Genomic DNA, 72,089 nt, shown 5'->3' with positions numbered 1-72,089 from the left:
CTCGTCCTCTCATGTTCAATGTTTGTGTTTTGTGAAGCAAGCGAGGTTTAACAGCGGAGACACATACCCTTGTGAAGAATATAGGCATTAAATCGTCCCAGTTATCGGATAACCTCTGGAGTGTATTGGTAGCAGGTCTGACTGGTAATCAGGAGGTCTGAGGTTCAATCCCCAGTCAAACCAGGCTGATTTTTTGGGGAATGGTTTTGTTTGTTTTTTTTCTTGTATTTTTCTTTCTTACTTTGTCTGGCACTGTTTCATACACACTTTTTCAGATCTTCAAGTAACATGAAACAGACAATACTTGCAATAAGTACTTATAGGATAAGATACTGGTTTATTATCCCAGTTTACTTTAGATTAATAGGACAGTAACAACAGCTTGCTATCCATTGGATAGGTCACAGATTTTACTCTTTGCCAGATCTAATAGACCCAGCATCCTAATCACTGCTGGATGGACAGAGGAAGCTGTACTCAATATGTCTTCCCCATCAAAGCCTATGTGGTCTTGTGGTATGACACTCAATTTCGGATCAGAAGGTCCTGGGTTTGAGCCTGACTCGGCGCACAGTTTAAAACGATGTCCTTGGAAAACAATCTTTACTCGCATTCTCTCACAGTACTCAGCTGTAAAATGAGTACCTGGCCGTAACAGCATTGTCTCTGTGCAAAAAAATCGTAATATCACCTAACAGGCGTCATGTCCCGTCCTACATGTTAAGTGCTTTGATGAGCACGTTTAGTGGATATTGTGATATATAAAAGCTCAATTTTTTTTTTTAATGTTCATGGTCGCCACCTCAAACGTGCAGACCTAATAAGAATTGTGTTGTTAGTATAATTGAGTACAGCAACACACATCTCGTTAATTAGTAAGACAAACCAAAGAGGACTCATTCATAAGGAGACAGAAATCAGATCCAAGAGCACTTCATCCATGTATGAAGTCTAAGAATATTTGAGTAGGTGACTTTCAAAACGTACTAAGTCCCATTTTCATCACTCAAAGAAAACCGCAATTTTTTTATCCTTTATCTAGTGACTTAAAGAGGGAAAATATTTCTCTTGTGTGCCTCATAAAACATACAGTGAGTGTTTTTAAACTCCAAATTTTCTCTGGTGATTCAATGGAGTCTAAAAGATAACCTGAGATAGTTAACTCTTTCTCTAACAGGACGTGACTTAGGATGTCTTGAAAGTCACCTACTCATTTGGAAAAAAAACAAGCAAAGACAGACCTGTATGTCAACTTTGACTGGCCGCTGTTCAAATGGACAGGAGAAGACTTCATAGGGGATACATTGCAACCAGGCCAGAAGAGAGAGGTCTGCGTCGCTGAATCCGGTGTCATTGAGGACTGCTGTGTAACTGAGGGTGGAGTTGCTGGAAGTGGCCTAGATGGATAGACATGAAGAGGGATGAATTTTTTTTGAAACTACAAAAAAAAAAAAAAAGACCAAAATTAAGTTAAATAATAATGATAAAAATATTAATAATAGTAATAATAGTAATAATAATAATAATAATAATACGATGATGATAATGATGATGAATGGTGATAATTTTAAAATGATAACACTTCTATCAATAGTAATATAAATTAAATTAATTAAAAAGGCACTCAGATCCCACAAACAAACAGCTCTAGACACAAGATATTACAACAGCCATGCTACGTAAATATAATAAGAAAGGAAATGAAGAAAGTACAAGTATCACTATATTTGAAACCAAGTCTGGGTGGGACTGTCAAAAAAATAAATACACAGAAACAGGATTCATCTTCTTCCAATAAGACCAAAGCTTCAGGCTGAAGATTGTACGGCCGTCTTCTCAGTAACAAGGGTTTTAGAGAGAAGCAGGGAGCAATTTTTTGAAGCAATCAGTCGAAAGGGCTTGTTTATAAGGGGTTGGTAGAGAATTCAAAAGTCAAATGGTAGAGGGGAAGAAAGAATAAAGATGATGGTTGTTCTTGAGTGGGAAATTTCAAAATTAAATGTTGAGTTACTTGTTTTGTTGATGTTTGATTTATAGCATGTTAATAGTTCCACCATACTCCCATTTCCTGGCAATGATATGACTATGCACAAACACAAATACCCACCACTCCCCCGCCCCCTGAAAGACAACCAGCATAAACACCATTGACACAAAGACAAATCGTATGAATGTTACCTGTTGCTGACAGTAGTCTACACAAGATTCATATAACACCCCTTTTAGCACCAGCTGTAGTAGTCTGTCGTTACAGCTCATTTGATTCTTCTGCTCATCCTTCTTTTCAATAGGGAGGTAAGACTGCAACAAAGGCTGGACCTAAAAAGTACAGAGGAGATGGTAAGAGATACTGGACCTAAAAAGTACAAAAGATACTATAACAGAGGCTGGACCTAAAAAGTACAAAAGAGAATATAACAGAGGCTGGACCTAAAAAGTACAAAAGAGAATATAACAGAGGTTGGACCTAAAAATAAAATAAATAAAATTCCCTTTATTCATCCCAAAGGGGAAATTTGTCTCTAAGGTCTATTCCAAAGGAAGACTGGAATAACCCAGGCATCGGCCGCAATGCAGCAAATTGAGCTAAGGCCACACAGTGCAGCGAACTCGGTACCTTTCGGGTACGAAGCAATGACTGAACCACTGAGCCATGTTACCCCCTTTAAGAGTGTTGGCTTTATGTACCTCTGTAACAACTTTGAACAAACGATTTAATATCATAGGGAAATCTATAGTTACACCAAACGAAGTCGTATAAAATACAAATGTGTCTATTGCAATATCAAATGTTTGGAAGAATCCCAAGAATCATCTGATCCACTGATAATAGAAATGACAGAAAACTTGGAGATGGGCACAGTTTCAGACAACATCAGAGCCAGACGTTGGAGGTGACTCAGTCATGCCTGCAAGATGCCAGTGGATTGCAACCCAAGAACAGTGGTCTGCTAGATTCCACAGGGAAAAATGAACTGAGCAGACATGAGGAAACCTAAAGAACTGTACAGACAGAACTAAAAGCCCAGGGCCTCAGCCTGCAGACCGTGACCCATGCATCCAAAAACTAAAAACAATTGGCAATTCCTTGCTGTTGCAAACATCCGAGAGCGTAGAGAGGATTGAGTGAGCAAGCAAAGTCCAATAAAATACAATCTGGTCTGTTCAGGTATCAATTTTTGATTCTTCTCCAACTTACACTGACAGTTATTTTTACTCATTTTCCCCATCTAATGAGAAACATTGAAACTTGAATAAAAGCATTGATCAAAGTCAAGGCGACTACTTAGTTGCTACAAGCTATGTATTGTAAAACAGTATTGAACAATAAAGAATTCATACTATCTTAAAAATTAACAAAATATTCATCATGGAAAATTCAGAACTCAAAACCCTTCTTTGGCTAACAACAAAAACATAAAACTGTAATATGTGGTTATGTGGTCTTATGGTATGACACTCGTTTCCAGATCGGAAGGTCCTGGGTTCAAGCCTTGCTTGATGCATAGTTGAGTCCTTGGAAAAGGTTCTTTACTCACAATCTTACTCACAATCTCTCACCATACTCAGGTGTAAAATGAGTACCTGGCTTTTAACAGCAGCATTATCTCTGTCTGAAAAAAAAATTGTAATATCCCCTAACAAGCATCATATCTTGCTCTACATGTTGGTAAGGGACCCTTTGTAAAGCGCTTTGAGCACATTTAGTCAATCTTGCGCTAGCGCTATATATAAGATCAAGTTTTTTTGTTTGTTTTTTCAAAAATATATTCCTTAGGAATCCAGAAAGACAGGAAAAAAGGTCTCCTCAATCCCAGTAAAAGATGGCAATCGCTATATAGTACCCAAAACAGTCAGTGATAAGTTTTTTTATATAGCTACCATTTTTATTTTCCTTCAATACATTTCTAAATCAAGTCAAACCCTGAATTTGTTAACAATAAAGGGAACTGTTTTGGATTGGATTGTAGGATCATTTCATTATTATGATCACCTGTTTGAAGCATTCCACTCTGGCATTGCTGGGATTCCAGTTCTGATAGTCGCTATGGTCTGACAGTTTGGGCAGGGATAGCAGGAAGCAAAGGTTGCTGGAATCAAAAATTCAATTTCATTCCAACTTTAAAATAGTAAAAATAAATAAATAAATAAAAAATAATAATATAATAATATAATAATAATAATAATAATAATAATAATAATAATAATAATAATAATAATAATAATAAAAAATAATAATAATAATAATAATAATAATAATAATAATAATAATAATAATAATCATAATAATGATAATAATGACAAAAGGAAAGATAATACCTACATATATAAATCGATACTCTGCATTTAGGCAAAACACTCCCAACATCCATCAGCCATATTAAACTTACCAACAAAACGGTGTGAAGCCTTTAATGTTGATAATCTGATATAATTTTGTGAGAATTAATAATTAACAGGCTGTCTAAAATAATAACAAAGAGCTGAATGATGTCAACTTTGTTCCTTCTATAAATAATATAACATTGTTAGAAATAAATATATAATACAGTTCACTTGATTTAATTGCACATCTCAAAATCGCTTACACCATCACTCTAAGAAAAAAAGTTTACAATTACTCTGCATACTCTATCTGATTATTTAACATAATTATCGAAGACTGCTGGAATAATAAAAATTATCATCATGATATCATCATTATGAAAATCATTATCATATTAATCATGGAAAAGTAAGAACAACAACAAACAAACAAAGAAAAATAACATGAATATAAACATTGTGCTCTGAACAGTCTACAACAAAAATATGACAATTACAATTTCATTCCTCTGCCCTCTCAAAATCTACCTGTATTCTTCCTTGCTGGGACAAATTCCTTCCAGCGAATTCAAACATTTGACCACCTCATCAACTGTCTGCTCATAGTCCTGCATCACATTTGGCTCTGATTTAATGCACAGAAGTTCCAAATACTTGTGTTTCAGGATGATGTACTGAAAACTTTGACTGAAGAAAAAAATTAAAAACATTATTAATTATCATCATAAAATTGACATTGACAAGTTGTGTTTTTAATCTATTTGATTATGTACAACGCATCTACAACTGTGGTACGTGGGGTCTTTCAAAAAAGAATTTTAACATCCTGGACTCCCTTCATCGCAAACAATTGAGACGAGTTATTGGGGTACATTGGCCAGACAAAATCAGTAATGAGGATGTATATGACAGATGCAGTACACGTATAAAGAAACAAAGATGGAAACTGTTCGGACACATGCACCGGTGAGATGAAAATATTCCTGCACAAACCTCATTGGATGATAACTTCAAACAAGGAGCCAAATACAGAGGGCGTACACCAACTTCAATTCCAACTACATTGAATCAAGATCTCAAAAAATATCACATACATTTAGAAACAACAACCGAAGAACTGATTTCAGCAACACAAGGAAACATCCAACTGCCTCAGCACCTTAAGACACATGATGACATTCTAAAACTAAGAACACTTGCACTAGAGGAGGCAGATTACTAACTGGATAATAGAAACAGACTGACAAACTCAAAAACACGCACACATTCACGACAAGCGCCCATAGAGACTGCGCAGCCATATTTATTATTATTTCTGAAAAGTTTGGCTGAAAAAGAGATTTCAACCACAATGTTGACATAGTAAACTTTTTCAAAGCATTTGTTACTGTGAATGACAAATTAGTCGGATGGTGAAAAGGTTTGAACTGAGATATTGCTAAGTTTAGTTAGAAGGTCAATTTTTATCCAAAATGAGTTTTTATCAGAAATTATTATATTAACCCTTTTTGTACATCTTCGGGAAATCTCAAAGCTTAATTTCACTTCTAAATATTTTTTTACAGCTAGTCAAGTTGAAAAAGTATGAAATTTGAGAAAAGTTGCTGGATACCTTTCCCATACATCTGACCATAACTTCATGAAAAATCACCCGATTTATTTCAAATAAAGATCAACATGCTGGGGAGCATATTCTTTCAGAAAATGCAAAAAATGCAAATCCAAAATTTTCACCTTCCGACCGATTATGTCATGCACTAACACAAATCAGGATTATGTATTGGAAGATTTGGATTTAAAAAAAAAAGATTTAACGCACTAAGTTCACCTATTAGATGTATTTTTTTTTATTAATGATTTAATGACTAATTTGACTCAATCTCTATCAAACCATTCTATCTCCAGCATTGATATGGTTACAACTGCAGACAAAATAGCTTTTTCACAAAGAGAACAGTCACAGCAATGTCACTAGCATTTTCAAAGTTACATTTCTGTTACAGCTTTCTAAATGAAAACGTTAAAACGTGAATGATATCAAGAGGGACTGTAATTGAATAATGCTGTTAAGGTGTTACGAGTAGAAGGCCGCAAAATTTTGAAAGATATGTTAACTGGTAGTAGTGAAAGGCAAATACTTATATGATTAAGAGGTGCTCAAAATCGCATTTGAGCCCAGAATTAGAAATCAAATTAGGTTCTTTAAAACACGAACTTTTCTCCTTGTTTGAATTTAGTCTGATGAATGCAAAATGACATAAAAAAAGCAAATTATTGCCAGCATAAATCAGTATACTCAAAGAATATGTTCTCCCTTTTAAAATTTGTTTTGGTTACACTTAGAAATTGAAGGATCTTGCAGTGGAATTTATCCTGGTTCCTGTAGAGTTCAACAGGACGCTAGTCTATTGCAAAGACTTTTCATTTTCTATCAGATATAACAGACCCAGCTAACCAATCACTGCTGGAAGGAGAGGGGGTCAGACATTTTTAAAAATTGGTTTTGAAATAACAGTTATTAGCAATGGGCTTTGATGAGTCTGTTATAACTGTTATTATATCTTACTGAAGATAGATAGGAGGAAATTACAGACATTTTAACAATCTGTGTTCTCTAACAGGGATCTCTATTATATATACAGGCATGATAAATACCGATGTCACCGAAATCTTTTTGAAAAAGTATAACAAGCACTCACCTATCAAATCCATCGATTGAAATGAGTGGCTGGATGAAATCAATAACATCATCCCATTGACCGTCGAGAATCAGCTGGCGTAAAAATAGGAGGTCATCTGAAAATAGTCCATTAATTACTCCAGTCTCTCGCTCTAAGTTTAGCATGGAGATGTTGAGGGTTCGGTTCTGAAGGAATTCAGATATCAACTTGATGATGTCTCCTTCACTAATATGGAGACCTCCTCCTGAGGCAGGCATCTTGACTTTGGTTGGTTGGGTGAAATTTGGGTATAAATCTGTGATACACCTTTTAAAAATATTTCTTAGCTCACCGTTTTTATGTTACTTCTTTACAAAAAAATTACAATTAACTTTCGATCAGTGTTTCAATTTCACAAGATTTGCAGGATGCTGATGTTGAATCTAATCATTTACTTACAGACTTAAATCATCGAGCCTATGTATATTTCTGTTGGTTTACATTGTGACTCTGCAAAAATCAAAGCAAGAATAAACATTGAGTGAACGAATACAAAAGAGATAGTCCTTGTAAGTTAATGCATGGCAAGTACTTCAATCATGGTCTGTATCTCACACAAAAAAACCAGGGCATTCTAAAAACAAATTTATGCTTTGTAAAAAGTAGTGCACACTCATCTTGCAACCTATAAATCAAAGGTTCATTCTGCCGCAGATAATCATCATTATCATCATCATCATTATTATTATTATTATTATTATTATTACTATCATTATTATATAATTTATTATTATTATTATTAATTATTACTATTATTATTACTATTATTATATTATATTATTATTATTAATATATTATCTATCATCATTATCAAATATTATTATTATATTATTATTATTATTATTATTATTATTATTATTATTATTATTTTATATTATTATATTATTATTTATTATATTCTTATCATCATTATCCAAATTATTATTATTATTATTATTTATTATTATTATTATTATTATTATTATTATTATTATTATTATTATTACAGTAGTTTCCGTTTATAAGCATTCCGACAACGAGCATAATCCGGCTATTAGCACACTCAGGCGTGAAACAGAATTTTCATTGTATAAATTTACACCTTTTACAGGCATACTAATACTACGCTTATAAGCATGCTTAAATTTCTGACCATTACCATAGGAAAAGAAATTTAAAAACTGAAAAGAAAAATATCATAATTTTCTTTTAACACAAAGATTGAGAAAAAAAAAGTGACGTGTGATTCACACCTCACTGTTCCATGATTATTTCATTTCCCTTGCACAAAACAACTGGCACATCGGAATTGAAACGGACAATGAATGACAAACATAATATCTTAATTAAGTGATAACAAAACGCAGGCTCGACAGGTCATTGAAACACTACGGGGGGGGGGGGGGGGGGGGGGGGGGGGAGAGGGGGAGGAGTTTGGGAACGAGTATGTTGTCCACTTGTGGTGACCTTGTTAACTTAAACTAATAGAAAAAAACTCAAAAATCTCGGAACTCGAGCTAATTTGAATAGAAAAAAAAAAAAACCACCAATGGTGGCGGTGAACCAAAAAATGGTCATATGAGGAAATCTTAAACTTTTATCAATCAATCAAGGTTTGTTCTTACAGCTTTTAAAATGCTATCAAAATTGATAAATTGAATAAATAAACATCTGACAAAAGATCCAAAGTTAAAGTTAAAATAACAATAATAAAGTGAAGCAGCCTCGAGGAATGTGCGGATGGTCTCCCTTGTGTTATTATTATTATTATTAATATTATTATTTTATGTTATTATTATTGTTATTATTATTATTATTATTATTATTATATATTATATTATTATTTTATACGTAATAATCGTAATAAACAATTCCTCTTCCCGTTAAAACATCATACCACAATTCTAAAATTATTCTAAAGGCAGCGATAAATCTCTCTCTCTCTCTCTCTCTCTCTCTCTCTCTCTCTCTCTCTCTCTCTCTCTCTCTCTCTCTCTCTCTCTCTCTCTCTCTCTCTCTCTGTGTCTCGATTTCACCGATCCATCAATCTTCAAGCTCTGTTTTTCTTTGGATTTTTTTTAAACATTAGGGATGACATTTAATTGTATTCTAAACCTAAGCCTAAGACTTAGAAACCCACGACTTGACTGAACATGATAATTCGCACAGATGACAGAGAAACAAATCATCGCCTTCAATATAATCCATCAAGAATAGAGATAAACACAATCTGTAAATAGTGTTTCAAAAAATGACAAATATATCTCCTTTACATGTAAAGAAATATCTAAAATAGAAAGTCTTAGTCTTGTAAGTATCCGATAAGTCCAGTAATCCAAAACAGCCAGCAGACCATGAAAACAAACGGAATGTACAGGCAAAACGAAAGTGCTCCCGACTCAAACAAATATTGGTATTATTTCTCGATCCTTATTCTAAAATTTTACACAGATATTTACCTCGATGCCGAAATGACTAATTCAGGTCGGTACAGCGGCAGGTAACGGATAAGAGAAATAGGAGAGAGAAAAAAAAATCTTTTTAAAAATAGACAAGGATTGGTAGGTGAGCAGTGAAGATGAGCATAAAGCAATTTGACCCCGTTAACCCGGAAGTCGCTTGTACAACCATAATAAACATCAAGGCAGGTAAGCAATATTACTTAAATTATAAGATAAATTTTAATCATGCCTAATATTTTCTTATTACTTATAATTGAACAACCACTACTACTACTACTACTACTACTACTACTACTACTACTACTAAAACTACTACCACTACTATTACTAATTATACAACAACAACAACAATAATAATAATAATAATAATAATAATAATAATAATAATAATAATAAAATAATAATAATCATAATAATAATAATAATAATAATAATAATAATAATAATAATAATAATCCTCATCATCGTCATCTTCATCATCTTCTTATTATTATTATTATTATTATTATTATTATTATTATTATTATTATTATTATTATTATTATTATTATTATTATTATTATTATTTTTTATTATTATTATTATTATTATTATTATTATTATTATTATATTATTATTATTATTATTATTATTATTATTATTATTATTATTATTATTATTATGTTATTATTGTTATTTTGATTATTATTATTATATTATTATTATTATTATTATTATTATTATTGTGTGTTGTTGTTGTTGCTGATGTTTGTTGTTGTTGTTATTATTATTATTATTATTATTATTATTATTATTATTATTATTATTATTATTATTATTGTTATTATTATAATTATCATTATTTTAAAAAATCATCATTATTACTATTTTATTGTTGTCAATTTTCCTACACACTGACCAACGGAACCTAATAGAAATAATACGTTTAGATGTCCAAAAAAACGCCTTTATGTATTTTTCATTGACTATAGTATAGCCTTCGACAAAATGAGTCATTATTCTGATCTAATAGGTGTTCTCCAAAACCTGGATACTGGTGGAAAACACCCAAAGACTTTTTTTTTTTCTCACTGAAAGAAAGTAAGAAAAAGTCAAACATTTACAACCAACATCAGTGCCAGTAGTTAAGCAGACAATACGCTTCAACAGTCGTACCGTCACTTCCCTCGTAATGACGCATGGTAACTTAGTAACTGGCTCTAAACTATCGGAACAATGGCGGACGCCCTTGTGAAATATTTCTCCGACGAGCATTAAAGCGTGTCCAGAGGAAAAAACATATTATAAATATGATCATGTTTTGACTTTTACACATTCTGATCATAAGACATATGAACAGTTCTAACCAGCATGAAGAATAAAAAGTACCGATTTTCTTTGTTTAGATGGCCGCCGTTGCTGGGCGACGTGACATCAGACTATTGAATCCAATTGAATTGCAATCCACAGAAAGAGGAGTGAGAAAACGAAGTGTGCCCTCCTCAGTCTTGTAAAATTACAACAGAATTGAAAAAAAGAAAAAAAATCGATATAAGTCATTCTCATTATATTTATGGTGATATTTTATTGTCAGCGTTTGTATAAGTGCACACATAAACCAATTAAATAAATTTCCCAAATTTAAAGATTCCGCTAGTTTTCGACAGACAATTTAATAATTTTATGTAATGTAAATTTACTGATAACCAGTCTGTCGTACTCTGACCCCCCCCCCCCCCCCTCGCCCGAAAAAATAAAAATACAAGCAAAACAAGACAAACCAAAACATTAAAAAAAAAACGATAAAACCCCCCCCAAAAAAAACGTATGCATTAAAAAGTTTTGCCTGAAAACTTCGCGAAGTCCCCTTTTTGAGAGTATTTGCCGAGCTCAGGATAATTTTAATCGATCGATATTTGAAGCTTTTTTTATTTTTTGTTTCCCATTCCTGTAATTTAGTCTGATCGTCATTTAGTGTTTTGCAGTCGTCTGTTGTTCTTATCTGATTATATAATGCTGTGTCGTCAGCAAAGAGGCGCACTTTTGACCTTATACCTCGTGGAAGATCAGTTATGTACACTAAAAATTGGACGGGCCCAAGGACTGACCCCTGAGGTACACCCGATGTCACCATCCCGATAGTGGAAGTCTCGCCGTCGACAAGAACTTGTTGGGTGCGATGGTCCAGAACAGCTGCAATCCATTGTCTCGTGTTGCTGTTTGTCAGGACCCATTGTAAAACACTTTGAGCACGTTTTGTGGATATTTCATGCGCTATATAAAAAGCTCAAGATTTTTGTGGGGGTTTTTTTTTCCTAAGATGGAGAAAAATACAATTTGTTACATTTCAAAAGGCCTAAAGTTCTTATTTATTAGTTCTCTAATTGTAGATTCAATTTTTTGGGATCCAATTAATTCATTCCCATATAATACCATTTGGACACAGCTATTATCTGTGTTACAATTTTATTCTTTTCCCTTTGGTCTTTATCAGATAAGATTGATAAAAACGTGAAATGTCACAAGGAGAGCATTATATTTCATTGCTCCGCCGTGCACCAGTATCGAGAGATGAACGAGCAAAGGAAGAGTAAGGGCATGAAATCATTCGCCAGCATCATCAAGCAAATGTGTTCATTGTGTGACGTCATTGTGTTACAGCTCCATCGGGAAAGTTATTAGAGTGAATGAAGTAGGCATATACGACATTATGTTGAAAATACCAAGACATGAAGTGAGTAGAACAGTGCCGGGAAACAATAAAAAATACAAAATTTTGCGCGATGGGGAGTCGAGCCCATGATCCAATATTACGGCACCCCTGACTGGCTCCAGAATCGACGCCATCCACCTGTCCAAAATAAAAAAATGATTTCAAACTTAGTCGCCATTATGAGCCACTCGCGACTTCTTGAGGTGGCATCGATTGTAGAGCGATCCTATATGGGCCAGACTGAGGTGGCGTAACAGTTGGCTCATGGGTTCGACTCCACATCACCGCAAAAATATTATTCTCTATTGACTTTGGGATTTTTCTTCTCACTTCAAATTTTGAAATTAACATTTTAGAACATTTACTTCTTCTCATTTGTTTACCTGGTATTGTTCGGGTAAGACTTGGTCACAGCGCTTCTACATTCGAAATGTCCTTTCTTGCATGACGCACACATTTCAAATCACAAATCTTTGGTTTAACATTTGCAAAAATTAAAAGCTGATTGAAAAGTAATTAGTGTAGTTTAACATAACGCTCGGTTGGCAGAAATCCGGTGCTACATTAACTTGGTCCAAGCTACGTAAACATCTAATTGATCATAAACAATAAGAGCAATTTGAGAAATAATATTACGCTACAAGCCTCCACAAAAGTATATTTAATCATGTTGGCGAGAACACCACACACACAAAAAAAACTGAATTTCAAGTACAATAATATCAACTTTGGATGAGGTAGACGTGCTTAAAAAAAAAACAAACAAAAAAAAAAAAAAAAACAACAACAACAAAAAACAAAAAACAATGATAAGTCTTTTTGTGAAATATTTACTGCTACAATGTTATTACAATAGTGATTTATACTTTAATTCAATTCTCAGCAAAGAGTTCATTGTACAAACAACAAAAAACAACATGTTTTCTTTTTTGGAGGATACAACAGTTCTGTGATTCCGTCTTTCTTTCACCAAACTTGAATCGCAGTTCGGTTTGCATACCCGAGTGATAATAATCTAATGTGACCATTTCTTTTCTATTTTCCGAGTAGAAGGTCATGATGATATTCTCATTATTTAAACAAAAATCAACATACACAGTGTTAGATTTTGACAAGGCAGCAGCAGCCTCTTATAGTTCTCACACTACTATGTTATGACGATCCACCCAATCAGCAAAGTCCGGTCCGCACTCGTGCACCGTCGCGAACCCGGCCGGTATCATCGTCACAACACACCATTTAACTAGATGCTCTGCCGTTTCGGGTTCTTGCCCACATCGGGTACATGTGGGACAGGTGGAAAGTCCCCAATGATGAAGCGCACTTGCTGTTAGGCAGCTCCTCGACCGAAGCCAATTCGCGGGTCACCCAGTGTCTCCTCTTACTGGTATCAAAGCCTGACAACTTCTCACCAAGCTAAGAGGCAGATTCCCTTTGCCATTTTGATTATGGAGGAAGACTGGATTTTCCCATTGTGTGGCTCGATGCATCAGCGTTACGGTGTCTCCTCTTGTCACCAAAATCAAGCAATGTTAAAGCGTGATGAGTGACCGAATGGGTGACAGTGATCAGTGGAAATTCTGGTCCGGACATTGTGTACATCTTACTTGACTCAGGTGTTAATGAGTAACTGGCTATAATCAGTGACGGGCATCGTTAAAGTATTAGTATTAAAAGTAAGTATACCAGGTGACTTGTACTGTATCAAATGGAAAATATTTTTTTCATATTATGGCCTGCTAGGGAAATAAACTATACATTGTGAAACGCATTGAGCACGGTGAATCCATGGTTATGGGCTATGCAAATGTTCATACTTGCCTTTATCTTTCATTTTCCTTAACAGGGATGACATGTTCTGTAATGCATCAACAGCTGAGTCCATGTTTCATTCACAGTTAAAAGAAATGAATGTCATTTGGACCCAATCTGGAGGAGATATATTTGCAGGACTCAACCGTTTGTACCTTGTGATCTGATTGGTTGTTTATCAATGTAATCCGTCAGAGCCAATGGAGATAGCATGAAACGGACAATAGCAATTACTTACTACCCTTTGACCAGGACGCGAGTCTGTCGCAAAGTATTTTCCGCCAGATCAAACAGATCCAGCTACCGAATCATTGCTTGGTGGACAGGGGGGTAAGATTTTAAAATCTCGAATGCACCCGGGATAAATCTCTGTATTTTGACTGCAAGGCGAGTGCTCTACCAACTGAGCTATCGGGACCCCCTTGTTTATCAATAGGGGTTGTCGTCCGAGCAAGCCATCGCAGGTTTTGAAAGAAGAAACTTTGGATTCATTGAACAAAAATAGATCCAAAGTCTCAAACTGTAAATAATGCAAAAACTGTTTCTCGTCCTATCAATCAAGGGCGACAATCCAATATTTTGCGAAAGTATATTATTCAAGCTCTTTTCAATACAGCTATTTCCCCCGGCTTTCAATATGGCGACTCCTGACCAATAAAACAAAGAAATCAGATTTGCAGTCAGAAAATAAAGTTACATTTGACATGAAATTGCGAAAATGACGGGCTCAGATATTCTGTATCACCTTGTGTCAAAATGTCTTCAAGGTTAAATAAAGCGCTAGAATATGACAGAAAGACCTTGAAAAGCGAAGGAAAAACGCAATTTCATCCAACTGTAACTTTTAAAATGACAGTAAATCTACTTTCTACATTGTATTTGAATAGGCAAGAGTCATATTGAAAGCCAAGGGAAATAGCTGCATATAAAAGAACTTGAATAATTTATTTTCTCTAAAAATTGGATTGTCGCCCTTGATTGATAGGATATTGGATTTTCATTTTTGAAAGTAATTTTGGAAAACTTAACTCAAGCAAAAACACTTTAAAGTTATTCCAAAAGGAATATTTTTCTGTTGTCGTTATTTTGATACCATTTATGAAGAAACCCAGTCATTAAGGTAGTTCTGTGTTATCTATGGTGGAGAATGCCAGAGGTGTATAAGTTGGCCATAAAACGCAGAAATTTCCGTTGGAAAGTGTCCTAAGTGAATCAATCCAATTAATATCAATTTTGAATTTTGTTAGGAATTTGTTCCTAGTTCAATTTTAATTGTGCTAGAAATTTGTTCCTAGTTCAATTATGAAGCAAATGTCTGCAGTTTTAAAAGACAGACATTTTGAGACGTCAAAATTGCGCGTTTGTTTCGAGCTTCAGCGGCATTATTTGCATTATTTACAGTTTGAAACTTTAGTCTAATATTTTTCAATGCAAAATATTATATTTATCTAATTTTTAAAAGCTATTTGACTCTATAATTAAATATTAGTATCTCGTTAACAAAACCAAACTGCTCGTCACTTATCTCTGGATATATCTTGAACCTCATTCTTTTCATAAGTATTCTTAATATAATTTTTGTCTCATTATGCTGATTGTTCTGTGTTGGTCACAATCTATAGTTCCTTGTTTCTTGGGGATGATAATGAATACCGACTGTCTTAATACATTAAGTAGTTCACCTTTTTCACACGTGACGTTAAAGACTATGGTCAGAATGTCTATTCCCAGACCGCAGAGGGCGTCAATCAATTCTATTGTGAAACTATCTTGGCCTACCGTTTTCCTATTTTTCATCTTTTTTCAAGCAGCCTCTACTTCTCTTCTTCTCGATAATCTGGGAAACCGTGAACATAGTAGATGTTTCATTATCGAAGCACGCCCCTCTTTTGTCATCCGCGTGAATATTTTTGTTTGTTATGTATACTGCCCAACGTTCTAAAATTTCGTTGTCGATAAGTATTTTAGCGATTGCGTCTTTAACTCATTTTCTTGATCGTTGGCTTAGTGGAAACATTGTGCAAATCGTGTAACCAGCATGAAATTTTCACACAAAGTGCAGAATTTTATGAGGATTTTGAAAATAGGTAGCTCCAAGTTGAAAAACAGTTGGAACCTTTAAATGTGACAAAATGCATTTTTTAAATTTTATTTATTTTTTCAAAAAAATGTACAGTTTTATATATATTTTATAACAATGTGGATATTTTGGTATTCCGTTTTGTACTTTGGACTCACAAATTATTTTTCCATTTGAATTTGATTGAAATATATAAGAAAATACGAAATTCAATTGGGATTTTTCAGATAATTATAACAAAATATCCCTCCTTCCTGGAAACTGTTTAAATAGTTTAGAATCTGACATATTTTGCCACGCATTTCAAAAACATTTAAAATAATCACATCCTCAAAAATCAAGCAATCTTAATTTGATTTTTAAAAAAAACAAAACAATAATAGACAATTCAACTACCAAGGCAAGTAACCCCCCCCCCCCCCCACTCCTCCCGACATCCACGTACAATCACTCTCAAACATAAGAGTACAATGTATTTCTATCATATAGAAAATAACACGTTTAAATTTAGATATATTGTACAATACATATTTATTCATGAAGCATTGGACCATTTAAAACATTTTTTCTGTCCACATATTTAACAGCAGCATTATTGTAGAATCAACTCCCTTTTTAATTACATAGTTTGTTGAAAACATACAAATGGAAAACGTGTTTAAAGTCAATTATTGTCTCTAGAACATTGACCATTGCAGGCACATAACAGATTACATGGAAGAGATGCCTTACAATTGCATTTTTGGAACATCCCTTTGATGAACAGTTACATTTAATCAGATTTTGTGAGGCATGTGCAAGGTCAGTCAAAGTAGACCACTCTTCTTTCCAACCAAAATCTGATTTGGAAGGAAGACTAGGGCCTTTAGCAAGTGAGCGTTTCCATACATATCTAGCTTGGTAAACTGCTCGTTTTAAATACTGTTTGAGAGTTTCACGAGTTGGTGGCATATTGTCTGGAAGGCGTGACATTTTTGTAAATGGTTCACGCCGGCATTCATTGACAGCAGACAAATCTTTGGATGATGTTGAAATGGCTGGCTGTATCTTTCTTAGAGGGTTGATTAGCAAGAGCTTTAAATGAGTCTGTAACATCATCAAATGTGGCCCAAAATGACCATGCTATTTTCTTTCACTTCCCTGCAAATGAGCTGAAACTGTCAAACGCCGTAAAAGCATGGCAGACCCAGGGATTTAACAATTGATTGGTTATGTATCAGTCTTCTATGTTTTCCTGTACCGGAGTTGACAAACACCTCCCAATGCAGCAAACTGTGATATCAGAATGATAACCACATCTGAGTCAATTGTTCGTGTAACCTCAGATTTGAAGTGTCACTCGCTTACATTTTTTAACTGAAGTGCCATTCTGGTATCAGCCTCTTTTTGAGTACAAGGGTACAGCGAATGAATGTTCTACGTCTGTAATAGATGTGGAAATGTTCTCACAAGTAGTGCAAACAACAAGCTTACCTGGTGTTTTCATTGTTGATACTTTTGAGGATAAGAAACAGAACAGTTGTACCTACTTTGTTGGTTGCAGATTTTATGTTATCTTTGAGGTAGACGTCAAATATAATGTCCACTCGATTAAATCTTTTCAACTGGGTGTTTATATAATGAATAAATACACAAGAAGCATATTCTCCAAAGGTTTTACAGTTTCCTCCAGGAGAGGTCATATGAATGAGAACTCTTCCATCATACACACAAAATTGAACTGAATCAGGACAATCTTCAAAGACTGAGGAAGACACTGAATAATGTCAGACTTTTGACATGAACGGGGCTTTCCGAATTCTGACAGGGAAGGTGGGTAAGGGTGGTTTTCATGTTCTAAAAACTCTTCTAAATCTCCATATTATTCTGGCAAGAAATAAACAGTCTTGAGAACAAATGACAATCCTGCTTTAGATACGCAATTTTTTCTTTCTGTTTTGATAATTTCTTTGAGGCGCTTACATGGAAGATGGGAATGTTATTTTTGTAATAGGGTCATGGATTGTGGCTTCAATTGTGATTAACCTTTGTTTATAATAAGTCTGAAAGCTTTGCTTTTCAATTTTGTATGCATCCCTGACAGACAAGGTCGATTTCTTTGACATTGCTTGGCAAGTGTGTAATGTTATTATTCTATCCTCTTATTCCTCAAATGGGTTTCCAAATGTCTCCATTTGCCCAATAAAATCTTTAACATTTATTGTGAAGCGTCTCTTTTTTGCAGGAGTGTCCCCATTGTGGCATTCCGTTTCCATTACCTTGATGATGTCAAGATTTCTCTCACAACTTTCTGTCAGAGATACAATTTCGGGACCTGCAACCATCCTGCTTAGTAGAGCAGATTCTTTATCGAAAATACCTGTAGCTCCACCATCTGACTTGATCAGTTTGTTATTTTGCTCATGTAGCTGATCATCAGACGTGCAGGAAAATGCTCTGTTTGTTTTTGTAGATACAAAATGCTCATCCATGAATTCTTTGAAATTGGCAGGGTGTATAGTTTCAAAGACATCAAGAGAATGAAGGAACATAGGAACCCAATGTGCATAATTTGTCCTGTCCAATGCAAATAACCAGGGACATACGTGTCTTCAATAGAACTTGGTTGCTTTTTTAGGGTTTGTAAGAGGAGAATTTTCAATGATTTCTTGACAAAACAGGCACTTCGACCAGTCAATTTCAGGTGAAGCTTGATCGAGTCTTGGAACTTTGTTCAAATTTTTACAGTCGACAAAGGATGTCTGCCGCTTCTTTCCTCCTGCCATATCAGCGCATTCTAGGAAGGAAAGAAAAATAAAACAAAACCCCATAAAATACTAAAGAGACAGTATTTAAAATTATTTCCTGCAAAAGTGTGAATTACGTAGTTTATCAAGTTATAGAAGATGTTACCATCTTAAGGCGATATAGGGTAGTTTGAGAGCTGACAGAATGAACAAGTGTGAGAGTGAGTGTGTGTGTGAGTGTGTGTGTGTGCGTGCGTGTGGATTTAGTATAATATTAGAAAGATTTAACACATATTAGTTGACGGGGCTTGGATAGCTCAGTGGTAAGATTCTCTGCAAAACAACAATAACAAAACAACAACAGCAACAGCAACAACAACAACAACAACAACAACAACAACAACAACACACACACACACACACACACAAAGAACGCATACTTCCAAATACCTGTTAGAATGGAACTTTCGTCCTTGCAATCTTGACCATTCAACAAATCAAACTAGCATTCCTATTTGACATGGTCCCAGGCATGATGCTTATTAATTTTAAGGACACAAAGGACTGTGAAGCTGGCAAGTAGAAATGTAACAAACAAGTCAATTCACTGTTTTAGAAAACCAAACCTGAACAAGCAAAAGGTAAAGCAATGTGTGTGGATATAAGAGTGTATTGGTAGAATTGTGTGTAGAGATGTTCTTTTATTGATCAATTGAGTTAATAATAAATTAGTTATGTTTTTTTTTCTTGGGCAGCAGTATTGATAAACACCGTTATTCTATCATCAATCATCGATTTGGAATTTTTTGTCGAAAAGTTGTGATTGAATATGAAAAAAAAATGTTAGTTAGGCACCTGGTATTAATGAAGAATTCAAAAACATTTGGTCTTATATCTATTTTAAAAAATGTATTTATTCACCTATTTATTGTGGTATGCTTCAATGTATAAGATTATGACACATATTATTTGAATATTTCGTCTATTAGCCTTGATTGAATCCTTTGAATTCATTTTTTCCCTCACTGTTTGTTGTACAAGTGTTTTCGTAGATCAGTGTGTGTGTGTATGTATGTATGTATGTATGTATGTATGTATGTATGTATGTATGTATGTGTGTGTGTACGCGCACGCGTGTGTGTATTTGTGTGGGTGGGCGGATATGTGTATAGGTGAAGGTTGTGAATAGGGGAACGTGTGTGTTTGTTAGTCATTATAATCGAGCATGTCTTGAGTTTGACACCCATATGAGAAATATATCATATTAGAATATGTACAAATATTATTTTTCGCTACTTGTAAAGTATGAGTATCTTGTGACATTAGATATATGATTGGTAATCAATGAAGATCATAGTCACAACCGTTGTTGTTGCCATCATTGGTATTGTATGTTGATGTTGATTTTCACTGTCATTATTCATTGTTATTGTTACTATTTTTATTATGATAATGATAACGATGGTGGTGGTGATGGTGATGATGGTCGTGACGGTAACGGTGGTGATAGCGATAATAATATTATTATCATTGTCGTTATTATTGTAATTGTTGTTATTATTATTGTTATTGTTGTTATTATTAATATTATTATTAGTGGTAATAGTGGTGGCGCTAGTAGTAGTAGTTGTAGTAGTGGTAGTGGTAGTAGCAGTAGAAGTAGTAGTAGTAGTAGTAGTAGTAGTAGTAGTAGTAGTAGTAGTAGTAGTAGTAGTAATAGTAGTAGTAGTAGTAGTAGTAGTAGTAGTAGTAGTAGTAGTAGTAGTAGTAGTAGTAGTAGTATAGTAGTAGTAGTAGTAGTAGTAGTAGTAGTAGTAGTAGTAGTAGTAGTAGTAGTAGTAGTAGTAGTTAGTAGTAGTAGTAGTAGTAGTGCAGTCGGCTAGTGATAGTAGGGTGGTGGTAGTGTAGTAGTAGTAGTAGTAGTAGTAGTAGTAGTAGTAGTAGTGTAGTGTAGTAGTAGCAGCAGTAGTAGTAGTAGTAGTAGTAGTAGTAGTAGTAGTAGTAGTAGTAGTGTAGTAGTAGTAGTAGTAGTAGCCTAGAAAGAGGAGCTACGACTAGAAGGGACAACTCGCCGTTCGCGTGGCACACACCACACTTGCCTAGTGATTTGTTAGCGCGTGTTAGCAACACGCTCCTTGGCTGGCCGCCGGTTTCGCCTGGCTAGACTAGAGGGGGAGGGAGGGGAGGGGAGGCGTAATTAAACTGGGCACGTGTGTGTGTACCCTTTGTTTTGTTTTTATTTTTATTGGGCCATGTGTTGTAGACACCCATCAGTGACTCTTTGTTGAAATTTAGTCTTTTTCATTTTAGTATTGAGTGGAGATCTGTTCCCACATGTTATAGACAACCATCAGTGACACTTGAGGTTTCTAGATCTATAGTAGGCTAGTACTAATAAGATCTGAGATATTTTAGAGATTGAGTTGAACATAGAAGACGCTGAGTTGTACATTTTGTTAATTTTGTGTGCCCCCCCCCCTGTCTCTCTCTTTTCTCTCTCTCTCTCCCTATCTATCTGCCTCTATCCCCCCCCCCCACACCCCCCCTATCCCTACCCCCCCCTCTCTCACTTTCGCTATATAAAATCTACCTACCTACCTATCTACCTACCAATGTATCTATCAATCTATCCCCAACCCACCCAACCCCAAAATAAATTTTAAAATCACAGATTATTATAATAATGATAGATCTTTATTATACATCAATATGGCAATTTGTCATTTATTTAGTTACACTTGTTATGACTTTATATAATAACGATGACATTGAACAGATATTTCACTCCTACTTATTCTCTCTCTCTCTCTGTCTCTCTCTCTCTCTGTCTCTCTCTCTTTCTCTCTCTCTCTCTCTCACACACACACAATTGAGGAATGTGAGTACATTTAGTTAATTTTGTGTGCCCCCCCCCCTGTTTCTCTCTCTCTCTCTCTCTCTCTCTCTCTCTCTCTCTCTCTCTCTCTCTCTCCCCTCTCTCTCCCATTCTCGCTATATTAATTAATATATTATAATATTTTATCTATCCACCTACCACCATATTATCACAGACACAAAATTTAAAATATAATTTAATAATAAGATATATAATAATAATAATAATAATAATAATAATAATAATAATAATAATAACAATAATAATAATAATAATAATAATAATAATAATAATAATAATAATAATAATAATGATCTTTATTGTCCATAAATATGGCAATTTGTCATTTAGTTACACTTGTTATAACTATATACTTAAATTATGATAACGATAACATTGAACAGATATTTCACTCCTACTTATTCTCTCTCTCTCTCTCTCTCTCTCTCTCTCTCGCACACACACACACACACACACACACAAACACACACACACTCTCTCTCTCATGAGATATATCTAGATCTACCACTAAGTGTAAACATAGAAACATACACATAAACATACACATCCATAAACAGAAAGGCAGGCGACAAGCCGTAGCTAGGGCAAACACTTAGCGAGGCACACGCACTTCGCGAGTCAGCGTGCGCGGGCTGTGACCATTGGCTCAAAGAAGGAATGTCCCTTCTAGTAGCGTCAGCTCTCCTCTTTCTAGGGTAGTAGTAATAGTATTAGTAGTAGTACTAGTAGTAGTAGCAGTAGTAGTAGTAACAGTAGTAGCGGTAGTGGTGGTAGAAGAGGTGGTAGTGGTAGTGGTGTAGTAGTAGTAGTAGTAGTAGTAGTAGTAGTAGTAGTAGTAGTAGTAGTAGTAGTAGTAGTAGTAGTAGTAGTAGTAGTAGTAGTAGTAGTAGTAGTAGTAGTAGTAGTAGTAGTATAGTAGTAGTAGTAGTGGTGGTGGTGGTGGTGGTAGTATTAGTAGTAGTTGTAGATGTAGTAGTCGTAATAGTAGTAGTAGTAGTAGTAGTAGTAGTAGTAGTAGTAGTAGTAGTAGTAGTAGAAGTAGTAGTAGTGGTAGTAGTAGTAGTAGTAGTACTACGAGTAGTAGTAGAAGTCGTAGTAGTAGTAGCAGCAATAATATTAATCTTGCTATAAGAATATTTCATGATTATATAAATCTTATGTAAACAACACTGTACATTGTAAAAAATCATTATCGTCATGTCGTACCTTATGTTGATTCATAAAATGTGAATTATTTGAGCTATACCAAGGACTTAAAAAAAAATTACAATTCAACCTATTAAATAATTAATCTATTAATGAAATCGTTAGATGATTTTACATTACTATTATCACCATTATTACTATTATTATTATTATTATTATTATTATTATTATTATTATTATTATTATTATTATTATTATTATTATTATTATTATTATTATTATTATTATTATTATTATTATTATTATTATTATTATTATTATTATTATTATTATTACTATTATTATTATTATTATTATTATTATTATTATTATTATTATTATTATTATATTATTATATATATTATATATTATATATTATTATTATTATTATTATTATTATTATTAATTATGATGATGATGTTATTATTATTATTATTATTATTATTATTATTATTATTATTATTATTATTATTATTATTATTATTATTATATTATTATTATTATTATATTATTTATTTTATTATTATTATTATTATTATTATTATTATTATTATTATTATTATTATTATTATTATTATTATATTATTATTATTACTACTACTATTATTATCATTATTACTATCGTTGTTTGCCTTGCTTTATTATTATTGATTTTACTCACTTGATTTGTTGATGAAAATATTATATTTTTGTATGACTTATATTTGCAATTGCCTAAAAATAAACTTTTGAATCCTTGAATCCTTGTATGATTCTGTGATGCAGTTCAATACTTGATTCCAGTTCTCATCAATTTTTGCATCTAAGGCCAAGTTTTCACTTTTTCTCTCTCGCGCATTCTTTGTAATCATCTTTTATTTAATAGTTAATTCTTAATAGATCGAATTGCAGCTTTGGTTCCACTTTTTTTCTTTATTTGTTTAAGTTTTATTTTTAGCGTGGCCTTGACCGGTCATTGGTCACTTTTACAATATGCTCTAGAAATAGTTGTTGAGTTGCGTACGGTATTTCTGAATTGATGTTGACCCAGGATAAAGTCTATCTGATTTTTATAAAGGCCACCTGGGCTTTTACATGTCCACTTCTGTCTAACGTGGTTTTTGAACCACTAATTAAATTATTAAGGTTTTCCCCCTCTTATATTTTTGGTTTAAAGTACGTAGAGGTCTACCTATATTCCACGTGGCCAATGTGATTGTTTTATTTCGTACCAATTTGAAACGTTCAAACGTGTTCGGGACAGCTGATGTCCTGGGAAAGTTTGTTAGTAACTGTGGTTTTCCGTTACCTTCCGTCATTGTTATAAGTAGAATTGCAATTATTGCAGTTTGATTTAACTTAGTTGTGTTTGATGTTTTCTTTGACTTCTCTTTGATTCTATTTTTGTTTCATTCCACCATTTTTTCATTAAATTTTTTTTTTCTGTCTGCCTGCAATACTTCTAAAGATTTCAAAGTGTTCACTATTACGAAATTAAATGTATAATTAATAGTGTGTCGCATAGTTCATAGGTTTTGGGTGAATAGATGGTCTACTTATAACAATAATAAGGTGGTGTCAAATTCGATATTCGATATTCATCATGAACCGTTGTAATTAGATTAAAATAACTCACAGTATTGTCCTTAAAATAAAATAGCGAAAACAAAAATGGTACAAAAAGTACAGTAGCCTGCACTATGCCTTGCTATCTTCCAGCCCCGAACGTTTTACGCACAATCAACCACGTTGTGCGAAGAATAGCAAGTGACGATTTGCTGCCTGCCATGTGTTTATATAACCATGGTGAATAGTATTCATAGGACGACTGAGATGCGTTGTCAACACACGATAGCATAGCAACAGGTTTGAAAAATAACAACTCATGGTCGCTTTAATCTAGTAGTATCACATTGAGACTTAAGCTCGTTCTACAGTAACGTGACAAAGTATTACGACACCTATGCCTGGCCACGAAAGGGACGCTCTACAATCGATGCCGCCTCAAGAAGTCGTGAGAGTGGCTCTAAATGGCTACTACGTTTGAAACCATTTTTTCGACAGGGTATGACGTTAATTGTAGAGCCAGTCTGAGGTACCGTAACATTCAGATCATGGTGCTCGACTTCGCATCGCCGCAAAAGATTTTATTCTCTGTTGTTTTCTGACACTTTTCTACTGCCTTCATGTCTTGTTATTATCAACATATGTGCCTGCCTCTCTCACTGTTCTAAAAGATGTTAACATCCATACTTTCTTCCAAGCTCCTTGAACGACCCAACATGTTTTAGGGATGTAGGATGCACAAGTGGCCAGGGAGAGAGATTGGTCTCAGTCTATGAATGCGATTTCCTCTCATCCTGTCCTTCCCATCTCTTTCGGGGAGAGAAATTATCTCTAGACTCTTGACATGTGAAATTTCTGACCACCTGAAATTGGTTGTGGAGACATTAAATAGTTACAAACAGAGGTTAAATCAGAATATGAATCTAACACACAACATCTTGATTTTCAAGTTCCGAAAATGTTCCTGTAATTTTACATGAAAGAACAGAAGTTTTATCATTTTATACGGGCAGTCAATCAAAACCTATATATAACATTCAAAATATTGATCTCTAGACGTGACTTACTTACTTACTTACTTATCCGAACCAGCGACCACCTGAGCCCTAGCCCTTCGGTCTTGTGCCATGACGTAGAAGTTAGACGTCTTTTGTAGTTGTTCCATGTGACTATAAAGTGTGTTACTGATGCTTGGATTTGGTGGGAGGAATGTGACAAGTTCAGAATCTTTTAACGTGTAGAAGAAAGACACTGGATTGTTGCCAACGCACGGACTATCATAAAGTGAATCTAACATACTCCATCCCAGTTCCCACCAAGTTCTCGTTCAAATAACATGGAAAGAGCAAACAGCCGATCATTGCATACAGAGAGTCAGTCAACACTTGTATCTAACATGCAATATATTGACCTCCAGACGTGAGAAGTTTTGAAAATTCTAACACAAATAGCGAGGCTCGAAACTGAACCTAACAGCAGCAACTCTTAACTATGGGGTGTGTTCGGCTTCGCCAACTTGCACTCGTTTTCGTAATGGTCTCGAACCACAGAAGGCAAGGGATTGTTGGCAACCCACACTGGCAGTCACAGTGTGAATCTGTAAAACAACATCCCAGTTCCCGCGGAAACTGATCATTATATATAGATAGTCAGTTTATCTAACATACAAATTATTGGTCTTCAGACGTGAGAAGTTCCGACTCTTCTAACACGAAGATAGAAGACAATGAATCGTTCGTTGCCCAAAGACGACTGACGGTCACAATGTGAATTTAATATACAATGCCTTGATATCCAGACGCACAATTCCCCAGTCCTCTAACATGGTTAAAAATAGACAAGTCTCCTTCCTATCAATGGAGAATACAAATTATCAAATCGAATTTTCAAGTTACGTGTTACGACATCTATTGTCAAAAGCTAAATATTGTCAGCTTTTGAGGAAACTTTGACCGTGTGTCGGTAATCAGGAGGTCTGAGGTTTGATCCCCAATCGATGCAGGCTAATTTTTTAAATGATTTTTCTTCTATTTTCCATTCTTGCGTTGTCTAGCAGTGTTTCATACACAATTTCTCAGATATTTATTTTCGCGGATCTCTACCGGGCTAAGCATAGAAATATATGAATATAGAATGTTGAATTATTACTACTAATTAATATGATTATTTTGATATATCCTATCAAATGCCAGAGCTCCATTACCGAGAGAGAAGATGCGAAGTTTCAGTTCCAGTAAGAGGAGATATCGGATTGTAGCCATCAGACTACGGTCCACTGTTTAACCCTCTCCTTACCACCTATTGGAAAATCGTCACATTTGTTACGATGCAACCGACACTTTTCTCATCCAAATTTCATTTCTTTTTGCTATAGCTATAAAAACTTGACATTTTGTAATAGAGCCCATATTGTCGAACTATATTATGCATAGAATGTGCTTGTTGGGTTTCTGTTTGAGTAAGAAATGTCTATTTTTGTGTTAGGTGGGTGTGAAGTTTTGGGGAAAATTCTGAAAACGGATGGTAAGGAGAGGGTTAATCTTGAGCATTTATATAGCGCCATATCCACTAAACGTGCTCAAAGAGCTTTACTAAGGGTCCCTGACCAACAGCAACACGTAACATATAGAACGAGACATGACATCTGTTAAGCGATGTTAATTTTTTCCCTTAGAGAGATAACGCTGTTACCGACCCGATACTCATTTCACACCTGAGTACGGTGAGAAATTGTGAGTAAAGAGCATTTTCCATGGACTCAACTATGTGCTGAGCGAGGCTCCAGCCTGAAACTAACAGCAGCAAATCTTAACTATGGGTTGTGTTCGGCTTCGCCAGCTTGCACTCGTTTTCGTAATGGTCTCGAACCACAGAGCATCTGGTACAACACGGTGAAACAGTAATGGGCGGATTTGCGACGGTTCACAAGAAAATCCGAGGACTTGACATTTTGTCGTAACACATTGTAGTGAAAAACCATAAATAGCTGTGCCAATATGAATCAGTTCCTTCCTTCCTTTTATCTATGGCTCCATGGAGAACGTGACAATAACAACCGTTTTAATTTTGATGCGTTTTAATCTTTTGAAATCATGCATCAATTTTTATTCGTAAAAAGGACACATTATGCAAATAAGTTGTCTATTGTCACGTTACTGTAGAACGAGCTTAAGTCTCAAGGGGATATTAGCTTCAGGCGACCATGAGTTGTTACTTTTTCAAACCTGTTGCTGTGCTATCTTGTGTTGACAACGCCTCTCGGTCGTCATATGAATACTACTCACCATGGTTATATAAACCCATGGCAGACCGCATAACGTCACTTGCTATAGATAGTATGCAGATGACGTCACTCAGGTCTTTGTTATTGTTTTTGCCATCCGTGTTTATGAGTAATGCTCACTGAACTGTATTAACCCGACTATAAACGTTCATGGATACACACCGTTTTGTATGTTGGTCCGTTATAGATAGTATGCAGATGACGTCACTCAGGCCTTTGTTATTGTTTTTGCCATCCGCGTTTGTGAGTTGTTCTCACTAAACTGTATTAACCAGACTATAAAAGTTCATGGTTACACAGATTCTGTGTGTTGGTCCGTTATACTTCCGGATGGCAATGTTGTGAACTCCTTGGCCAAGCGCATTCTATTTATACTTCCGGATGGCAATGTTATGAGCTTCTTAGCCAAGCGCAAACTATCTATTCTTCGCAAAATACAGTGTTGATTGTGTGAAATACGTTCGGGGCAGGAAAATAGCAAGGCATAGTGCAGGTTACTGTACTGTAAAAGTCCGTAAACGGGTGACCAAAAACATTGCATAAAGAGGGCAAATTTATGCAATATCAGTCTGATCGGAAAAAAAAAAGATTTAAAAAAAGGGACCCCTTGTTAAGCGCTTTGAGCACATTTAGTGGATATTGCACTATATAAAGCTCAATTTAAAAAAATAATTAAAATCTTACGGGGGTTGAAAGAGGAAATGCTTCCACGGTGCCCGATAGAATATATTATCATGACGTGATATTGATTAAGAGATGAAAACATAGATGACGATACAAGTACTTGTAATGTAGCCAACTGTAGTGTTGTAGGCTCAGGTGGTTCCAAATACTTTCAAATAATGCTTGCAACTGCACGATAGCAATCAATACAAAGTATATAATTGTTAATAATAATGTTGTGGTCTCAGGTGGTTCCAAATACTTTCAAGTAATGTCTGCAGCTACACCATAGCAATCAATAGAATATCCAATTATTTTCGTTTCTTTTACTTTTTATCTCATGGTATTACAACATATTAAGACTTTTAATATAATTGAGTGAATCGACTAACCCCTCAAACGTTTTGGATCAATACAGAAGGGTAAATGAACCATCAATTATTTTTAAAAATTGAAGAAAATGTCACTTATAATTTTTTTTTCTTACGAATCCATTCACGTAGAAGGCAAAATGAGGATCTCAAAAACTTACCAATGAATAAAATATAATCTCCTATATCCTAACCTACCCTGACAGTATTAATTCAGATGTATATTTGATAATAACATTGCCGTTCTCAGAGTAGAGCGCTTATTCACCAATTTAAAGTATGTTCTTTTTTTCAAAGATGGTGGCTAAAATAAAAGTATATTTAATTCATGAACAAATTGACATTTTTTAAAAATTAAAAAGTTTTTCAAAAACATTTAAAACAAGAAGAGAACAAGATCTTTATATTTTTTACCACTTTAGCTGAAATTAAAGTCTTACTCTAAAAAGCATTTAACCGTTTTTGTTATAATGGAACCTTATGCCCGGGGTTCCGATAACTAATTAGTAGAGTACTCGCTTTACGAGAAAAGGGATTGAGATCGATCCGGTTGTAGTCGAGATTTTTTTTCTGATCTCCCTGACCACCCAGCAGTGATTGGGTAGCTGGGTCTTTTAAATCAGACGAAAAGTACTTTGCAATAGACTAGCCCCCATATTCAAGGCCTGTCAAGCTATTGCTATTTTACGTTTTACATTATAGAGACCGGGATAAAATTCGGCTCCATGTGCCGAATAACTCTGATCAACTACTCTAAATCTGTCTGTCTGACAAATACAAATAACATGAGTAATAATTTTATCAAAGTCACATGTGTGAACTCCTTCTCATCCTCCTCCTCCTCCCCTTCATCCTCCTCCTTCTCCTCCTTCCTCCATCTCATCCTCCTCCTCCTCATTTTCCTCTCCCTTCTCCTCCTCCTCCTCCTCCCCCTCTTCCTCCTCCTCCTCCCCCTCTTCCACCACCTCCGTCTTTCCTCTTATTTTCATTTTTCTTCCTTCGCCTCATCATCTCCCTCTTCTTATTCTTATTCCTAAACCGGCCGTTCCTCCTACCCCCCCCCTTCTCCTCTTCCTTCTCCTCCTCCTCCTTCTCATCATCATAATCATCATCATTATCATGATCAGCACGGCAGCAGCAAAAATATTTTCGTTCCCTACCTTTTCATCATCATCATGAAAAATCAAAACATCAATTAAAACAATAGTAATTCCACTATCTTGCAGATAACTGCTTTCCTTAAGTTATATGTCTTATGTTTAATTGACCGCTTTTCATTACATAGATTGGATAGAACCGTACACTAAATTCTGATCAGATTGGGGTATAGAGAAGTAGTGATGTGATTCCAAACCAGCGTAGAAAAAAAAAACTTGGACCCACAGCCCTTTACAAGGGATCTCAAGCCAACAAAAACACTTAAAATATAAGACGAGACATGGCTCCTGTTAGGAAATGATATATAGAAAATATAAAACTTCGATTGAGTCAAGGCTTTTAATTGTCAGTTATTCAAATTTACACCCGAGTACGGCAAGAGATTGCGAGTAAAGAGCCTTTTCTAAGAACTCAACTATGCGGCGCTCGGAAAAGGACTCGAACCCTGGCTATTGCGGCTATGTGGACTTATGTCATGACATTCGCTTTCGGATCGGAAGTTCCTGCGTTCAAGCTTCGGTCGGCGCATAGTCGGGCCTTTGGAAAAGGCTCTTTACTTATATTCTCTTACCGTACTCAGGTTAAAATGAGTACCTGGTCGCCAACAGCGTTGTATGTGTCGGAAAAATTATAATATCGCCCAACAGGCGTCATGTCTCGCTCTACATGTTACGTGTTGCTGTTGGTCAACACCTTTTGGGGACCCTTTGTAAAGCGCTTTGAGCACATTTAGTGGATATTCCGCAATTTAAAAAAAAGCTCAAAGCTCAAGACGAGTGTCAGTCCACCGCACCAGACTCCGCATTGGACATGAAGCAACCCAGGACCTACCAATCGTTATTTTAAACAACTCGTATGTACTTGTCATTCGGAATTGCTCGAGCTATTTGGCCAAAAATGCTAACATCTCCGAATTCACGTCCACACTTGAGCCTTCGACTAGAATCAGCATACAGGGATGTGTTCCAATCCAATTCAATCCAATCCAAAATAGTTGAAGCTTCATGTAAGGAAGATTGACGCATCTAGGTGTGGTGGGGTGTCATTGACTTACTATCTAGCATTTGGTTTTAAACTGGAGATAAAAAATATAAAGTGAGTAGATGTGACTCATATATAAGGGAACAACACAAAACAAACAACGTTTCGGCCCTTGGCCTTCGTCAGGAGACAGTAAACAAAAACACAAACAAATATGTAAATTTACAAAATATCACATTTTGTCAAATGTGGAAATAAAGTTAATGTGAGGAAAGGGCGTCGAGTGTTTATGCAAGAAGTGGCGCGAGATAAGGAGAGAGAGAGGGGTTGGGGGGGGGGGCGAGAAAGAGAGAGAGAGAGAGAGAGAGAGTGAGAGAGAGAGAGAGAGAGAATGGAGAGGATGTGTATATGTTTGTGTATCTGTGTCCGTGTGCGTATGTCTGTGTATGTGTATATATAGTAAAAGTAACTGCAAAAAGGTCTTTAAAATGGGGATGGGGGTGAGAGAGCGATTGATTGGGTGGTTAGTATATTATACCAAATATATATCAATGAACAAAATGAGAAGAGGAGAGATAGGTAGATAGAAGGAGATAGAGAGAGAGAGAAAGAGGGAGAGAAATAGAGAGAGAGAGAGAGAGAGAGAGAGAGAGAGAGAGAGAGAGATGGATAGATAGATAGATAGATAGATAGATAGATAGATAGATAGATAGATAGATAGAAAGATAGATAGGTAGATAGACAGATAGATAGATAGATAGATAGACAGAGAGAAAGGGAGAGAGGATGTAAGTTTCCGTGAGTGGTCGGTCTAAGACTGGTAGAAGGAGTTAGTGTGTAGGTAGGTATGTTTTAAGGTAGAGATGAAGGCGGAGGAAAAGGTAAGAAAGAATAGTTGTAATTTTAACGTAATTTGGAGAGACTTAATATCCGGGGAAAAAAAAACAAACAAACAAAAAAAAAAAACAAACAAAAAAAGGAGGTCTTTTTATTAGAAGAAAATGAAAGAGGTGAGAAAGGGAAAAGAAGTAAATATGAAAATGAAACTTATCGAATGGATGATGATGGAATCGTTGATCCGCAGGATTGGAGAAAGAAATAAACACAAATAGAATGGGCTTATGCAAACCGAATGAAGAAATTAAAACTGGTAGAGTTGGAGATGGTCAAGTGGGGATGGGACGGTGAGAGGGAGAGGGCACTGAGTGCGAAGGACGAGTGAGCAAGTAATAATAATAATAATAATAATAATAATAATAATAATAATAATAATAATAATAATAATAATAATAATAGAATAATAATAAAACTAATAATAGTAATAGAAATAATAATAGGAATAATAATAGCAATAATAATAATGATGAATATGATAATAATAATGATAACGATCATAATAATAATAATAATAATAATAATAAATAATAATAATAATAATAATAATAATCATAAAAATAATAATAATAATAATAATAATAATAATAATAATAATAATAATAATAATAATAATAATGAAAATAATAATGATAATAATAATGCATATATATATATATATATATATATATATATATATATATATGTATGATAATAACAATAATAATAACAATAATAATAAAAATAATGATAATAATGATGATATTGATAATAATCATATAATCATGATAATAATGATAATAATTTTAAACTGGTCGCGTTTTAAATAACTATAGAATACTGTCGGGTTGCTATGACATTTTCAAGGCTGATGTTCCATGCGCAAATTAAATAGTACTGGGAGAAGAACGACTGTTTGTGCGCATTGATTCTAAAAATATGGCAGTGCATATGTATTTTCTATTCATCTGTGGTTTTTCAACGTGTCAATTGAATGGTGGTGGTTCCAATTTGAATTCTCCATAATGTCTTTTTCATTGTGTTGTCGGTTGTAGTCATTACAGACAAATTGGGAGGCCCTTCTTTGTATCATTTCTGTCTTTTTGATGATGTTGATGTAATCGGGTCCCACATGCTGATGTATTCTAATACTGGTCTTACAAATATTTTGTAGCACTCTTCTTTTACTCTTGAGGGTCATGATGATAAGTTCCGACGTAGAGAGCTAAGGGTGTTATTGGATGTGTTGCATATCTTTTCAAATTGCGGGTTCCACTTTAACTTATATTTGATTTTATGCCCAGCTAATCAGCCTTTGTTGCAGTTTTCAGTTTTTTATTGTGGATTGTGTAGTCATTGTCAATTATCCTTCTTTTGATGGCTATTCGGATGACTTCACATTTTTTCGGGATCGAATTCCATTCTCCACTCGCGTTCCCAGTCTTGCGAGCTCCTTTTGTAGAATGACTCCGTCTTTCCCTGATTTTGTTTGTCTGTATAATAGTCTGTCATCTGCAAACAACCGAAGCTTTGAGCCTGGGGATACTCGTTCTGGCATATAGTTGATATAAACAAGAAAATGTAGCGGTCTGAGTACAATCCCTTGTGGTACTCCTGTTAGCACTGGCATTGGTGACGATATATTGTTTTCAATCATTACTTTATGTATGCGGTCTGCGAAAAATGATTCATTCCAGTAGTTGAAATTCCCTGATATGCCACCATGATTGAGTTTTCTCAATAAGCTTGTGTGATAAATCTTGTCAAATGCCTTGCTAAAATCAAACAGGATTGCATCGGATTAGCCCTCTGAATTCTAGGTGTTTACGAAGTCGGTGCAGGTTGTATTTATTTGTGATTTACTTGGCCCATATCGCTGAAAGCCATGTTGCACGTCAATTAGAATCTTGTTTTGTTCAAAGCGCTTCGCGATGTTGCTGTGAAGTATATTTCTAGTAGTTTCCATGGTATTGAATCAAGGGATACATGTCTTCAGTTTTATGGGTTGGCCTTTCCCTTTTTAAAGATTGGTGTTATTTGCCCATGTTTCCAGGCATCTGAAATTTTTCCATTGTCCAACGATCCTTGGAACGAGAATGAAAAAAAATGGAGCAGTTCTTTTTGCAAACGTCGTGATCCACTTTGCAGACAGTCCACCCGGTCCTGTTGCTTTATTTTCATTCAGCTTTTGCACCGGTTTTAGTACTCCTGGTTCTTTAACTTCAATTTCCTCCATTTGTTTAATTTGCTTGCCTGACAGTTTGCCATTGGATGTACTGTTTGGGTCGGAAAATTGTTGGTATAAGACATTTGATTTTGTTTCTGGATCTTGTGAGTACTCCGTTTTTTATTTAGCAATTCCTGTCCTCTTTGCTCTTAATGTAGGACCATACCTTTTGGTTGTTATCTGTATTGTTTGCCATCATTTTATTCACACAATCTGTGTACTCTTTTCTACATGCTTTTGGGCTGCGGTTAGAGACGCCAACTTATACTTTGGCTAACAGAAATTACAGACACCACTCCGAGGAACTTCGATGCTGAAAGAGGAATTTCTGCATAAAAGGGAATTGAGATGGTATTTGGCATTAATTTTACATACTAAATAGATAACTAATTACAACTATATGATATGTAAACAATGGAAAATACCAGCCCAGACTCCCTTTATTTCAAATGAAGTTAAGTTCCAAAAATTTGGTAGTTGTAGTGGTGGTAGTGATGATGGTACATGGGTGATGTGGTATAGTAGTAATGGCATGATGTTAATACGGTGGAGGTAGTAGTGGTCGTAGTAGTACTAGTAGTAGTAGTAGTAGTAGTAGTAGTAGTAGTAGTAGTAGTAGTAGTAGTAGTAGTTGTTGTTGTTGTTGTTCTTGTTGTGTAGAAGTGGTATTTAGTAGTAGTAGTGTAGTAGTTGTATTGTAGTAATAGTAGAGTAGTAGTAATAGTGATAGTAGTAAAGTAGTAGTGTAGTAGTAGTAGTAGTGTGTAGTAGTAGTAGTTGTTAGTAGTGTAGCTTTAATTATCATTTGTTATAGAGCCATATCCATAACAGTGCTAGAGGTGCTTTACATGTATTTAGTATCACACATGTTATTCATTCGACTACAAATCACTACACAGTCACACATATATATCTTGTTCGAATTCACTAGAATCACGATAGCAGAATGAAAAGATTGGTTTTTAGATTCCGTTTGAAGACTGGTAGTCTTTCACATTGTCGGGTTTTAGGTGGAAAGAATTCCATACAATTGGAGCCGAAAATTTAAAACCACGCTCAGCAAACTTTGTTCTTAGGATGTTTTTCCTTGTAACTATACGAGCAGCTTTGTTTTGAATCAACTGTAATATGTTCAGCGATGTTTTTGGTAGGCCGTACAGCAAAGAGTTACAATAATCCGGGCGGCTGATAACAAGGGCATGGATACGTGTTTTGCATATATCCTCATCAATAACATTTCGTATTCTGCAAACATTTGAAGAGCGTTATGAATCGCCTGACAGCACTTTGTTATGTGTGCGCGCATGTCTAGGATAGTGTCAAAAAAAGAAACCAAGGTTTCGAACGACATTGGAAATTTTAATAACAGATTCGCGTAAGGACAGTTGGTCAATGAGCGTATCCTTTCCTTTCTTTTTGAATACAATCAGCTCAGTTCTGTCCATTGAATTTAAGCTTGTTGTTTGTCATCCATGCTTTAACGATATCTAGACATGATGCAAGTCGCTCTTTTGTTTCTTCGATATTTTTTTTGATGAAATAGGAGTATATAGCCGGGTATCATCGGAGTAGACATGATGACTGAAACTTAAGGTCGAGATGATGTTGCTTAACCCTATCCTTACCACCTGTAGCAAAATCGTCACATTTGTTACCACTCAATATACATTTTTCTTATTCAGATTTATGTTGTGCATCATACAAACTTTGAAGAATGATCATTGTTTAATTAATAAGAGAGCTTGTTTGTGTTTTTAAAAGCCATTTTTTTGCGGGGTAAGCCTGCCATTTTGTGAAAATACTGAAAAACATCTGTCAGGAGAGAGTTAAGGGCTTTGTGTACATTGTGAAAATATTAGGGTCTCAAATTAATACACAGCCCATCTCCACTTGGAGTAATCCACGAACTAGCGTAAGAACGTTGGTATTAGCTCTAAAAACGCGAAAGAGTTAGAACAACTGTCGGAACTTGAAATGAATTCCAAAGTTACAATTGAACTTTTAGACAAAATACCTTGTCTGTAGAACGCGATGGCATTAATGATGTTGGATGCCACGCCAAATCCTCCCATGATGCAACCGATGATAGTTAACGGGGCCTGAGTGTACATCAGTTTCTGTTATCCGAAGGGACGTGCTAATAAGCGACTAGTAGAATTTGGTGGCAATGAAAACAAATTGCCCTGTTCTCTCTCGCAAAAAGGCAGTAAAGTCATTCTGAAACAAACAAGTAAAAATAAGTAAGCTGTGAATACTGGGTGGGGATCCTGACCTCCCATAGCGGGCAGGGAGGTACACACTGTGTCTTCTATCCCCATATATCTATTTTCCAACATGCTTTCTGTCTTTGTCTTGGAATGAGATTACTTGGTTTCTTTCCTGGCCCTGGTCGGGGTCCTGGCTGGGAGGGAACAGTCAAGTGCATAGTTATTGTTTTGGGAGATGATATTTTTTTCCTTGTAAATCATCTCTGTTATGCATTGTCTTTTGCTTAGTTTACATATTATATTATATAATTTGTAAGCATTTGAGTGTGTTCCTCTTAGTTCGGGCCTGTGCTTGTGTCTGGATGAGACTTTTAGGTGATCTCAAACTAAGTACTTTGATAGTGTGCTCTTGGAATCTACATCTGATTCCTATTTGAACCAATTCCCCTTTGTCTCACCTTTTCTTTTGTGCTTTAATTGTAATTCTAGAACTTTTTACTATCCCATTTTCTTCCTTTTTACTGGCGCTTATATGACCTTAATGTGTTGCAAGCGCCGTAAAACCCTTAAAACAAACAAAACATAAGCTGTGAATAAATTTGACTTTTTATTCAGTGTACTCTGGGATCATGTAATGGTCTAAAGCGAAAATCTGAAAAGTTATGTTATCTTATGAATTGAAAGAAAAAAGGTAAAGAAATTCGTATTTCGTTATTCCGAAGCGTACACCCCCCCCCCCTCAACCCACTCCGGGAAACAGCCATTTTTATATTATGTTTTGTTACATAAATTTGTTCGTTTTTGGCGATTGCTTTTCGAGCAATGTCACTACAATTCGAGAAAAACTATATTCGATTTCTACTAGTCAACAACTTTTTGATCAATATGTCGACGCGAGTTTGCTATGTGAGTTTCTGCCAGCAACCGAGGAAGAGGTAATTTCAATTATAAAACATTCACAACCTAAAGCCTGTAAACTTGACCCCATCCCAACACCTTTGTTTGTTACCCACCTGGAGCACCTTGCTCCCATTTTAACAGCAATAATAAATGAATCCTTCCAGACTGGCACAGTTCCTCAATGTTTCAAAAATGCTATGGTCATACATATTCTTACAAAAGATAGCCTGTCCTCAAAAGAATTTAAACATTTCAGACCTGTCTCAAATCTTCCATTTCTGCCTAAAACACTCCAAAAAAAATTGTCGCCCACATCATTTGACACTATTGACCATTCTATGCTTCTAAAACGCCCTTAATATTAAAATAATATAGAAATGACTGTTTCCCGGAGTGGGGTTTTTTTTTTTTTTTGGGGGGGGGGGGGGGGGCAGGGGGTACGCTTCGGAGAATAACGTAATACGAATTTCTTTACCTTTTTTCTTACAATTCACAAGATAACATAACTTTTCATATTTTCGCTTTAGACTATTACATGATCCCAGAGTACACTGAATAAAAAGCCCGATTTATTCACAGCTTCCTTCTTTTTATTTGTTTGTTTCAGAATGACTTTAATGCCTTTTTGGGAGAGAGAACATGACAATTTGTTTTCATTGCCACCAAATTCTACCAGTCGCTTATTAGAACGTCCCTTCGGATATCAGACACTGGTGTACATTCAGGCACCTTTAACTATCCTCTGTGGCATCTTGGGAGGGTTTGGCGTGGTATCCAACATCATTAATGTCATCGTGTTCTATAGACAAGGTATTTTGTCTCATAGTTCAATTGTAACGTTGACATTCATTTCAATTTCCGACGGTTGTTCTAACTTTTTTGCATTTTTAGAGCCGATACCAACGTTCTTACGCTATTTCGTGGATTATTCCAAGTGGAGATGGGATGTGTATTACTTTGAGATTCACGTCACACGGAGACCAACTCTAATGTTATTCCAAACTACGTGTTTAGCAGTTGCTTACCTCACCTTTGAGAGGGTGATTAGCATCACGTTTCCTTTCAAGGCTAAATCTATCTTTACACCAAAGCGTTCTTTGATAGTTGTGATTTGTATCTTTCTTTTTATTTTCATTCTTCATACTCCTGCAAATTTTGGGATCGTACCTTCTTGGTTCAGGGACCCACCCACAAATTTTTCTTTTTTTACACTTTGGAAATCAGATCCTGTGATATCTAATAATTTGCTAACCAAAATATATCAGTTCATGAGTCCTGTTATTCTGAGATTTGGATCAGTTGCTTTGGTTATAATATGCAATATAATTCTATTCTGGAAGGTGACACTGTCTCAAAAGTTTAGACAAAAAGCAGGACATGCAATAAACATTAAAAATTCTTCTTCAACCAGTGATGGGTCTAAGAAAATCAACTCTGAAAAACTGAATGGTCCTGAAAATCAAATTTCCAGTAAAGAATTAACCCTCCTTCGAATGATAATCGTTACGTCTTTTTTGTTTACTGTATGTTATATGATTACCATGATACTGCTTTTTATGTTTAATGCCATCTTAAAATATGGGATTGACTACCATGTTTATCACAATTTTCTCGCATGGAATATTATAAGTTTTTGTCAGAATCTCAACGGGAGCATGAACATTGTCATATACTACAATATGAGTAAAAGTTTTAGAGAGGAATTTCATTTGTGTTGTCGTAGAAAGACAAATCCTTCGTAAATATTCCAGGTAACTTCATCAGAAAAAAACAATGCAATTGAGTGCGATACAAATCCAGATGGCAAGATTAAAATTACATCTCATTGAGAAACGATTAAATAATTATAACATTGGTATATATTTCAATGTTCGACACGGATGTTCTAACGTTTTCGTACATTTGGAGTCAATCTAAATATATATATATAAAGAAAAAAGACACAAAAAAGTTAATATATATATATATATATATATATATATAATATTATATATAATAAAAACTTTTTTGTGTCTTTTTTTCCACGTGGGTCTCTTATAATGCAGTCACGGAATGCTATATCGATATTGTTGTGGCCGCCGAAAAATGTTGATATAACCGTCTTGTCCTTATATCAGTCCTTCCAAAAAATGAAAATGAAAAAAATTAAAAGTACAAGATGACAACACGGAGAGTCAATTTGGATAGTTTGGTGGCCCTTAAAAGGGCCGATTTTGAAATTCATGAAGTTTCTATATCTATGACTTTAAAAAGACAGTTATTGTGGTCAGTTATTGAAAGCCATGAATTCTATTAGAACCTGTCAATTACGTCAAAAATCTCATTATGTTGTGTACAACTGCGGAGGTTCTTGATAGCTGTTATAGCGGCTTAGTCGGAAACTGTGTGTAGTACGCTTAACTAGCAGGACGTATTTTGTTATCTCTCTGAGCTTTGCTGTTGCTGACTTTTTAAAAAACTAGTCTATGTGTAATTTTAGCTGGAATTTTATACAAAGCTATTCTTTAAACTGTGAATATCTATCAGTGCACTAAGGAAGAGTATTAAGGAATATTGTCAAGATTTTTGTGTAACATGTGGAATTTAAAAATAATTTATGATAGTCAACTCAATTTTCTGACATTAAATAAATTATTTATAATATTTACTCTCTCTGTCATTATCTTTTTTTTTTTCAAACCGATCCAACGCCGTATTGGAGAAATCTGTAATGATCGCTCTCGTTCCGGTTGATTGATGATATTACAATTGTCACTCCTATGATTTTTACAAATATTAAGGCTTCTACGATACACATCTCATCCAAGTCCTTTTAAACAATATTTGTATTTCTTATTTCTGTCATATACAAACCTATTGTTTTATTTTCAACCAACGATATTTTCATTGCCCTATCTTTCCCTAAGTCAATGAAGTGAGTCCAGCATAGCTTTCGTTGACTCATAGCCTGGCACTGACCAAAATACAAGGTGTCCATAAAGTCTTTCCCTGATTTCAAAGACTTATTATTCTCAAACTGTTCTAGATATATATTTGCGTTTGGTTTTCACCATATACGATGAAGAATTCATTCAATTAAGCCTGTAGGTAATCGACATTCATTACATCACCAAAGCTTATAAATTAAGCATTAACTTAAGATGCCTATTAAACTATGCTAAAATTTTCTGGTGCATCCCATCTGCGTGAATATCAGCAATAGATAACACAAAATTCAGTAAGAAGGTGCTTCTCTACCTTGAAAACGGGCCGTGTGCAACTGTCTATGCATGTTTTCAGACATATAGATTGAGAGAGACGGGCTCGATTGTCCGGCCGCTATTTCCATTTGACTTATTCCCGTTTCCTGTGGGCTATATCAGATATATTATTTATGTAGCTTCCCAACATGTGTTGGCAGCTTACCATGAAAAAGAATCAATCACAAAAGCTACAAATACACGGATAAATACTTAAAATTAAAATATACCGAATTTGTTTGTAGGTAGCCATGGCAACTATACTTGGGCAATTGTGAATGAAATGATAATGGTAAAAAAATGTAATCATTTATGTATTCATAAGTGCATGTTTAATTCTCCCTTAATCGACCATTTTCAAGATTGTTACTGAAATGTCATATCGACACAAAACAATAAAAAACTCTGTTGAGCTAAACAAGCTTTACAACACAATGTGCTACTGTAAATATTTTAAAAATATTTTTTCTTCATATGTTGGTTGTATCGTAACGAATGTGATGGTTTTCCTATAGTTGGTAAGGAACGGGTTAGAGTTTATTGGCTCTACCGTTTTCTTTTTGTTGTAGAGTTTATTAAAGAAAGACTTTATGGACAGCCCGTGTTACGTCTTGGAAATACAAGGCCATATCACCAAAAAGAAAACAAATTGTGAGTTATATTCAATAGTTCAACCAATGGGATCAGCTTTCTCTATGAAAACTACTAATGACAACTCACTGGGCGATCCTCATAAACTGTGACTACAGTCATTGAACACATAATATCATAATAACGAAATCACGGTATTTTAAATGGATGAAGTGTTCAGCCTAATCCTATGTCACATAATTTAAAGATTCAGGGTTAACAGAACGAGAATAACATTCTACTGATGCAATTAAAAATTATAACTAAACTTCCAATAATGGATACTTAACCAGACAATCAACAACAAAAACTACCAAACCGTGGGAAAACAAATAGAAACAGGAATAGATGAACTTCATTCAATTGATGTGTATAAGGACAACGATGAAACGATCCATACCTTACGTAGACAAAACCAAATCATCATCATCATTGCCTTTTTCACCCTGGGTCAGGGTATAGGCCACAGACAAACAGTTTCCATCCTTCTCTATCCTGAGCTAACTTTTTTTTTTATCTCATTCCAGGTCTTACCACTTCTCTGTATATCAGCTTCTTTAATTATTCTCCATGTTCCTCGTGGCCTTCCCCTTGATCTTCTGCACTGAGGGTTCCAGTCCAATACTTTCTTTGTTATAGTTGAGTCATTCTTTCTAAGAGTGTGTCCAATCCACCTCCATCGTCTTCTTCCTATTTCCTCTCCCACTGGTTTCTTCTGTGTTCTTTTCCATACTTCTTCATTTTTTATTCTACCCATCCATTTCATTCTGAGTAGCTTACGCATGCACCTGTTTACGAAAATCTGTACCCTCCTTATACATGCCTGTGATGCGTTCCAAGTTTCACATCCATACAGTAAGACAGACTTCACGTTTGAGTTGATAAGTCTTAGCTTTAGTCGAAGGGAGATATCTTTAGTTCTCCAAACTCTGTTCAAAGATGTGAATGCAGCCTGTGCCTTTCCTATTCGTGCTTTCACCTTTGCTTCAGTGCCTCCATCCTTGTCAATTATACTTCCGAGATAGCAGAAAGTGTCTATATCTTCGAGTTCCTGATTTTTTACTTTGATTTGCTCCCTTTGACGCGTACCTATCCTCAAGACATTTGACTTTGCAGGGTGAATTCTTAGACCAATTGATTCCAAGAGGCTGTTTATAATTGTGGTTTTTGCTTGCATCTGGTCCTGGGTGTGGGACAAAAGAGCCAGATCATCTGCAAAATCCAGATCATCCAACTGTGTCCAGGGGGTCCACTGTATCCCATTTCTTCTCCCTTTGGAGGTTTCTTTCATTAGCCAATCAATGGCAAGGATGAACAGGAATGGTGAGAGCAAGCATCCCTGCTTGACACCAGTCTTAATTTCAAAGCTGTCAGTAAGCTGATCTTCATGTACAACCCTGCAACTTGATCCTTCATACATTTCCTTAATGAGGTTTAATATCTTTTCAGGGAGTCCATAATGTGCCAGAATTTTCCACACTGTTACTCTGTCAATACTGTCTAAAGCCTTCTCGTAATCCAGAAAGTTGACAATAAGAGGAGAGTTCCATTCTATAGACTGTTCCACTATGACTCGCAGAGAGGCAATCTGGTCGTGGTTGAACGGTTTTTCCGAAAACCTGCCTGTTCGTCCCGCAGTTTAGCATTGTTGCATTCTTAATTCTCTCTAAAATGATACGGTTGAAAACCTTTCCTGGGATAGAAAGAAGAATGATGCCTCGATAATTATTACAATGACTGAGGTCCCCTTTCTTTGGAAGCTTGATAAGATGTCCTTTCTTCCAATCCTGTGGGAATATCCCGTCATTCCAGATTCTCTCAAATAGTGGGTGCAGGGCCTCAGCATTTCTTTCCTCATCAACTTTTAGAGCCTCCGGTGGAATCTAGTCTGGTCCAGCAGCTTTCCCCCTTTTCATCTTGTTAATGGCACCCACAATCTCTGCTGTCGATGGTGGATCACAGCTAATTGGTAGCTCATTCCTTGCAGGCAAAATTTCTGGCTGGTTGTCTGGTGGTGGTCTGTTCAGAAGGCAGTTGAAATGTTCCCTCCATCGTTCAGATTGCGCCTCTTTTCCAAAAATAGTTTTCCCATCTTTGTCTTTGACTGGTATCTCTGGTTTCCCATATTTTCCAGCAAGTGTCTTGGTAGTTTGATAAAAGATCCTCATGTGTCCTCCTGTCGCTGCTGCTTCTGCTTTCTCTGCAAGTCTGTTCATGAATGCTTCCTTGTCTTTCTTCACAGCTCTTTTGACTTCCTTAGCTATGGCTCGATACTGCTCTTGTGCATCCAGTCTTGAAGCCCTTGTTCGGCTTGCATTCACTTGTTCCTTCCTTGTTCTCCTCTTTTCAATAAGGTCCAAGGTGGTTGGACGTATCCATTCTTTATGTTCCGATTTCTTTACCCCCAATACCTCGTGGCAAGTTGTTATGCAGACTTCCTTGATCTTTGGCCAATGTGACTCTACATCTATGTCCTCCTCGAGCTCAGTAAGAGGTTGGAATCTATTACTCAATTGTAGTTTGAATTCCTCGTTCTTTTCCTCATCAAGTGCATTCACCTCGAATTTTCTTCTTGTATGTGATCTGGTCCCATGTAGACAAAATCAAATATACTGATTTATTTATTAGAACAACAAAAACCGAAACAAAGACGAAAAAAACCCCAAAGAAATTCTAAAAATATAAAATGACCAAAACCCAGATGTAATTAGAGTTCTAAATCTAAGTGTATCAAGTGATTTGCCCACAAAAGTGGAACTATGGGAACTCATTAAGTCGCAATACCTGATAAATATTCGACACAAACATTGTCTATTAAAGAGGTAAAGATAACTGAGTTGCCATTCGGCACAGTAATATGACTAAATAAAGACATAAAGATAACTGAACAGTTTCCTAATAAAGTTGGTTTTAAAGCCTACCACAAACATATAAAGAGAGAATTAAACCCCCTAATAACTCAACATTTACACCAATTCTGAAGCAGCCCTTTCAACAGTAAAGTCCAACAAACAGATAGTTTATATGGCATCACCTTACCGAAGAAACAAGGTCAATACAATCAAACAAATGTTTGAAATACCTGAGTGCATAAAACCTCTGAAAAAGTGACATACTATGCATTGCATGTGTTACAACCTTCCTGATATAGACTGGAAACTTTTAAAAAACGTGAGTCACCAATATCCATTGTCAATAGAGGAGGGTTTTATAGATATATCGAAGTTGACGTCACTCAAGCCTTTTTGCCATCCGCGTTTGTGTGTGTGATTCTCACTAAACTGTATTAACCAATCTATAAATGTTTAAGATTACACATAATTTTGTGTGTTGGTCTGCTATACTTCTGGATGGCAATGTTATGAGTTTCCTAGCCAAGCGCATACTATCTATAGAATGAAACCCAGACGTTTGATTTACGCAATTTTACACAATACCAATGAGAGAGAACAATGCTTTTGGTATTATTCTGATTAATCGACCAAACAAAGTCCTTGATTATCAATCATTACCAGGACTCTGTGATTAAGATGTATTATCCGAGCAGAAAAAACTAAAGGAGCGGCCATATAAAGTAACAGTTTGAAAAAGAGCTAATACCAAGTTATAGTTGGACGCCGAAGAACCCCGAACGATCGACTGAACGAACACGTGATCAATTTTTTTTTCGCGTCCTCTCGTCTCATCTCGTCACTCCGGAATGGTGTTTTTGTGTAATCCCTTTTACACACAGACACACACACACACACTTACACACACACACACAAACATATACAAACAATACACATCCCTGGTCATCTATTGCCTATACTATTAATGCTGATTGTCACTACCCCCCACCCCCTACCCCCCAACCATTTCCACCATCCAAGTACCAGCTGCCTTTTCTCTTTGCTGTCGTCTCATGGTCTCCCCGAAGCCAACACCTCGGTCATTTGTGGGTCAAATCCCCCTCCCACCCCCTCCCCCACTTCCCCCATAATCAATTTATAATTTTTTCTCCGTATCTAGGGTAGAGCGCCACATGCACAATTATCTACTATTGAATGACACTGACCTTGCCCCTCCCCTAACACATGGTAGGGTGAGGCCTGAGGTAGTCTCCATTCTTTCCTTCTCCGTTTCTGGTTAGCTGAAGCCACAGACAACTATCCTCTATCACGTGACCTTAGATCCGATGCTGCATATCGCTTGAGAGCCTTCACCATCCAGATATCGTTCATGGTCACTTGAGAAGGCTAGATCCGTTCGGGTTCGGCGTTCGGCGCCTCGATCGGCCCGATTTCGTTAAGAGTCTAATATCAATGCCTTGACGAGAATTCATGGCTATTTAGCAATGCAGTCATAAATCAATCACTCCAAACGTAGAAAGTATCTGGATTTCTTTGCGCATGTACCATAAAAGCAATGGTACACATTGCCCGACAGGCGAGACGACCCGTACTGTGTTCCTCTGTTTACTCTTGCGACTGTGTTATTCCTACATTTTACTTTGGACATTTTTATACTGCCGTATTTGTGAATTTTCACTGTTTACATGCATTTGATTTTAAACATTTCAGCAAAGGACATTTATTTAACAATTTGAAATGTTTATGATGGAAATAATTAATTATCAACAGCCATTTTTTTACAAACACTTATTTTGCAAATACTATTCATTATGATTTTAGTAAGTCATCTCACCAACACATTGGTGAACACTTTTATCACACTGTTAATAAAAACAGGCAACGAAGAGGCAGACCTAAACAACTCATACCTCCGTCCACCACCAACACTTGTTGTACCTTTATTAACCACAAAAAATAACACGGCCAACAACAATAATATCGTTATTGGTCTTTTAATTGCACAGTACTGTCGTAACAACACGGTAGGATGAAATGATATATTAACTGAGAACTTTGTCAGAGACTACGGATATAGTCTCAGACTATCGTCGTAGTCTAGGTCAATGAATCAGATCCCTGGAGACGACCTAGTGGTAACGGCAATGAACACCCTTGGGTGTTTAAATTTAAATCATATCCAAGGAAGCATCAGCGACGGGGTGGCATTGCGTATTAAACGAAAGTATCTAAACATCTGGAAATCCTGGAAATGCGCTAAAAGACAGTGGAGATCATTGATCTAAGATTATCCCTCCAGAATGCAAGAGACTAACCACCTGCATCTACCGACCGCCATCAAACAAGAAAAAAAAATTACAGATGTTAGGACAAAAATCAATGAAATGTTAACATTGCAACACACGCGTCTTGGCCATTCAATCATGATCGGCGGCTTTAATTTTCATTTCGACAACATCACAGGCACCGCTAAATTGCGTGAGTCATTATCAGAGAACAACATATACCAGATCGTAATAGTGCCAACCCACTCTGTTGGTCATATTTTAGATTGGGTAACTGTAGAAAATTCTAAGTCCTCCAAAAAACAAAAACAAAACCCAACGCCATCGTCCATTACCTTCCCTTTTAGGACCATTCCCTCATTTCTTTCAATCTCGACTTTTCAAAACTATGCAAAGAAATCATCACCACATCAACCAGAAACATCAAAGGTATTAGTTTGGACATCTTTAGAGGAGATTTAGACACAACCCTCACTCATCAAAATTCAATGGGGGTTTTTTCAGACAAGTGGAATAGTTGTGTAATCTAAACGCTTGATCATAAAATGCGCTATTCCAAACAAGGGCAGTCACTAATCGGAAGTGTGCTCCTTGGCATTCCTGGGACGTGAAAGAAACTTAAACGAAAAGTCTGAGAGTGGAAAGACTGCTGAGAATAGCAGGTCTTACCATTAATCCTGAAATATACAAGAACAAATTTCGCATCTGGTAAGCAACACTAAAAAAAGGCAAAGACCTCGATTTCCTATCAAAATTCGAAACTTCCAAATCCTGCAAACAAATATTTGACTTATGTAATGATCTACTTTTCATGGAAGATGCACTTAATTACCATCTACAACCAACGAAAGAGACTTGCCAAACAAACTTTTTTCAAGACAAAATCCATAACATTCGTTCAGAACTAGATCAGCACGAACCATCTTTATATATAAATACATTTTGTGGTACCCCTTCAGACAAAGTCAACTCATACCATCCAGTTTTGTAAAAGGTTGATCGCAAAAAGCCCCCATAAATCCAGCGACCTTGATCCCTTACCAAACAATTTTTGGCCAGCTCCATCGATATAATATTACCATCCATTACATCAATCATGTTGAAAATATAGATGAATGAAGAATTTATTGTATTATTTCCCTTTGTTTACGAAATTATAATTTGCCTTTATTCTGAACTGTTTGGACTGCAATGTTGTTGACTTTTGGCTTTTGATTTTTGATTAAAAAAAGAAGTGAAGACGAACGAACACATGAGGCATTTCGGTGTTATTTTATCTTATCTTATTGACTTTTGACTTGATTATAAGACAAATATTACAAATCATAAATACATCCCTACTGACTGGCGAAGTCCCATCGTATTTTAAACATGCCCTCGTTAAACGACTACTGAAGAAACCGTCACTGTACCAGAATGTATTAAACAATTATCGTCCTGTATCAAATTTACCTTTGTTGTCAAACCCTTTGGATAATGTAGTTCTTACACAATTATCATCTCATATTAATAAATAATAATGTGAAATTGAATGTAATTTAATTACAGAATCAGATCAAATGAACGTTTCGGGTTTCCCCTTTATCAACAAAACAGGATGAATGTAACACTACAGATGAATGAGATAAAGTGGTAGTGGCGTAGTTGAGATAAAAAAATCTGTTTGATCTGTTTCTGTTTACATTCAATTTCACATTATTATTTATTTCTTCGAGATTCGAGCAGCAACATTTACATCATCTCATCTTAAGAACAACGGTTTGGAGCAACCTCTCCATTCAGTCAACAAACAGCAACACAGTACTGAAACGGCGCTCCTTAATATTTTAATGACTTGTTATTTAATGGCGATGTTAAGAAAATCAATGTCTTATGCCCTTTAGATCTTTCAGCTGCTTTTGACACCATTTGACCATGACATTTTGTTAAGACTAGAAAATATGTTCGCATAAAAGAAATTCCCTTAAATGGTTTACATCATATTTACAGGATCGATGGCGACTATCGTGGTCAATGGTGTTCAGTCAGAGAAAGTTATACTAAACTTTAGAGTGCGACAATGATCTGTTCTGAGCCCTGTCCTTTCGTTGTAAATACGCAGCCCCTTTCTAGAGTAATATCCACATTCAATCTGAGTTATCATTTATTTTATGTAGACGATACGCAAATGATTCAGTACCCCTTAATAATTTACACTTCTTACTACAAGGAATGTCGAGCCATTTTAACGAGATTGCATCTTGGATGTACCAAAACAAGTTAGAAAGAAGCGATAATGAATCTGAAGTCTTGATCTTGGAGGACTGAGTATCCATAAACAGGCAAATAAATCAGCTATTACTCTCCGAAACATTCATAACCGTAGAATTTTCCAATTAAATCAATGGAGACGCGTCGGACGCATTTGTCCGACAGGCTCAACACCACTTCGTGTCGGACAAATACGTCTGACACGGATTTTAGATAATAAACAAAGAAATCAGATTTGCAGTCAGAAAATAAAGTTACATTTGACATGAAATTGCGAAAATGACGGGCTCAGATATTCTGAATCACCTTGTGTCAAAATGTCTTCAAGGTTAAATAAAGCGCTAGAATATGACAAAATACCTTGAAAAGCGAAGGAAAAACGCAATTTCATCCAACTGTAACTTTTAAAATGACAATAAATCTGCTTTTTATCTTGTATTTGAATAGGCAAGAGTCGTCATATTGAAAGCCACGGGAAATAACTGCATATAAAAGAATTTGAATAATTTATTTTCTCTAAATATTGGATTGTCGCCCTTGATTGATAGGATATTGGATTTTTATTTTTAAAAGTAATTTAATAAAAAACTTAACTCAAGCAAAAACACTTTAAAGTTATTCCAAAAGGAATATTTTTCTGTTGTCGTTATTTTGATACCATTTGTGAAGAAACCCAGTTATTATGGTAGTTCAGCCTCTGTGGAGAGTGCCAGAGGGGTATAAGATGGCCATAAAAGACAGACATTTACGTTGGAAAGTGTCCAAAGTGAATCAATTTAAACTATTTTTCCAGGAACATTAATCAAACAAATATGATATTTTTAGAAAGAAAAAGAATATCAATTTAGAATTTTTTTTAGGAATTTGTTCTTAGTTGTTCTTAATTTGAATTGTGCTAAGTTCAATTATGAAGCAAATGTCTACAGTTTTAAAGGACCGATATTTTGAGACGTCACAATTGCGCATTTGTAGTAGCTTCGATAATATTTTGTTTCGAGCTTCAGCGGCAGTATTTGCATTATTTACAATTTGAGACTTTAGTCTAATATTTTTCAATGCAAAATATTATATTTAACTAGTTTTTAAAAACTATTTGACTCTATAATTAATTATTAGTATCTCGTTAACAAAACCAAACTGCTCGTCACTTATCTCTGGAGATTTCTTGAACCTCAATCTTTTCATAAGTATTCTTAATATAATTTTTGTCTCATTATGCTGATTGTTCTGTGTTGGTCACAATCAATAGTTCCTTGTTTCTTGGGGATGATAATGAATACCGACTGTCTTAATACATTAGGTAGTTCACTTTTTTCATATGTGAAGTTAAAGGGTTTGGTCAGAATGTCTATTCGAAGCCGCAGAGGGCTCAATCAATTCTATTGTGAAACTATCTTGGCCTACCGTTTTCCTATTTTTCATCTTTTTGCAAGCAGCCTCTACTTCTCTTCTTCTCGATAATCTGGGAAACCGTGTTCACAGTATATATGTTTCATTATCGAAGCACGCCCCTCTTTTGTCATCCGCGTGAATATTTCTGTTTGTTATGTATACTGCCCAACGTTCCAAAATTTCGTTGTTGTCGATAAGTATTTTACCGATTGCGTTTTTAACTCATTTTCTTTGTCCTTTGGCTTAGTGGAAACATTGTGCAACTCGTGTAACCAGCATGAAATTTTCACACAAAGTGCAGAATTTTATGAAAATTTCGAAAATAGGTGGCTCCAAGTTGAAAAATAGTTGGGACCAAGTGAACCAAGTGCCAAGTTGACAAAATACATTTTTAAAATTTTATATATTTTTTCCCAAAAATAAACAGTTTTATATATATTTTATAACAATGTTGATATTTTGGTATTCCGTTGTGTACTTTGGACTCACAAATTATTTTTCCATTTGAATTTGATTGAAATATATAATAAAATACGAAATTCAATTGGGATTTTTCAGTAAATAAAAAAAAAATCTCCTTCCTGGAAACTGTTTCAATAGTTTATAATCTGACATATTATTTTGAAATGCCACGCATTTCAAAAACATTTTTAATAATCACATCCTCAAAAATCAAGCAATCTTAATTAGATTAAAAATAATAATAATAGACAATTCAACTGCCCAGGCAAGTACCCCCCCCCCCACTCCTCCCGACATCTACGTACAATCACTCTCAAACATAAGAGTACAATGTATTGCTATCATATAGAAAATAACACGTTTAAATTTAGATATATTGTACAATACATATTTATTAATGAAGCATAGCATCATTTAAAACATTTTTTTCTGTGCACATATTTAACAGCAGCATTATTGGAGAATTACCTCCCTTTTTAATTACATAGTTTGTTGAAAACATACAAATGGAAAACGTGTTTAAAGTCAATTATTGTCTCTAAACATTGACCATTGCAGGCACATACAGAGTACATGGAAGAGATGCCTTACAATTGCATTTTTTGGAACATCCCTTTGATTAACAGCTACATTTAATCAGATTTTGTAAGGCATGTGCAAGGTCAGTCAAAGTAGACCACTCTTCTTTCCAACCAAAATCTGATTTGGAAGGAAGGGTCTTTAGCAAGTGAGCGTTTCCATACCTATCTAGCTTGGTAAACTGCTCGTTTAAATGCTGTTTGCGAGTTTCACGAGTTGGTGACTTTTTTGTAAATGGTTCACGCCGGCATTCATTGACAGCAGATACGTTGGTTGCTCTGTCAATCGACAGACAAATCTTTGGATGATGTTGAAATGCTGGCTGTATCTTTTTTAGAGGGTTGATTAGCAAGAGCTTTAAATGAGTCTGTAACATCATCAAATGCGGCCCAAAATGACCATGCTATTTTCTTTCCCTTCCCTGCAATAAATGAGCTGAAACTGTCAAACGCCGTAAAGGCATGGAAGACCCAAGGATTTAACAATTGAGTAGATATGTATGTCTTCTATGTTTTCTTGTACCGTAGTTGACAAACACCTTTTTCATTCCCAATGCAACAAACTGGGATATCAGAATTATCGTGTAACCTCAGATTTGAAGTGTCACTCCCTTACATTTTTTAACTGAAGTACCATTCTAGTATCAGCCTCTTTTTGAGTACAAGGGTACAGCGATTGCAATGAATGTTCTACGTCTGTAATAGATGTGGAAATGTTCTCACCTGTAGTGCAAACAACAAGCTTACCTGGAGTTTTCATTGTTGATACTTTTGAGGATAAGAAACAGAACAGTTGTACCTACTTTGTTGGTTGCAGATTTTATGTTATCTTTGAGGTATACGTCAAATACAATGTCCACTCGATTAAATCTTTTCAACTGGGTGTTTATATAATGAATAAATACACCAGAAGCATATTCTCCAAAGGTTTTACAGTTTCCTCCAGGAGAGAGGATATGAATGAGAACTGCTCCATCATACACACTAAATTGAACTGAATCAGGACAATCTTCAATGATCGTTGACTGAGGTAGACACTGAATAATGTCAAACTTTTGACATGAACGGAGCCTTCCGAATTCTGACAGGGAAGGTGGGTAAGGGTGGTTTTCATGTTCAAAAAACTCTTCTTAATTTCCATATCTATTCTGGCAAGAAATAAACAGTCTTGAGAACAAATGACAATCCTGCTTTTTTACGCAATTTTCTCTTTCTGTTTTGATGATTTCTTTGAGGAACTTACATGGAAGATTGGAATATTATTTTTGTAATAGGGTCATGGATTGTGGTTTCAATTGTGTTTAACCTTTGTTTATAATAAGTCTGAAAGCATTGCTTTTCAAATGTGTATGCATCCCTGAAAAACAATGCCGATTTCTTTGACATTACTTGGCGAGTGTGTAATGTTATTAGTTTATCCTCTTCTTCCTCAAATGGGTTTCCAAAGGTCGACAAAGGATGTCTGCCGCTTCTTTCCTCCTGCCATAGCAGCGCATTCTAGGAAGGAAAGAAAAATAAAACAAAACCCCATGAAATACTAAAGAGACAGTATTTAAAATCAGTTCTTACAAAAGTGTGAATTACGTAGTTTATCAAGTTACAGAAACTGTTACCATCTTAAGGCGATATAAGGTAGTTTGAGAGCTTACAGAATGATCAAGTTTGTGTGGGTGCGAGTGAGTGTAAGTGTGTGTGTGTGTGTGTGTGTGTGTGTGTGTGTGTGTGTATGCGTGTGGGTTTAGTATAATATGAGAAAGATTAAACACATATTAGTTGACGGGGCTAGGATAGTTCAGTGGTAAGATTCTCTGCAAAACAACAATAACAAAACAACAACAACAACAGCAACAACAACAACAACAACAACAACAACAACAACACACACACACACACACACACACACACACAAAGAACGCATACTTCCAAATACCTGTTAGAATGGAACTTTCGTCCTTGCAATCTTGACCATTCAACAAATCAAACTAGCATTCCTATTTGACAAGGTCCCAGGCATGATGCTTATTAATTTTAAGGAAACAAAGGACTGTGAGGCTGGCAAGTAGAAATATAACAAACAAGTCAATATACTGTTTTAGAAAACCAAACCTGAATAAGCAAAAGGTAAAGCAATGTGTGTGGATATAAGAGTGTATTGGTAGAATTGTGTGTGGAGATGTTCTTTTATTGATCAATTGAGTTAATAATAAATTAGTTATGTTTTTTTTTCTTGGGCAGCAGTATTGATAAACACCGTTATTCTATCATCAATCATCGACAGGCTAATCTATATCTAATCGAATCTAAAAGGTTCTAAATTTAGTACTGACATAACACATGCAACTTATATTATACTAAGATAGTAAAATATATTCAGTTCCAAGCATGGGCCATGATAACAATCTTACTTATTGCATCCAGGAGGCTAATTGTGTGTGTAGAATGATGTAACTGTCACTCAGCTTTGTTGTGACCCAATTCTTTTTTCACAACTCAACTCTTTTGTCATACATTGCGCGATACTTATCACTGGCATGCGCACAAAGTAAACTAACATCATGATGAAAAAGGCATTTTAGATAGATGGAAAATATGTCCTTACCTTTTCATTGAATATCGATTTCACAAAATCAAATTCTAGTTTGTTGACATGACATCGTTCAAAAGACAAAACTCATTCTCTCAGTTATTTTTTCGACAACACACGATGCCATTGTCGGTAGATGGAGCTATCGTTGTCTCGAAGGGACAGATGACACAACCGCATTTCGATTTAGCTTTATTGTACTATACACACTGGTAGAAAGAAACCTCTTTAACTGCTTTAAATATATGTTTTTAGTCTCTTGTTCTTTTTTTTTCGTTTACAGACGCTCAGACATCCTTGAACATACTTAGTAAAGGATAGGTCGTACTAATGACTTGTATTTTTGTTGCACGGGCCGAAAAAGGACAATTTTTATTGGGGGTTTTTTCTGCGGCCAGAAGACAAGTAATCTATTTTAAAATAATCAAAAGCGAGATATTTGGTAAATAGTAATGGAGAAAATTAAAACAAACATATCTCCACAATCAAAAACTAATCAAGATGTTCTTAATAGGTAAGAATGTTTGTTTTGTCATCCAACCCCAAAACATCACAAAGTGCGCGTTTTCACTACATTTACGACAAATTTTAAGGTCTTTTCAATAAAAATTGTATTTGGACCCACCTGATTTTCGAATCTTCATAATTTTTTACACCGATTTGTGTACTTTGTTTGCTGGTTACAAAAGTGCACAAAACGCGCGGAACGGACCGCCAAGCCAACGGACTACATGCCTACTCGCCGGGGATGTAGCTTGGAAACGAGAAGGCCCATGAGTCCCACTGATAGCAATTTTAACTCTGATTGCTATGGTCTGTCTCCTTCAAGACCACCTCGGTCAGGAGAATGAGTTGAAGTGAGTGGAGGTGAAAACATCAATAGGATTCAATAGTCGTAACGTCACTTCCTTCCTAATGACGCATGGTAACTTAGTAACACTGGCTCTAAACTATCGGAACAATGGCGGACGCCCGTATGAAATATTTCTCCGGCGAGCATAAAAACGTTTCCAGAGAAAAAAAACAACACATAAATTTGATCATGTTTTGACTTTTACACATTCTGATCACAAGGCATATAAAAAGGGAATGAAAAGTTCTAGCCAGCAAGAAGAATAAAAAGTAATGATTTTCTTTGTTTAGAACCAAGATGGCCGCCATTGCCGGGCTGCGTGACATCAGACTACTGAATCCAATTACTCAGCAGCAGTCTTCCCATATCGGATTAATTAAATAGTATTTGTTTGTCTTACTTACTGTAAGAATCAGAGCTTCAACATGGAAGACATCGAAGGAAAATTCTCTGTACAGTTTCACAAAAAAGCAGTAACTAAAGTTATATCTAAATTACTGCCATTATTGAAACAGAACAGCGAAATATCTCGCTTTTTTAAAAACAAGTGGTACTAGTCAATGAGCTGTGAGACGAGGTTTGTTCCGGAGGCAAGGCAAAACGAGACAAAAAATAACTTAGGTATGCTGATTGGGCACTATTGACGTGTACATATATGCAGGTCTGACATCTGAATCCACTTATGTCCCTAGTTTAACATTGTTGTAATGGACAATATTTTGCGTCATTTTTTAAAGATTTCCATTACAATAATGAGCCCAAAAGGAATTGGGTTATTAGACCTGTAAATAAGTGATAAGTGCACGTTGGGTACTATTGATATTTGTAAATAAAATATGGTAGGTACTATTTGGTCATTATTATTACCATTATCGTCATCGTCATCATCATCATCATCATCATCATCATCAACATTATCATTATCATTATAATATTTCATTATTACTATTATCATCATCATCATCATCATCATCATCATCGTCACCATCATCATCATCGTTATTATCATTAGTATCATTTGAAGAATTAAATGAAAACGTTAAATTAATTGTTTTTAATTGAAAGATAAGTTTTTTTTAAAAAATAGTAGAGCACTCGCTTCACAATCAAAGGGACCGAGATCGATCCATGGTGCAGTCGAGAAGTTTTTCCGACACCCCTGTCCACCCAACAGTGATTGGGTAGCTGGGTCTGTTTGATCTGGCGGAAAGTACATTGCGATAGACTAGCGTCCTATCCAAATGGTACTAAGCAATTGCTATATTCCATTTCACGCTAAAGAAACCGGGATAAACTCCGGCTCCATGGGTCTAATGGTTCTAAAGGACTACTATTACTACTACTACTACTACTACTACTACTATTACTACTACTACTACTACTACTACTACTACTACTACTACTACTACTACTACTACTACTACTACCACTACTAGAGAATATTGGCTATTATGCTTAAATGCTGTCCAACGAACTTCGCGGCGTTTGTGTGTGTTGAACCCGTGACCCCAAGAAGTCGGGGAGAGAAGGCTCTAGTTAGACTAAGGTTTGAAGCGACTTTTAGGGGGGTCGTGGATAGCTCAAACGGTAGAGTCACGATCTCCCCGGCCAGGCGGAGTTGTCGTACCAGTAGGGTCGCAGGTTCGAGCCCCCATCGCCGCCGCGAGGTTTTTATTCCCTGTTGTCTTCTGCTGGCACTTTCCTACTCAGTCCATTTCTTGTTACTACTACTACTACTACTACTACTACTACTACTACTACTACTACTACTACTACTACTACTACTACGACTACTATTACTACTACTACTGCTACTACTATATACTACTACTATGGGGTAAACAAATCAAAATCTAGACGATTTATGATATCCTAATTAACTCTGACGTCAAGCTCTACCCAATGGCAGGAATGATTAATTATGCACAATTTCACATTGTATCTTTACTGTGTCATCGCGTTCATTGCGCTATACAATGTCATTTCCATCGGATACTCTCGATTAAGAGGATTTCAATATATTATCATGGTATCGGACATAATGCCTTTGTATCAGGTACTTATCGCCATCATTTGGGTAATCGCACATCACTATTTGTGACCCTCACGCCCCCCCCCCCCCCCCCCTTTTCAAAACGGCATTAAGTCGGTATGATTAAGATGCTGAAAATGGAATTTGTAGCCAGAAATATCATGCTTAAGTTGAGTTTATGTGCTTTGTAGAGAATAAGGAATATCATAGTTTACTGTGCTAAATACGAACGTTTCATATTTTTGAGCAGATTAACTATAATTTGAGCTTTTAGCATCTGGTCCATCCCGACATAGTACCGTTTTGAGACGAGGGATCACATTTAACCAGCTTTTGTTATGCTTTGCTCGCCTCGGAACGAGTTTCAGATCAACCCACAGTAAACTTGAAATTATTGTTGTGGATCCACGATGACGCGTCAATCGGAGACAGGAGTAGGTCCGTGGTCATCGTAACCCAAAGGCCTGATGCCGTAGCCATCGTTAACATAGAGCCTGACACAAGAACCCTCTAGGACATGGCAGTTTGCCGTCATTTTTTAGGTTTGTGTAGCGTCGAGTGAGTTGTCGTTAGTAGAGGTCAAGGAAACAAGTTATTTCATTGGTTGAACTATTGAATACAACTCACGATTTGTTTTCTTTTGTGGCAAAAGACTGGCATTTTGACGTCATTTTTTGGGCAGTGTCAGCATGACCTTCGTAAAGTTATGGCCTGATATTGACCAAAAAATGACGTCAAAATGCCAGTCTTTTGAAATAGCTTGTTTCCTACTAACGACAACTCACTAGGCGGTGCAAAAAACAAATAATGACGTCAAAATGCCAGTCTTTTTGGGTTTCATTATCAGGCTATAGATAGTTCGTAGATGACGTCACTCAGGCCTTTGTTATTGTTTTTGCCATCCGCGTTTGTGAGTTGTTCTCACTAAACTGTATTAACCAGACTATAAAAGTTCATGGTTACACAGAGTTTGTGTGTTGGTCCGTTATACTTCCGGATGGCAATGTTGTGAACTCCTTGGCCAAGCGCATTCTATCTATAGATAGTTCGTAGATGACGTCACTCAGGTCTTTGTTATTGTTTTTTGCCATCCGCGTTATGAGTAATGCTCCCTCAACTGTATTAACCTGACTATAAACGTTCATAGATACACACAGTTTTGTGTGTTGGTCCGTTATACTTCCGGATGGCAATGTTATGAGCTTCTTAGCCAAGCGCATACTATCTATAACGATGGCTACGGTGTCGGGCTATAAGTTAACGATGGCTACGCTGATACTGACCAGAACATTACGTCACAAAAGACGACGAACACCAAACCAAAGTAAAAAGTGAGTTGTTAGAAGTGCTCACTGAAATGCATGATTCCATTGGTTGAACTATTGATCACAACTCACAATTTACTTTTCCCCGTGATCTTCCTCTTCTTTTTTTTTTTTTTTGGGGGGGGGGGGGGGGGGGGTTAGTATCAAGCTTTTAGTTTATGAATGCTACCGGTATTGTTACCTAATAGATAGATCGAAGCTGACGTCATTCCGGCCTTTGATATTGTTTTTTGCCGTCCGCGTTTATGAGTAATTCTCACTAAACAGTATAAACCCGACTATAAACATACAAGTTTACACATAGTTTTCTGTGTTGGACCGTTATACTTCTGGCAATGTTTAGAGCTTCTTAGCCAAGCGCTTACTATCTATTAAGTTTCATAGCCTTCGCAAAATCAGAGCCTGACATTACTAAAAATTTACATCACAGTACGCGATGAGTTGTATTCAATAATATGGAAGAAAAGTCTGATGTCATTTCCTCTAAACAACGCAGAGCAACCTCAGATTGGTTCCCAACAAACGCGGCTAAGAGGTTCCCTACTCAACAGAAAACAATGGAGTTGGAAAGGCTGATGTCATTTCCTCTTAACAACGCATAGTAACTTCCTCCAAGCGATCGCCAATCATGGCTGCCGCCGATATCTCCATCACCGCCCTTATAAAGTACCTCTACGACGAGCATAAAAGTGAATCCAGAGGAGAGAAACTTTATAAATCTTGTCATGTTTAGACTTTTAAGTATTCTGATCGTATGACTTACAACATAGTATGACTCATTAAAAGCACCTTGTACATATTTCAAAAGTTTTGTTTTATGTATGATTTGCCTACTTTTATTGATAATTATTAGTAGCTAATTTGATGTGACAGTTAGAGGAGTTCTTGAAAAACAAATATCATATCCAGAATTTTCATCTCCAAAGAGTATTTTTCATTTAAATTTATTTTTGTTGTTGAAAAATTGACAGAAAAGCATATTAGTTCACCAAAAGTAATTTTGAAATTTGAAAATATTCATAATTGTCTTTGATATCGATTGGTTAAATTTTGTTTTTATCTTTCCCGCTCCGTCATTGTAAACGGTTAAAACCCACTTCTCTACACGCCTTTTCACTAATGCATGTAAATAACAACTCCACCCCCCCCCTCCACACACACAAACAAACACACATACAACAATAATAAGGACTATGCTATTTTATCTGACAAGGTGCAATTTTCAGTCTGTCATATAGATAGTATGCAGATGACGTCACTCAGGCCTTTGTTATTGTTTTTGCCATCCGCGTTTGTGAGTTGTTCTCACTAAACTGTATTAACAAGACTATAAAACTTCATGGTTACACAGAGTTTGTGTGTTGGTCCGTTATACTTCCGGATGGCAATGTTGTGAACTCCTTGGCCAAGCGCATTCTATCTATACATTAGTACTTTTCTACAGTCCACAGCATCAAGCAGCTTTGTATCACATAATAGGCTTCAACAGTCGTGACGTCACTTCCCCGTGATGACGCATAGTAACTTAGTAACTGGTTCTAAACTATCAGAACAATGACGTACGGACGCTCTCACGAAATACTTCTCCGACGAGCATAAAAGTGTATTCAGAGAAGAAAAACAATATAAATCTGATCATGTTTTGACTTTTATACATTCGGATCGTATGACATGTGAAAAAGTTCTAGCCTGAATGAAGAATAAAAAGTACCGATTTTCTTTGTTTAGAACCTAGCTGCTCGTCGCTGGGCGGACGTGACATCAGACTATTGATGAGTTGGGAATGGGTATAACAATTAAGCCCGGATAGGAAAAAAAATCGATTTATCAATACGGAGCTGCATGTCTGGAATTTGCCTAGAGGCACGTCCCGCATTATTGAAATTGATCTCATAAATGCTATGCTCATTCAATTCATTCTTCTCCTCGCATTCAATAACAAAAGGCGTTCTTGAAGGAAAAGTGAATTGGGAAAATGGGCATTTAATTTGCCGGACAAAACTGTCATGGGCGGCAGACATCACGCAGAAGAGTGCAAAAAGAAGGCAAAGGGGAGGCGAATCTTTTTCCTGAGACCTGACACCGGAAGTAAGTATGTAAGCAATATTGACCACAGACTATTCACGCGAATTATAAAAACAGAATGGGATGGGGACTCTGATGCTTGGAGGTTGAAATGTGAATACAAATGACGAAGATGGATGGTGAGATCGTTGACTATTAAAGCTCATCTTTCATCTTCTCCATTGATATTTACATCGATCAAGTCAGTCACTAAAAAAGAGACAAAAACCCCAATGAACCCCCCCCCCCAACCCCCCCCCCCCCCAAAAAAAAAAAACAAAAAAAAAACAACAACAACAACAAACAACAAAACAAAACAAACAAACAAAAAAGTTAAAATAAAACCCAACAAAACAAACACTCCACCTCCTCAAAGGAACCTAAATATAAACAACAACAAACAAAATTCTTTTAGAAATTACCCCTCACCCCCCCCCCCCCCCCCCCTCACAAAGAACAAAAAAACCCTCACAATAAGCAAAACAAACAAAAACAAAAGAAAAGGAAGCAACCAAACAATTGATGTTTATAACACCTTAAATGCTTATGACAAATTCATGAAGAAAATTATTGTAATCCGAGGGATTACATATTAACTGGTAATATGTGGGGGGGAAAAAAACTAGATGAAGGGAACTGAACTTTAAATGAATTACAATATTATCGGACTGAGGGGTTAAAGTTCATATTAGTTTAAAGAACATCTCTCTCTCTCACACACACACACACACAAGCACACACACACACACTCCCTCTTTCTCTCTCTCTCCCTCTATATATCTATATTTCTTTCTATCTATTTATCTCTCTATCCATCCATTCATCCACCCATCTATCTATCTCTCTATCTCATCAATTGGTCACTAATAGAAACCACAAAAATACAATACAATACTTACTTACTTACTTACATTCTTTTTTATCCTCTTGCGGTAATTCAGCACAAAAGGCAGACACGGTGGAACGCCATCATTTTCGGTTAGATGCCATTTTTGTCATCTGTCCCCTGGGTGCTGGGTTTGTAGTAGAATACCCAGATAAAACCTGTGATAAAATCCACAATTCTTTCGGAAGCTCTTGATCAAACTACGAGGCAGAAGCAGTTGCAATAGAAGCCTCACTGCGACACCTCTCTTCTGTTTTCCAGCTAAACCCTGCAAAACTTCAAAACACTGTCATCTTCACAGACTCCAAATCGGTTCTCCAAGGTAAACTCTCCTCAACCTTTAATAGTTTAAGATCTCAACTAGATGGAATTCCTTACAACACACAGAGTAGACTTATCTCTCCAGTGGATACCGGGACATTCAAATATACCAGGAAATGACAATGCAGACAGACTAGCCAGACTCGGATCAACACTTTTACAACCATCAATTCCAGTATCCTTAGACACAAACGAAACAAATAATCAAAACAAATAAGAGAGAAGAATGGATGAACAGTTGGGCAATGAGCACCACGGGTAGATGTATGTCTTCCCACATGTCCACTCCTGTAAAGACTGATAGCCTAAATAAGCTCAGAAGACACCAGCAAAGCACCATCTTTCAACTAAGAACACAACACATACCGCTCAACAGCCATTTAAACAAAAGACGCATCCCCTTCCTGCCCCCTATGTCAACACCCCAGAAACAGTAGCACACCACTTGCTTGAATGTCAACCTCTTGAAGACCTGAGATGCACATTCCTCCCACCAAATCCAAGCATCAGTAACACACTGTATAGTCACCCGGAACAACTACAAAAGACGTCTAATGTCTACGTCATGGCACAAGACCGAAGGGCTAGAGCTCAGGTGGTCGCTGGTTCGGATAAGTAAGTAAGTAAGTAAGTCATCTGTCCCCAAGACCATCCACTAGCTTTCATTTCTTTCTCGATGTTCCTCCTCCAGGTCTCCAGCGGGCGGCCCCTTTGTCTCGTTCCCCTGGGGTGGAGGTCCACATGAGGGCTATCATGGGATTGGCACAAGACAATACAGTCAATTTCAATTCAATTCATTTGCGGTTAATTCTGGTAACATTTTTACCACAAATATCAATATTTTGTAATGTTTTGATGTTTTCATTTACCATTTTTCCTTCTATTTTCTCCTCTTTCTCGTTTGTTGTCATCAAATCTTGTCAATTATTGGCAAAGGCCTCCGTGCACATATTTACAGGTCTGACAACCGTATTCACGGGCTGGTTTTAATATTGTTGTAACGAAAAATATTTTGCATTGGTTTGAGAGTACATATTTCCATCACAACAATGAGCTATAACAATTTGGGTTATCAGAACTGTAAATAAGTTCAAGTTGGCAAAGTAGGCATGAAAACATATGAGTTGAATTGAGTCATATTAAAATCACATCAAATAATCGTAATCGAAGCTAGCATCTATGACCTCCGACAATAAATTTATAGTAAATATGAATATTTATTCATATGAACATTCATATGACGTATTTACCAAAATTAATTAAAATGCTTCTTTTCATCTATCCCAACCGAAGTGTTCTTATATTTGCACGTCGATACCAGCATACTATATGGAATCGAATCTCTATTTCACGGGGTACAAGCCGTCGTTTAGGTGTCCTTTTTTATTAGCAATCTTACAATATCCTCTAATTTCCTACACCAACTATTGTCAAGTACTCATGTCCAGGGATACAACACCGAATCCAGCGTTTGAGATCAATGTCACTTAATCGGTTTTGACAATAATCAACAAGGATTGATTTTATTATAAGACAAGATATCGTTTTGTTGAGTGGTTATAGTCACTCAACTGTTCCTTGTTTCCTTGCTAAGTGTTGTGATACACGAGTCTCTCTGAACTTAGGAACCGTAGAGAGTTATGAATGCTCGGACAGTGCATAAAAAAAATGAAATAACATAATGAATATAACAGCTTAAAAAAAAGAACAAAACACCAAACTCGGATCGTCTCGGGCTCAAAACCCTTCTTCGACCACCACCACCACCAACAACAAAAAAAAAAAAAACAACAATGAAAACATTACTAAAAAACTAGATCGACGACAGAGAATATTTCACTAAAAACAATTTTTAAAAAACCCCGATGATCACTTAAAACAAAGAAAAAAAAAAGAAGGTTCAAACACTTCTTAAAACAAAGGCTTTGATTGCGATTTTCTAAGATACCATGTGTCATAAGTTCAAGACCAATTTTTCTCAACACTACGGACGAAGGAATTGCAAGCTGTCGCCATAAAAACCGCGTCATCTTGAAGTCTCAAATCTAGTACATAAACAAATCAGAAACAAAAATTTGGGAAATATCGACAGGTTAAAATAAAAATAGGCTTTTGTAATTCTTGGCCCGGTACTGTATCGCGTATCCCCTAAAACGAAAATATCATCTGAACAGCCAATTATAGAGAAGCAAATTAATTTGATGTAAACAAATTAAATGCATTGGTACATGGTTGAACAATCAATCATTGATGTCTATGTCAGGTGAAAAAAAATTGGATCTATTCGACAGTTCATTTCTGAGGATGTTACCTTGTCGTTTCTCTTTTATTTTCAAATCTGGATTACTACAGTGCTCTGTTGTTTGGTGTCTCGGAAAATAAGCGCAGGCGGCTGTCGAAGGTAAAAAAGAATGCTGCAAGATTGGTCTTTCGAAAGCGGAGATTTGACTCTGCCACTAGTGCCCTTTTCCTTTCAACTCCATAACATTGACCTGACGGATTTGTGTACATCACAAACACACACACACATACACACACACACACACACATACACACAATTCTTGTCACTCATGTGTAATAGCGCTATCTACACAGCACACATCACTCTTGCGGTTCTCATTTCCCAGGAATCGTAGAACCGTGATCCTTAAGCTTGCCTAGGACCGCCCCGCACTATATGCCACCCTTCTCCTTCGAAGATTGCATCAACTGCCTGTTGAGAAAAGGGTCAAATTAAAAGCATGTGACCTAGTTTATTGCTGCCTGGAAACACCTCCCTACCTTACAGAACTCCGAAAGAAATATTGGACAACCCGATCTTTACGTTTCTCCAATGACACCACATGTGTGGCTATCCCACGCATTCGTACAAAAGCTTTTCTCATTTTGGTCCGTCTGTATGCACGGAACACCATTCCACAGAGCACGCGGGAGTCCAAATCATTGTCTGTGTTAAGAAATCTTTGAAATCATTTTTTGTTGTTGATGTCATGTACTTTCTTTGATATTGTTTTGTGTTGATGTAAAGCACCAAGAGCCTCATGGTTGAGGATACCGTGCGCTCTCTAAGACTAAGAGTCTATTATTATTATTATTATTATTATTATTATTATTATTGTTATTATCATAATCATTATTATTATTATTATTATTATTATTATTATTATTATTATTATTATTATTATTATTATTATTATTATTATTATTATTATTATTGTAAGTCTCACGGATAAATGTGTAATAATTACTATAGAGTCATAGTTGGAATGTAAGACATATGAGTAAATTGCACGCTCAAGTTTACATCCAATCAAAAAGCTGAATTTTATGGGGCTTTTATAAAAGGTCACTGCGATTTCCCTACATTTTACTTACCTCAACGTGTGGTAGATTATGTGTACGTAGTAATGATACTTTGTGTTTTGTCATATATTATGTGATGCATTTCAAGTGACTGCTTAAACTGTCAACGGTTGAAAGGGACGACTTAAATAATCACCGGTCGTTTAATTACTTCAATCGTAAATATAGTTTGAGCATCCATGCGAGTATTTGTCTTGATTATCGGGCAAATCTCCAATCTGATCATGGCATTAATGGCGGTCACACTTTTAATCGATAGAGAAGCGAGGGTATGAAGAAAATAAATATGTACCATGATTGTATCCCGACAACAAAAGAGTAAAAAAATAAAAGAGGAAAAGGGGGATAACAGTGAATTTATTCAATGACACGGAGATCATTATAAAAATAATATTAAGAAATATTCTTTGAAGGTTGACAATGATAATATTTAAAGTCTATATAGATAATTTATTTTGGAAATGACACTTGTGTGTTTTAAAAAATATATGTTTCTTTCTTTCCCTTTTTAAAAAACAACTTATCATGCTGTGCCCGTTTTAATCCTGTGAATGTGTCTTTTTCAGTGACGCTTGCTGACGACTAGGTAAGATATTATGTATCAGGATGGTGGTGGCTGTCTCTGCACATGCTCATTGATTAAAACTGGGGGTCTTCTTGGGATATTCTTTATTTCTCGAGTATCCTATAAACTCTCATTCCTGTTTGTGTCGTATGTGTTCTGCAGGAAATGTAACATTTATATAGCGCCTAACCAATATTAAGCATTGTCTCTGAGTCCGTACTTTATAATCTTTATTCTATAACCGATTAGCCTCAATTTTAACTCACAGTACACATAATGATACATAAAGTCTGTTAGGCGGAGGACATTTTGGGTTCAAAATGCTGCTTTACATCAAACACAATAAAGAATGGGACTGCTGCCCAAATGATGCCGTTCAGGAACCCAAGGAAGAACTGCCAAGCGGAGTAAATCTCCCCAGGAAAGATTGGTTGACACTGAACCGGGCAAGGTATAAAGTGGGGAAGACCAAAACAACCTTACAAAAATGGGGACTTTCTTCAGACTGCCGATGTCAATGTGGACACACGGCTCAAAACATGGACCACATCCTTCACGAGTGCGAACTTGGGCCACATATCAGTGATATGGACCTGAGAGGTTGCACCCCTGAAGCCATCCAATGGATCGACCACTAGCGCGACACGATATGATGATGACATCAAACACAATTAAAGACTTAATTTGTGATATTTTAATTGACATGTAAGAGTATCATCTTTTTTCAAAGCATTTCTCTATTTCCAAAAAGTGTCAGAGACGCCTTAAATGTCTTGAAATTAACAATTATGTTACATCTAGGAAAGAGAGTTGGGGATCTAATGATATGAGTTTTATAAATGTTTCAAATCCCCGGGTTTAAGGACCAGGAAATATGACTGATAAACACCTCGCATGATATGGTCACACTTATATACTTTTGTGCTGTTTGATTTTTGTTTGTTTTTGTTTTTGTCTTTTTTTTTTTGGTAGCGTTTTACTTTTATCAATATATTTTTGTTTTGTTTAGTTACATTTTTATTGTTCCTGGCGTAATCTTTTATACTTTAAATTCTAGTCTGTTTATTTTCTGCTGATAGTTCTTTTCATGGAATTATTTCTTTTCCCACAACGATAAGAAATGTTGTCGATAACGCGAACTTATGGTATAATAGATGTAGATATTAACACTTGAGTTGATGTTCTCCAATAAAGTACTGAACATGTAAGGTATGTCTCTGTACATATCGTGACATTTCAATTCAATGACGTAAAATAATATGGTGATTATAACATCAGGTGTGTTACATACGATAAATACGGCGCAAATTGTAGCCATCATAGCCATGAGTCTTTGGTCTTTGTCAAGCTTATTATTTACAGTTTTGTCATTATTAGCGTTAACCTCGCTCGACGGCTCTGGCGCACTGGACAATTTTGAATTCAATGATGTCGTTGTGACAGTGGCTGTTGCAATGGCATTTATGGTGGAACTATCGTCAGCATGGGTTTTAGGAGAAACACTCTTTGATGATTGCTTCGATTTTCTGAATTTTCTGTTGGATAACGTCCTCAACATCGTAGCATTGCAAGTAATTACTGTTGTAAACAATATTACCCGAAGAGAGACGTTCAAAGAATCTGGCAAAGAAGCAATGACGACGTCCGTAAGTATTGATGTTGGTACATATTGTAGAACAGATCTGTTATTTTCTGTCACCCACTGTGGGATGAACGATGCATATTGAGGAAAATCAATTCCGATTGCCACGATATAAATGACACAAACGGCATATAGGGTGTTCTTGGCCGTGAAGATATATTTTACTTTAATGGGAACACAATAGCAACAAATCTTTCTACAGCGATATAGGTTGTCAAAATGCATGTTATTTCAGTGAAAAGTAGTCTTTGAAATATTCCAATATAAAGATAGAAGTCAATTGCTTTAAATTTGCTGTCAGGATTGTTGAAGAACTTATCTGTAAGCAAAAAAACGCCAGCCCACAATCCTAATACACATGTCATGAAATCTGATATCGCTAGTCCAACCAAGCTGACTGTGTTGCTGTCGGTGAGAATTCCAATACGGAAAAACACGATGAGGTTGACGATATTGGCGACAATACCACATAAAGATATGCCACTAACGATAAATATGCGTATGGTAATTTCAAACAGATTGTATGTTTGCACGCCAAAAGGAGCTTTGCGACATCCATGGTTGTCGTCAGTTGTTACAGTTCAATTTTTACCGATGTAAGATTGGTTGTTGATTGTGATAGCAACATTGTTGGAATTCTCTATGTTGCTGAAATTAGAAGATTCCATGTTTGGTCGAATGGCTGTAGAATAGAGAGATATATTGCGACATAGAATCGTCTTATAACTATTTAAGTTGATTTTTTTTTCTTGTCTTGTGAGAAAAAGTATTAGCCGAGTGGTACAAAGTTGAACGACTAACGTGTGATGTTTTGTCTTGTCCTGTAAAAGAAAAATTAAATAGTCAAACGATGGTCGTTGGTCGAGTGCTATAGTTTCATGCCTTGGAATAAAGTCTTAAGTCGATACATTACATTGTCTTCTGACAAAGTCAAGTACTAGCGAATGGTGCGTTGTCTCGGTTTACATGTAACAAAGTCAATTGACAGACGAGTGATGTTTTGTCTTGGCCTGTTACCAAAATAAATGTCCACCGATGGTCGAGTGATATAGAGTCACGTCTTGAAACAAAGTCAAGCGATGTCGAGCATAGTCAATATTGAAATATTCCAGGGTATATTATCTGAAATGTTTTAATAGAATTTGATAAGGTTATTTGGATCACACGTGATCTAACGAATCATGTTTGTCAAGTGAATGTACAACTGTTCAAAAGTTAGCGTTATCAAATACAAGAACTAGAAAGGATGCAATGTGTTACACAATTTTTGTAGTCTTGTGGCTTGACACTCAGAATCCGACCATTATTAGGACAAAGACTTGTGTCTCGCTTTGGGCTGCACAAAGTTGAATTCTTGGTAAAACTAGAGAGCATTTTACTTAATTAAGCAGATAACTGCCGAACACTGGAAAGACGAGTCTTTTAAAATTTGGCCAGAAAACTCGTCCTTCAAATATCGATCGATTTAAATGACACTCACCTAGGCACAACTCTCATACCTCGGATTTCGCGAGGACCCAGTTTGAGAGGTTGTTTTTTTGTTGTTGCCAAAATGAGTCTCATTTAAATCGACTGATATTTAAATGGACGAGTTTTCTGGCCAAATTTTTAAAATACGAGTTTTTCAAGAGTTACAGTAGTTAACTCTATGTAATCTAGAGTTTCAAATGTGTTCTACAAGACCCAGTAGGGATGAAATGAGAATCTACTCTGTAATATATAAAGTACTTGTCACCATTATACAGGGTGTCCACAAAATCTGGGAACATATAGCATTTACTCCCTTTATCTTTATCTCCATATAGATAGTATGCGCTTGGCTAAGAAGCTCATAACATTGACATCCGGAAGTATAACGGACCAACACACAAAACTGTGTGTATCCATGAACGTTTATGGTCGGATTAATACAGTTCAGTGAGCATTACTCATGAATGCGAATGGCAAAAAACAATAACAAAGACCTGAGTGACGTCATCTTCGAACTATCTATAGCATTTTACCATCTTTTTAAAAAAATTCATATATTATATATATGCTATTGACTGTTGACTGTTTGCCTGAAATATACTTTTCCTCGCCGAAGTGTTGTTGAAATGCAATTATTTAAATCCCAATTGAAAAAGATTGGCCATTACCATGTGCCAAGACTTTATGGACATCCCTAAAGATAATCCAAAACGTTGTTGTGTGTTGCAGCTGTCTTTGTATTCGTTGGGAGACATCTTAACCCACCGTCCTAAAAAGGAATTATGTTGGGTTGATTTCAGTGAATTAAAAAAAAAAAAAAATAAAACCAACAACAAAAATTCATGGACAGAAAAGAAAAACAAGTCTTGGGTAAACTCTAAATGTTTTACTGTTGACGATGGATTAAGATTTTTTAAAGTAACAAAAACAAAAGTTTGCTTTTTCTAGTCATGTTAAATTTAACTCAATATTGTGGCATCAAGTTCCACCAGACATGGGGTCCCAATAGCTCAGTTTGTAGAGAACTCGCTTCACGTGCAAAGCGTCCCGGGTGCAGTCGAATTTTGTTTTGTTTCTGACCCCCTATCCACCTAGCAGTGATTGGGAAGCGGGATCTGTTAGACCTTGCGGAAATTACTTTGCGATAGACTGGCGTCCTATCCAAAGGGTAGCAAGCAATTGCTATTGTCCGTTTCACGCTGTAGAAACCGGGATAAACTCCGCTCCATGAGCCAAATGGCTCTGAAGGACTACCTTTTTATTTTCTACCCGACATAATTCCATTTTGAGACAAAATGTTACATATATGAAAACACCATCGAACAATGATGATAATTGCGACAAGTTTTCTTTAATGAAACATCAGACTTCGTCATTTGTCGTGAGGGTTGATATCACACAATTAGACAAGTCGAAACGTGTGCGCATATCGAGTTATGATATGCATATTTTATATTGAGTGAATACGTTTGTTACAAATTTTTTTTTAAAAAGAGCTTTTATATAGCGCAATATCCACTAAACGTGCTCAAAGCGCTTTTCAAGGGGTTTCTGGCCCACAGCAACATGCAACATGTAAGACGGGACATAACGCCTGTTAGGCGATATTACAATGTTTTCGGACAGAGACAACGCTGTCAACGGCCAGGTACTCATTTTACACCTGAGTACGATGATATAATGTGAGTAAAGAGCCTTTTCCAAGGACTCAACTATGCGCCGAGCGAGGCTCGAACCCAGGACCTTCCGATCCGAAAGCGAGTGTCATACCACAAGACCACATAGCAGCACAATTCAGTACCTTGGCTAGTGACCAAAATAATAATAGGATTCAATAGTCGTAACGTCACTTCCTTCCTAATGACGCATGGTAACTTAGTAACACTGGCTCTAAACTATCGGAACAATGGCGGACGCCCGTATGAAATATTTCTCCGGCGAGCATAAAAGCGTATCCAGAGGGAAAAAAACAACATAAATTTGATCATGTTTTGACTTTCACACATTCTGATCACAAAACATATGAAAAGTTCTAGCCAGCTTGAAGAATAAAAAGTCATGATTTTCTTTGCTTAGAACCAAGATGGCCGCCGTTGCCGGGCGGCGTGACATCAGACTACTGAATCCAAATACAAAGATCTACATACAAAGGGACGTGGTATCTCAGCGTTATGGCTTACTGATACTGTCTTTATGAGTTGTGCGATTTGTGAGTACTATTCATTCGCAGAAATATTCAAGCATTTCAAAACATTGTTTCATATTCAAGAGCTACTTCCCGTATGTTGGTTTTCAAAGTCAAGTCGGTAAACATAAATTTGACTATTGGTGGTATGTGTTTAATAAAATACACATAATTTCTACCCGCCATCGCCACATGGAGAAAGTTATGAAGGATGGCGATCACCCCCTTCGCAAATATATTAGGTTCTCCACGAGGAGCCGTCGCCTTATATCAATAAAAATAAAGACAACACGTCACTTTAATTCATTTTTCCCACATGGTGTTCGAATTTTTAACGTCCAACTGTGATTTAAATTAAATACTATCTTTTAAATATACAATCACAAGTTCGGACTAAAGGCCAGAGGTATAGTCTATCTCATTTTATTAAATTAATATAAGGTGTTGCTGTTGGTTCTTGGTTGCATATTTTTACATTTGTGTGCATTTGCATATATATATATATATATATATATATATATATATATATATATATATATATATATATATATATATATATATGTATGTATAAATTGTCGCCATAGATTCTCAACTTTGTGTTTATACATTTTTATGCATGCCACGTCTGTGAACGAAGTTCCATTTTTTTGGATGAATAAAGTATATATTATTATTATTATTATTATTATTATCATTATTATTATTATTATTATTATTATTATTATTATTATTATTATTATTATTATTATTATTATTATTATTATTTTCAACCGTTCAAATACACAAAACTACGTGTAAACTTAAATGTTATATAGACAGTACGAAATTGACGTCACTCAATTCTTTGTTATTGTTTTTAGCCAGCCATTTTTATGAGTAGTTGCCACTAAATTATATCAGACTATAAACGTTTAAGGTTACAAACAATTTTGTGTGTTGGAACGTTATTTCCAGCTGGCGATTGTTGTGAGCCTTTTGGCCAAACGCACAACATCAATAGTACATTAGAGAGGACTCAGTGAAAAGTAAACACCGAACTGTTCAATAGAAAGCTGCAAAAAACTTGAGCCAAATTCCATTCGCCTAATAACTTAGGCTTCATCTCGCTTTCGACTTCCACTGTCATACTGTACGAGTCTATGATGCCTGTTCGGATTTTATTTTTGCACAAACACCTTACTATACCAGTCATTGCCAAAATCAAGATACTCATTCAAACTGAATCGAGAATGCTAAGGTTTTTGAAATTCTTGTTCAAGTCATACCGAGTTTAAAGTTTTTGCAGATTTGTGGTCTAGTGGTATGACACTCGCTCGGCGCATAGTTGAGTCCTTGGAAAAGGCTCTTTACTCACATTCTCTCACCGTACTCAGGTGTAAAATGAGGACCTGGCTGTTAACAGCGTTGTCTCTGTCGGAAAAAAAATTGTAATATCGCCTAACAGGCGTCATGCCTCGTTCTACATGTTACATGTTGCTCAGGGACCCCTTGTAAAGCGCTTTGAGCACATTAAGTGTATATCGCGCTTTATAAAAGCTCAAGTTTGCAATCGTTGCAACCACTCTGGTTACTTGATATATGATCGACAGCGCTAGACTTTTTTTCCCCATGAGACACGAAAATGCTCAACCAACGTCAAACTGGAGGTCCGAAAAGCTCTACTGGTTGAGCACTCAGTTCACACGCAAAGGGACCAAGATCGATCACGGGTGCAGTCAACACTTTTTTTTCTGACCCCCCCCCTGTCCATCCAGCAATGAATGATGAGTAACTGAGTCTGCTAGATCTGGCGGAATATACTTTGTGATAGATAGACTGGCGTCCAATCCAAAGGATAGCAAGCAATTGCAATTGTCGGTTTTACGCTAAGGAAAAAGTGATGAACTCCGGCTCCATGGATGGGACCAATGGCTCTGAAGGACTATTATAACGTCAAATATATCATATACTTGCAACAAGATAAAGTGACATGATTATTCTTAATCAAACATATCGACTTGAAAACAAGTTCCGTGTCTCCAACTA

General features: G+C 36.0%; 2 protein-coding genes across 2 annotated transcripts in view; one reads left to right on the top strand and one right to left on the bottom strand.

Annotated features, from left to right (window-relative positions):
• The window catches only part of LOC144980036 (WD repeat-containing protein 47-like), a 109,151-nt gene extending 99,515 nt beyond the window's left edge, over window positions 1–9,636 (bottom strand). The window contains exons 1-6 of the mRNA XM_078927498.1: window positions 9,485–9,636; window positions 7,026–7,496; window positions 4,855–5,013; window positions 3,995–4,091; window positions 2,179–2,319; window positions 1,242–1,397 (exon numbers count right to left, since the gene is read on the bottom strand). Of these exons, the coding sequence (XP_078783624.1) occupies window positions 1,242–1,397; window positions 2,179–2,319; window positions 3,995–4,091; window positions 4,855–5,013; window positions 7,026–7,264 (792 nt within the window). The 5' untranslated portion in view covers window positions 7,265–7,496; window positions 9,485–9,636. The remainder of the gene's footprint in view (window positions 1–1,241; window positions 1,398–2,178; window positions 2,320–3,994; window positions 4,092–4,854; window positions 5,014–7,025; window positions 7,497–9,484) is intronic.
• Window positions 9,637–28,881: 19,245 nt separating this feature from the next.
• On the top strand, window positions 28,882–39,036 carry LOC144980035 (uncharacterized). The gene is made up of 2 exons (XM_078927497.1): window positions 28,882–29,017; window positions 37,694–39,036. The coding sequence occupies exon 2, from the start codon at window positions 37,695–37,697 to the stop codon at window positions 38,826–38,828; it is 1,134 nt and encodes a 377-aa protein (XP_078783623.1). The 5' UTR covers window positions 28,882–29,017; window position 37,694; the 3' UTR covers window positions 38,829–39,036.
• The last annotated feature ends 33,053 nt before the right edge of the window (window positions 39,037–72,089 follow it).

The sequence above is a fragment of the Berghia stephanieae genome, chromosome 9, assembly GCF_034508935.2.
Source record: "Berghia stephanieae isolate SIO BIC M18660-M18661 chromosome 9, UCSD_Bste_1.3, whole genome shotgun sequence".
Lineage (NCBI taxonomy): Eukaryota > Metazoa > Mollusca > Gastropoda > Nudibranchia > Aeolidiidae > Berghia > Berghia stephanieae.
This window is presented reverse-complemented; position numbering and strand designations above follow the sequence as displayed.

Coding starts and splice junctions, on each gene's coding strand:
- LOC144980035 (XM_078927497.1), top strand. CDS start 37,695: ATGACTTTAATGCCTTTTTGGGAGAGAGAACATGACAATTTGTTTTCA.